The sequence below is a fragment of the Patella vulgata genome, chromosome 5 (assembly GCF_932274485.2).
Source record: "Patella vulgata chromosome 5, xgPatVulg1.2, whole genome shotgun sequence".
Classification (NCBI taxonomy): Eukaryota; Metazoa; Mollusca; class Gastropoda; family Patellidae; genus Patella; species Patella vulgata.
Window position 1 is genome coordinate 51,746,353 of NC_065883.2, and position 60,948 is coordinate 51,807,300.

Here is a 60,948-nt window from a genome sequence, read left to right on the forward strand (position 1 = left end):
CCGAAAAAAAGTTTTGCCCCCCCCCCCGAAAAAAAATTTGCCGACCATAGCTCTAAAATACGTAGACTGTGCCGGGTGTGCCACCCCCCTAAAAACCTCACTGCCCCTCCGAAGCTAGCAAGCTGGCTACGGGCCTGGTTCGAAGATAAGCTTAGGCAGTTAGGGTAAGCAGAAATAAGCAATTAATTTGATTGGTTGATGCTTTGGGAAACGATAACTTTAGTTCTAATAGCGGACGTTAAATAAAGCTATTTCACATGCACACCTAGTTACTATACTTGTAACTTTAAACTGTGGCTGGAGTAAGGCGGAAGACATCAGTAGTGGAACAATTTCTAACGCACACCCTGCTGAACCTAAACTGGACCCCTACAATCATGAATGTTAAAAGCCGAATTTACTGCAGGTCTAACTGTGAAATAATTTTTATTTGAATTTTTAATTGCCGCAAGGTATAATTACGGAGTGACGACGATCGAAGGACCTAGAATTTCTAAAGGGTAAAGGACCGAGCGAAATCTCTCACCCGTATTCGAAATGAAGTTAACACACACATTCCTAGCTACGAGAACGTAGCTAAAAACGTTGAGATATACTGATGTGTTTGGGTTTTTTTTTTAGCTACGATTGGATGCCTTTAGTTCCAAGTGGCAAACTCAATTTCCTTATTAATGCATGTAACATCTTTAAAATAAGATAAGTTTATGTTATTATGATTAATTAAACTTACAGGGGCCAATGTAGTGGCAATACTGTCGCCTAACTCCAAATATTCGCGTCTTAATTAATGAAGCGTTGTTTTTGTCTGACATTCACCGCCATCGAAATCCATTCATAGTTACAGTGCTTTAGATTGCCCTTTTGATTGGCAGCGTATCGTTTAAAAAGATGGCGGGCTTAGTAACGGCTTAACGCCTCGATTTTAAAAACGACGATTTGTACCCGTTTCAGGTAGGATTATATGCTTAATTGTAGTTGGGTGTGGCAGAAATATTATAAATAACAATAATCAATCGTTGTCTTGATTAAAACTATTGTCATAACTGTTGGTATAACTCGATACGCCAACATAGAAAGTTAATGAAATTTGGTATGTTCATACCTTATCCATCTGTCGATTTGGTGCAATAAAGATCTTGGAGCCACTATAATACTATAAGGGTTTATTTTAGTTATAAGAAAGGTGTTCTGTTTAATATAGAAATTCGTTACCTACATGATGTGTGACCGAAACTAGGGTAATGAAGCAGCTTGCATTATCCTACTACTATCTTAGACTAACTTACCGACGTTATGTCAGTATCCATTGCTGGAAGTAGGGTACTATAGTCCAGTCATCTCGTGCACGGATTAGTACAATTAAATAGAATAGTGTTGACGTAAAACGTTGCCTATACGAAATACTTACTCAAAAATGGTAATTGTCCCGCCCTAATAGATGACGCATTATACTTCCTCTATAGGAGAGAGCTTGTTTGATTTATCATCAGACTATCATTCAGAGCTCAGGGGAACATATCCATAGCCTTGGCTTTGAGGCTAGGGTGAACACATCATCCTAGCGCGAACCTTATGTAAAACTAGCAAGAAGTATGTGGCTCTTGGTACGTTTAGGCTGTTAGGTCTGAGTTAGAAAGGATATTAAACTCAGACCGTGGATATTTTAATAACTCAAAAAGTACTATCATAACTTTGTAGTTTGATGTATTTGTTTAATTATATAAACTTAGTAACAAGATAAACGGTGTTCAAGAGTCAGTCAATTGAAGATTGAAATAATTGATCCCACAACGTGAAGTCGAAGAAACGCCTAGACGTTAATGTCATAGCTAATTCTTTTTTAGTGCCGTGAAAGTGTCACACATCTTCCCCATAGTGTCACACCACCAAAGCTCGTTTAGAAGTTATTGCGTGCGCGATGAGCCTACCCTTACCCGATTCCCCCATAGTTTTAGTATGTTTACGGTGATATATCTCGAAAAGCCAGCATAGGAAGCTTCTGACATTTTGTATTCTAGTAGTTTATTCATCCCTTGATTCCATGAAACAAAATACATTTTGCCACCAAAGCTGGTTTGGATGCTTTTTGATGCAGCTTGAGCGTACCCCTTGTTTATTGACCCCCCCCCCTCCCCCAATGCCGCCTCGAATCCGGGTGCTAGGAACACCTAGCTTGCGGTGGTATAACTCGATACGCCAACATAGAAAGTTAATGAAATTTGGCATGTTCATGCCTTATCCATCTGTCGATTTGGTGAAATAAAGATCTTGGAGCCACCAAAGCTAGTTTAGAAGTTATTGCGTGCGCAGTGAGCCTACCCTAACACGATTCCCCCATAGTTTTAGTATGTTTACGGTAATATATCTCAAAAAGCCAGCATAGGAGGCTTCTGGATTTTTATATTCTAGTAGTTTATTCATCCCTTGACTCTGTGAAATCCAATACATTTTGCCACCAAAGCTGGTTTCGGTGGGTTTTGATGCAGCGTGGACGTACCCCTTTTCTGCGTGCTAAGTTAGCCTAGTGTGCGATGGTAATAGTATTTTTTTATTTTTTTTTTTGCATATATACTTTGCATTAATATGTCTTAAAATTTTATTTTCTAATAAAAAGGTAACAATTATTTTAGTGATAATAAAATGTAGGTTTTTATTGGCGCTAGGAATATGTGTGGGCTAACTTCATTTCGAATCCGGGTGCTGGAATACGGGTGAGAGATTCCGCTCGGTTGAAGTTCCAGGGTGGATTTACTTGAGTATTATTTTTAGGCAATTATAACCATATTGTGTGCATGTAGGCGAGGAATTACATGTAGACTAAAATTAGACCCAAAATAATTTCATCACGATAAAGAAAAAAAAAATCTTTTAAAAAAACAATCTTATGTTAAGACGACTTACGAGCTTATCGTTCTTTAATCGTTATATATATATTTTTTTTTAAACTAGCTAAAACTATAAAACACTATTGCAGAGTGTGATAATTGATGAAAAATAAAAACCGGACCCGCAGACCGAAGTATACAAAACCGTCGTGCCATTCTTAGACAACTTCGTTTTCCCCATCTCTCATGGCTACATTTGGCCGTATTTTCTTAATTTCAACAAACAAGCCCTGTTTAATCACGGATGTAAATTTTAAATAGTCTCGAGTAGATGCAGCCATGCGATTCTGGCCTACGTCATTATATAATGGGGTTCTCCGTGACTATTTTTAATTTTAATGGGTGAGCGCTCTGTTTGAATATCCTGGTAGTAATCCTTTAGTGAATATGAAAGTAATAATTTGGTTGCAAGACCAGAGGCATTTGGTAAGCAAGAGAACAGAATAAGTTTCAATTTCGGACATAAAAATCCAGGTAGCACCACTAGTACGTAGGGTTTCCCCATGGTGTTAAATATGGTTAAATATAGAATCAAGCTCCCAGCCAAGTTGTCTGAAAGCGAGGCAACCTTTTATCTCGTCAGAATGACACCGTTTTATTGATTAGATGGGTCAACACTTTCACACAATTCAGTCTGGTGGTAAAAGTAATCTCTGTAGGAATTGACCATTGTCTGAGACACGTGTCACATTTTATGAATTAAATCACATATTTCAAGTTATTGGTTAGTAGAAAAATAAACGTGATCATACAGCCGGATATCTCACAAAACAACACGACAAATTGACGACGTCGACAGTGTGAGTGAAGTCACATCAATCACGCCGACAGGAGTGTGCTTTTGAACTTCTCATTCTCTGGTAAAGTGTTGTTATTGAATAACCAAGTTTCCTTCAAGAACTAGATCTGTTGTAAGTATAACCCCGATAAATCATCTTGCTTGGTATATTTCTAGATTCTGCTATATTTGTGTAACTAATATAATAATATTTGAATAATTTGATGGAACATATCATATAAGTTTACGGAATAGGCCTAGTGGCACATGTACTATGTTACTAATAACTATTATTATTTACACTAATACTATGTAGGATTCCCTATGCAAAATCATTTTTTGACAAGAGTAATTCATTTTTTGACAAGAGTAATTCATTTTTTCTGTTATAGTGAATACAGTTTGTGTTGTTATGTGGGTGGGACTGGTGAACAGAGTAGCCTACATTCTGTCTTTTATGAATATTTACGTACCGTCCACATATATCCAACATTTACAGATAATTATCTACCCTATTCCCTAGAAAACCTATTTAACCCACCCAAAACAGTTGCAAACTCAGTTAGTGCGTTTTTATTTCATGCAATGAATCTAAGGACATAAAATGTGTACAGCTACATATAGCCTATCTCTAGAGACCTTTTTGTATCAAAATTATTCTTTAGATTTCCATGAATTAATATATTTCATTCCATATTCTATTACTTGATTCATGTCATTATTATAGCATCCCTATATTATAAATACCTATACTAAGTCTTCTCGTTATTTATGTATTTATAATATTTATACTTATACCCATGCACCATAATTGTATTGAATGCTGTGCCATTATCAAACCCGTTTGAGGTAAATGTGCACATTAGGCTACATACTGTTGTCCAGTTAGTAAATCTATAGGCCTATTATAAGCTAGATTGAAATTACTGTTGTCTTATTTGTAAATATCATTTGTCATATTGTTATAAATAATAATGTACATGTTTATATTGTACGTTTTCCTAAATGGATGTTTCGATACAATAAAATCTTATCTTATCTTATCTATGCTACCTGTAACTGCTAGTAGGTACATATTCCATGGATCTTATATTTTATAAGGTCCATGCATATTCTTACTCAAACAACTTTTTAATCAGTTGTACATTTAAAGTAAACCTTTCCTTAAAATCTGGGGGGTTGGATGGCCGAATGGTTAGCACGCTAGCACTGTATCATACGGTCTGTCATTGAGTCAACTGGCGGGGTTTCGATTCCCCGATTGTACGTGACAAGCAGTAGGGTTGCCTGTCCAACCTCGTGGGTTTTCACTGGGTCCTCCGGCTTCCTCCCACAGCTAAAGACCCCTACGCGCAAGCGAATTATGGAAATAAAATCGAACCATATGTTAGTCCCGAAATGACCTAGTTTGTGTCAAATGGACGTTAAACCCCATTTCTCTCTCTCTCTTTCTCTCCTTAAAATCTACTTTAATTCATGTATTGTAGGTGACAGTATTAGACAATGGCATTCCAGAAGAATAATCGGTTGTTGACATTACTGTGTTGGGTGATGTGTGTTTATAACGTCCAAGCCTACATTGATGGACTTTATTGTGGCAAGGAAAATTGTTATGATATATTAGCAGTTACAAGAGACTCTACAAAGGGGGAGATAACTAAGGGCTATCGTAAGTTGGCACGACAATGGCATCCTGATAAACATAAGACTGAGGAAGCTAAAAAGGTTGCCCATGAGATGTTTCAGAAAATTGGAAATGCCTACGAAATTCTTAAAGATGATGCACAACGAGAAGACTACAATTACATGTTAGACAATCCTGATGAATATTATTCCCATTATTTCTATTATTATCAACATAGGTTGGCACCTAAAGTTGATATTAGAATTGTTATTGCTGTCACCATTACCGTTGTATCGATCATCCAATATTTTGGTGCTTGGAATAATTATAATTCGGCCATTGATTATTTGTGTAAGGATCCAAAATACAGAGCTCGGGCTATAGACACGGCTGTTAAAGAGAAACTGCTTAATAATGCTTCTAATAAGGGTAAATCCCGGAGAATTAAAATCAAGGAGGATGAAGAACAGGTTATCAGGGAGGTTATTGAATCGAATATGGACATTCGGGGCGGCTACCAAAAACCCAAATATACTGATGTGTTGTGGATTCAGTTGATTTTCTTGCCTTATTACATAGTTCTGTACATGATTTGGTGGTTAAAATGGACCTGGAAATTTACTATAATGAGAACAGAATATGGAGAAGAAGAAAAATATTACCTTATCAAAAAATATATGAAATATGGAAAAACGCAGTGGGATGCAATTGAAGATTATGATAAAGAGAACTTTTTGAATCTTGAACTTTGGAAAAAAGAAAATTTTAAGGAATGGAAAGCTCAACAAGATGAAGAAATGAAGGCAAAATTAGCCGAGAGTGCAAGGTATAAAAGTTACAGACGATATATGAAGAAAGGTGGCCCAGGTCAAATAAGTTTTGGACCAGAGTAGACCATGGTTGTATATCAATGTGCCTTGACGTTCTATGCTATAGATAGGATGGTATCACTTTGCAAAAGTTATTCCCATTTCAGTTTGTCTTATTCTTGATCAATTACAGGTTCAGAAGAGCAATTACTGAGAAAGGCAAAAACTCTTTCTTTGTGATCATATTCTATTGGCTTTTCTTGATGGGTGTGGGCTGAATATTAATACTGGATAATCACATGTTTTCAATGTAAATCCATCAGAAATAAACCTAAATAATTACCACTTCAGCAAGTACCAAAATACATCCTTCTAAACTCTTAGTTATTTTTTGTTGGAAATATAAATGTGGTTGTTTGTACAGTATGTTATTGAATGATTAAGAAAACTCCCATGTTTTATTCATACTGGTACCAGGCTAAAACATGGTCATGGATTTTCTTGGCGCTGTGTTACTTCTATTCATTACATGATGTGCATGTATGTATGGAGATACCTACTCAACTGAACATATAGTACTGGAATAATTCTTGTAGAATTGATCTATTAATGTGAGAAGTTTCTTATGTAAACCAATTTTTAATTTATTCTACTTTACTATGATTTCATGCAAGTTATTGACAATTGTATTTAAACTACCTCTGAAATATAGATGGAAGTCACAACTATTAGTACAGTCATTTATCAGTCAAACTTCTATCAGATATTTTTAAAAGAAATTATAAAATCAAATTCAGAATCAATATTTTGAGATAGACCAAATGTCTAACTGGATTTGACTGATATCTATTGTTGTATTTCCTGTACACCATTTGTAATATTACTCCCAGTGCATTGTAAAATAGATTTCTCTACCTATACATTCGTACATGTATATGTTCCTAAGTGTTGAAGTAATAATGTAGTCATACATTTGTTAATTAAACCCAATAAAATGAATATCTTGCCAGTTATTCTGTTCTGTACAAGAAAATCTATATTTATCAGTTTGTATCATTGAAGATTAAATAATTGATCTTACTGTTTGATGTAAAAAAACCTCACAAATTTATATAGTTATTGTAGTTATGTGTAATTAGATTTTCAAAAGGAAAACATTCTTAACTTTCAAAAAATACCTTCAGGTAACAGGTACATGTACCATTAAAGATTTACTGTGTATGTTACGGTTCAATAAAAAGTTGGACAATTTAGTGAAGAAAATTGTAGAAGGAAATGTGGTCTTTGAATAATTATTTATGTGTAATTGGAATACACACTAGTCTACAAAAAATATTAATGTTATTAACTGTACATAAACTGGTGATTTATATCATTATCGGTATTAAACCTTCCTTTGTTAGAAAGCAAGTGACTTATACGGAGTGCATTCCAGTTAAATAAATAGTTGTATAAAGCTTAGTTATGATGGCCTAAGGCATTTAGCACTAAAAGTGACAATAAAATTTATCTTCAAGGCACAATAAATATTTATACTGCCAAATTTCCGTTATGTTGAATTCTATTTTGTTTTTCTCATTTGTCCAATCAGCTGGACCAGGTAATAAATTACATATACTGGTATATGGTACATGTACCTAAATTTACAAAAATAGTCTTGTAAATAACATTGAATCAAGTCAATGCCAATAATTATATAATATTAAATTGGAAATACAAATATGGTTTATTCGAGTTGTTGGACACTTCATTAGATACAGAAGCCATGGTGGCTCAGTGAGTAAGACATGGTCCCATGCCATGTTCTATGCCTGCTTTGGCTGTGAAAGTTCATCAGGATTTTCCAGCATGGTCCCCATTTGTCAGTGGCGCAGAACAGAGGGCCTGGTAAGGGACAACTTATAGTTTGTTGGGATATACAAGTTTGCATGCACGTAAAAGATCCCGTAGCCAGTAGCGCCACTGTCCGGGCAAAATTTCCCTCATAGCACAATGTATGGTGTCTGCTCGTCTTCATTAGCTCTGTCGGAGCAGAACAGTAGGACATTAAACCCTGTTTTATTTATTTCATTAAATACATTATTGGTGCTGATATTGTATAAAATCAGACCATATGTTACAAAACAACTATGGTAATATTTTTCTTAGTATAATAAATTCGAGTATTTTTTTTTTATTAGAAATGTTGGGGGAAAAAATCATTTATTTTAATGTATCAATTCATTACCAGTGATAGATTTCATTTGACTTTTAAAATGACAAGGAATCCGTTTTTCAAAAAAAAAAAATATTAATATGAAAATGTTGATTATACAAGTTGGGGAAGGGGAACATGAATCTTCATCAATTTCTTCCATATAAGTACTTCCTTTACCTAGTCAGTTTTATATATAGTGATTATAACAATTTGATCAAAACACACATCCTATTTTGTTTCGTTTGTTATAGTTTTTAGCCAATGAAACGGTCTGTTACGGCGACTGCACGGAACTGTGGGTAAACCACTAGAACCATCAGTGCTGGTTGATTACTCGGTCTGACGTCATAGGGTCAAAAGCCTCTTGTATGACCTCAGACGTGACCTGAGGGTCACGGTGGCTAAGTGGGTAAGACACTGGCTTGCTAGCCTGGAGTTTGGGTGTTCGATCCCTGCATTGGCTGAGAAAGTGCATCCAGATTTTTTGGCGTGGTTCCCCCCTTGTCAGTGACGCAAGAAGGAGGGCCTGACAAGGACAGCTGTCTAGTCATTCGGATGAGACAAAAAACCTGAGGTCCCATGTACACCTTGATGTGCACATAAAAGATCCCTTGACAGTTGGAATTGGATATAAGAGTAGGCCGTAGTGCCACTGTCCGGGCAAAAATTTCCCTCATAGCACACTGTACGGCATATGCCCGTCTTCATTAGCCCAGTTCGGAGCAGAATAGTAGGACGTTAAACCCCATTTTATTTCATTTCTGACACAACCTCCCTCTACAACCAGTCAGATCTTCATGTAGTGTAGGCCATTGAAAGAATATATAAAAAAAACGAAATATAGATCTGTATTTTAATCAGATTGTAATTATATAATTTTTGTGTTATTCAATTTCATTAATGCAATGTCAGTATGTTGTATGATTGAATCCCAAGTTTTCAGAGTGCCTTTACCCCAGCTACTGATTAGCACTTAGGTTATAAATGTGCTGCGAAAAACCTGTGATTGCATGCTGTTCTTGTGGACTGTGTTAATCCTAAATGTTATATCAGTAAATTTATTAAGTTTCATAGTTTACACTCTGCGATGATATATTAAGTTTCATAGTTTACACTCTACGATTGTATATTAAGTTTCATAGTTTACACTCTACGATTGTATATTAAGAACTTTTAAAACTATTAATGACAATAATACCAGATTTACGTATTAAATGTGATTTTTGTGTTACCAGGTATTTGTATTTATAGAGATTTAATTTCACCAATTAAACAGTATTTGGTACAGACAGACATAAGCACAACCCTACATTATAAGCCATATTACATGTGTAAGGCACAATCCATGATTTTTCAGTCAGTTGGTGTACATGGATATGTAGGGCAATAATTTCTGCACTTTGAACTGACTACACATTCCTTTGGAAACCTTGCTGTTCAGTAAAAAAATCATTTTTGATTTGATGTGATATGACTAAACAGTTACAGTGGGGAAGGTGGATGTTTAAATTTAAATTGTATGCACAATTTAAGATAGGCCTGCCAGTCCATCCCTCACATTTAGATGTTTTATAATACCAACAAGTCACATGCATTATATAGCCAGTTTTAAGGAGTTAGTGGGCCCTTATGCCAGTTGTTAGATGTTCAACAATTAGCTGAACCTAGTATTTTGAACATGATATGATGTAAAATTAATAACTCTCATTTCAAATCAAAATATCGAACTGGTTGGAAATGATCTTTAGGCTACATACTCATTTAAGGAATTTCATTCTTCTCTTCAACCGGAAAGAAATTCTTTAAATGAGCTGGAGGTAGCCACAATGGCTCAGTGATTAAGGCATTGGCTGCCTGAATAGAAGGTGATGGTAAAATTTTCCGATGTTTCTAGTCATTCGGAAGGGGTGAAACACCAAAGTCCTGTGTACAAGTCGGAGTGCATGTGAAAGAACCCTTGACAGTTGGAATTCAAAATAAGTGGTTCTAGCATTGTCCAGGCAAAATTTCCCTCATTGCACACTGCAAATCTTATCCCTGTCTTCATTTGTCGACTTAGTGCAGAAAAGTAAGACGTTAAACCCCATTTCATTTTTTCAACCTTGGCAGGGTTAGCCAGGCATCAATACTTAAATTACATACATTATGCAAGAGCTAAATCTGCCTATTGCAGGTTTTTTCTTTAGGTCTGAATGTTATCTAAATTATTAATTAGACATTATTAACCACTCTCGATGTCATCATCACTAGCCTGCGATGTTTATTGGATTAGGTTCAGATTTGCTGTTTGACTTCCATTCAAGATTTAATTGTGAAATGGATAATCAAGACTATGTTTTTTATCGTACAGACTTTAGTAATGATGATGAGGCTAGGCCGGAAATTCAATCGCTAAAATCTTGGTTCAGAGTCGATCAATTTAACTGAAATTTTCAGCAAATTCCCTATCTTGTTTTTAACTATTATAGTGAGAACTGCCAGCTCTTTATCTAATCTCCCATAATGTATCTTTAAAGTTTTCAAGTGTACCATGCAGCTTCGGATATTTGTTGATAAAAGTTTGCAAGATCCTTTCACTGTGAATTTATCAGTTTTATTCACTAAGATATATTGGGAAAACTGCTTCTTTAACCATCACTTTATTCTAATTATAAACAAACAAGCTCAAGTAAATAATACATGTATTTATTATTCATTAGAGAAACATTACACAGTTTTATTAAACAGTGCATTGCATTAATCATTAGCCTCCTATATTTACATTGTCATACACACTGATTCAATACATAAATTTTTACACTGTCTGTACTACAGATAATTTATATCAACAATACATTCAATGCTCGTTTTGTATTTGTTGTAACATTAAAATTGTAATACACTTTTTATTTACAAAACAAAACTATTATAATTATGACATTATTTTAAAGAGGATTTAAAACATTGAACAAGAAAATAATGGTATTAATTTCATATATAAGATTCATAATAACCCATGGCTAACTTACAGAATTTTTTTACGAGCATCAGCCGAAATTTTAAAACAACTATAACAAGCTATAGTAAAATGCTTGCAACTTGTACAGAATCTGAACACAAATATATCTCCATGATGTATAATCCTTTAGTGGCATTTAGCAATTGGAAACATAACAAAACTGATACAGTTATATAGGACAACAATCACTGGTTTATTATACATAAGCACAACGTTTCGATAAGTATTCTCTTATCGTTACCAAGCTACGATAAGAGAATACTTATCGAAACGTTGTACTTGTGTATAATAAACCAGTGATTGTTGTCCCATATAACTGTGTCAATTTTGATCTCCATGATGAATAGGCAGATTGTCTCAAATTTTGCATGGAATCTTATTTGAACAGAACAATATAACTTAACTGAAGTGTCAAATTACAGAAAATAGCCAAAAGAATTTATGGACCAGCAAATATCTCTATAAGTTTTAATGTAGTAAATACATCCATGACATGATTATGTATTTTATTGACCCAGAAATGATTATGAGACTGAATTCCTCTAATATTTTTTCATTAACTATCTTTAAGATCTGCAATATTTTTTTCTGGCCTATCTTTAAAATAAATTTTCTATGGTACACATAGTTCTACATGCCGGTACATGTATGTCTGTTTCAGATTTATTTCAATTATTTTATATGTTAATCACCACATTGTGGTAAATAATAATTTAATATCAACAAGCCAACGTGAGGCTGATGTCCCCCGCCGAAATCCTAAAATAAACAGATGGACACATAGTAATTAATCGCACATTTATTTTTTCAAAAGTATCAAGGCTTCAAACTATACACTAAGTTTCATCACTCCCTATCAGATTCAGATAGAATCAAGATTATCTTGTCCCAAAGCATCGACCAATGAAATTGATTAGCTCTGCTTAGTTTCAGCTCGAAATGTTAATCATTGAACATCTACATCAAGTTTAAACATTCTACCTCAATAAACTTCAGAGTTGTTATTTTGCAAAGTCTTGACCAATCAAATTGCTTATCGCTCTTTAGCCTAAGCAGTAAATTCACACCATCAAACTTAGTCAAGATGATATAATGAATCTATATTCGGAGTTTCGTCGCTCTCACTTCATTATAACCAAGGTTATCGTGCCCCAAAGCATTAACCAATCAGATTGCTTATCTCTGCTTACCGTAAGCAGAATAATGTTCATCATCATACTCCATCAAGGCATTCACCTAATGAACGCCTACACCAAGTTTGAACATTCTACCTCAATTAGAAGGAGAGTTATTGTGTTTCAAAGTCTCGGCTAATCAAATTGCTTATCGCTCTGCTTACCCTCAGCAGAAAATGTTCATTATCGAACTTAGTCAAGGTATTGATGTAAAAAAAGCTATACACCAAGTGTCCTCACTCTCACTTAGACATACATTATGCAAGAGCTAAATCTGCCTGTTGCAGGTCTTTCTTTAGGCCTGAAATGTTATTGTCCCCCGCCTTTCGAAGAAAGCAGGGGACTATTAAAATGGGTTCGTCCGTCTGTCTGTCCGTCCGTCCGTCTGTCTGTCCGTCACACTTTTTGGGACACAATAACTCTCTTCCTAATTGAGCTAGAATGTTCAAACTTGGTGTATGTGTTTATTAGGTCAATGCCTTGATGGAGTTCGAAGATGAGCATTTTCCGCTTAGGGTAAGCAGAGATAAGCAATTTGATTGGTTGATGCTTTGGGACACGATAACTCTCTTCCTAATTGGGCTAGAATGTTCAAACTTGGTGTATGTGTTTATTAGGTCAATGCCTTGATGGAGTTCGAAGATGAGCATTTTCCACTTAGGGTAAGCAGAGATAAGCAATTTGATTGGTTGATACTTTGGGGCACGATAACTCTCTTCCTAATTGAGCTAGAATGTTCAAACTTGGTGTATGTGTTGATTAGGTCAATGCCTTGATGGAGTTCGAAGATGAGCATTTTCCGCTTAGGGTAAGCAGAGATAAGCAATTTGATTGGTTGATGCTTTGGGACACGATAACTTTAGTTCTAATTAAGTGAGATTGATGAAACTTGGTGTATAGTTTCATTACAGTAATACCTTGACTAAGTTTGATAATGAGCATTTTCTGCTCAGGGTAAGCAGAGCGATACACAATTTGATTGGTCGAGACTTTGGAAAACAATAACTCTCCTACTTTGATTGTTAGACTATAAGTAAAGATATACTGTTTGATTGTTCAATACTTTGTAAAAGATAATTTGTGATAAATTTATATGTGTCCTCTAATTATTTTCCTATTTCGGCGGGGGACATCAGCCTCACTGTTGGCTTGTCTAAATATTAATTAGACATTAATTAATTTATCCAGGCCATAATCAACTCTCGATGGCATCGAATTTCTCTGATATTTAATAGATTAGAACAGTTCAGCCAAATTTTGATTTAAGCTAATTTGAATGAAATTTTCGAATTATTCATTTTACATTAACTATTTTCGAACTATTTTAGTAAGAATGGCTACCTCTTTATCTAAATCTTACATAATGTATCTTTAATTAGAACTAAAGTTATCGTGTCCCAAAGCATCAACCAATCAAATTGCTTATCTCTGCTTACCCTAAGCAGAAAATTCTCATCTTTGAACTCCATTAACCCTTTCAATGCTAGACTTAAATCCACTGCCTGTGCTAGACCCTTTTTTGAGGAAAAAAGGGAGGTTGGAACTGAATGCCAAGCAGTACTTATGGAAGCTTTTATGAAAAATCTTTTTGTCTGTTGGGATGGGCATGAGGTTGGGCTAAGAGGAAAAAATAGAATTTTGGAAATTTGCATAATAATGTAGTCAAGTGACGTCATGGCGGCCATTTTGGATTTCTCATTTCACACTAAAGCTAACACGAAAACGAATTTTTCTCCATGAAATACTTAAAAGATATTGTTTTTTTTACTGGATTTTGATAAAGATATATAAAATGAACAAAAATATCAATAGCAGCCATGAGCAATGCCGCCGCGAACACGCGCATCACGTCTCCCGCTGCCATGACCACGTGCGGATTGCAATACCTTGTTTTTACTTTCACTTTCATCCCCAAGTCCCATATCATTATCAATATAGTCAGTCAATAGATCTACACGTTCGGGAATCAGGAATTACCTACGTATTTTACGATCCAGCAGGCCAGCATTATTATCAACATCAGAATTATTGTCAGAATCTACTGCAGACACAGGGCTATCGTGTTCACATTGGGCTTGTTCATCATGCACGGGAGACATAGCTAGCCATGGGCGGAACGTCGCGCAAAAAATCACACACTTCATAATACCAATCACTGTCCTGACTACTATCATTATCAAGTAACTGGAAACGAATTATGTGTATCACCCGCCTCGAAATTGTCCACATGTTGGTCAGCAAGACGTCATTCACGACTTCGTCGAGAGTGCATCGTCTACGTTGTCACAATGCACTCCGCCATTTTACGGTTTGCTGCTTTGAAACACGTGGAAATATGTTCTAGTGTATAGAAAATACAATAGATGGCACTTGCAGTTACGGTACTAATTTTAGCGAGGGCTTTACTGAGTACACGGTAATACCGGGTACGGGCATTTTACCGACATTTTATAATACCCGGTACTACCGGGTATACGCAGTGAAAGGGTTAAGGCATTCACCTAATAGACACCTACACCAAGTGTGAACATTGTAACTCAATTAGAATGAGAGTTATTGTGTTCCAAAGTCTTGACCAATCAAATTGCTTATCACTCTGCTTACCCTGAGTAGAAAATGCTCATTATCGAACTTAGTCAAGGTATTGATGTAATGAAACTATACACCAAGTTTCATCAATCTCACTTAATTAGAGCTAAAGTTATCGTGTCCCAAAGCATCAATCAATCAAATTGCTTATCTCTGCTTACCCTAAGCAGAAAATGTTCATCTTCCAACTCCATCAAGGCATTAACCTAATAAATACCTACACCAAGTTTGAATATTCTAGCTCAATTAGAAAGAGTTATTGTGTCCCAAGAAGTGTGACAGACAGACGGATGGACAGATAGACGGACGAACCCATTTTAATAGTCCCCATTTTAATAGGCGGGGGACAAAAATAAAATATTAACATATCACGATCTCTGTATTTGTATTTGGAATTTACCTGAAATGAAAATAAAAAAAATCTTTAATAGAGACTATTCCCAAAGTGTAATTTCTATTTAAACTAGAAAATGTGGTATAGAATATTGAAATTTCTATTTCTCCAAATCAATATATTTGTCCATATGTTGCAACTATTTGGTCAAAGAGTGAACAAAGGAATAAAGGAATTGTAAAGGTCCTAATTGATTTCCATAAACATCTGTTATTCTATAATTCCAAGTCTGGCATATTTAAATTGAATTATTGAATTACAAACACATTCTATTAACAAAATATCATATAACAATTTACTATGTTCAAGAATCTGTTCACATAACAATAGACCCTACATGCTTCAATAGTTTGTACTGACATTTTCAATATAAATGAGCAAATTCAGCTGAAATATTAATTAGTAAACACAGGATTTTATACATGTAGATATGTCATCATTTATTTATACACCCCTGTATTTATGTAAATTAGAAGAAACACCCACAACTTTGAGACCTGACTTACACTTAAACCAGTATATTAAACAGTGATGGTGTTCTCCCAAACCTGAACAGGTCTAGTCATTTTTTGATGAGCATGATCTTTTATAAATGTTCTGTATTTGTATTTAGAGTATAGTCTACAGAATTAATTCTCTAACTAAAACATTAATAACTTTGAAAGTAATTATCAGCTACTACATCTTATGAACATAAACACTGATGATAACTTTTGTTGTTAGAGCATTCACAAGATTCTACTAAGTGAAACAAGGACAATAGGGTTCTTCTTCTCACCAATTATGTAAACAAGATATATAAATTTTTAAAAAATCAGATGATGAAATGTAGTCTGTACATTTATGAACAGAAATTGTGGACACCAGACCAATGGACAGATGTAGGACAATACACAACCAAATTTCAATGTGTGTGCCCAATCACTAATCCAAACAACACACCACATCTAATTAACCCCAAATAAAGATTTTATATTAATTTAAACCAAAGATGTGTATCTCCTTTAGTGGAAAAATGTTTGAACTGCAAACATCCTCACAGAATTGGAACTAATAATATAGATAATTATCTTCTAGACACCATGCTAAAAAAAATATGTTTAAAAAAATTAAATAAAACCGTTCATGAAAAATATTATTTTTATACTCACATGCTGGCATTGCACTAACTTCTGCTGTGACTATACAATTTACACCCAGATTTGATAATGCTCCACGCAGAAGTCCACATGGAAAAGCCAAATACTGAAAAAAGAATATGGTGAATTTTAATTTCATAAATATAAACATATTCAGAATATTTTAGGATATTGCAGTTTCATAGGTACCACAATCTGATTAAAACACAGATCCTATTTCATTTCGTTTTTTATAGTTCAAAATTTTGTTTTACTTGTCTTCACTACACTAGGATGTGGAAGAGTTGTTGTATTACTGGCATTTGGTTGAAGTGAGGGATAAGCCAATGAAATGGTCTGTTACGGCGACTTCTTAGCATGCCATGCACGGAACTAGAAACGTCAATGCTGATTGATTAATTAATGTTTGATGTCATAGGGTCAAAAGCTGCTTGTACCACACCTGACACGACCTTATAGTACAACTTGTCAGACCTTCATGTAGTGTAGGCCATCAAAAAGTATAAAAAAACGAAACGAAATATAGATTTTTTTTTTTATAAACAATATTTTTATTCAGGATGTCTGAATGGGATTGTGGAACAGGCTTAGCCTATGTAAAACCCCTCTCCCTAGATAATATACATACATAGTATTACAAACAAAGGAACAAAATGGGTGTATATACACAGTTAAAATGACAAACACATACATATATAAGTGTAAATACATATATAAGTGTAAATACATATATAATGAGATGGATGGGAATGTACAATATATACTATATGTTACATTGTTACGTAAATTTAAAATTAATATGTAAATTAAACAACTAGTAAGCAAGATTAAAATCTGTTTGACATATCAATAAACTTGTGGACTTGGTTAAAAATATTGTTGTTTACATCGATACAGTGGGTTGCGGACCCAAACAGAATATAAAGAGCATTGCAGGAGGTAGTGATCAGGATCTTCAAAAATGTGACCATGTCAGAGGCATGCGGGGCTGTCAGCAACATGTCTGAGGTATTTGTGGCCCTATAGGTCAGAACATCAGAGTCTAAGTTTACTATGGATTATCTGGAGTTTCCGCTGACCAGTAGTAAATATTTTAAGAGTTCTTGAGTTTTTTACATGGGGGCTGAGTTTATTCCACTCTCTTATACTGGATGGGATAAATAATTTAGAAAATATTTCAGTACGACATCGAATTTCTTTCATTTTATCTGCATTTCGAAATGAATATGTACTTGTTGGTTCCAGATTAATGGGATTCTTAAGATAGGGAGGAGTAAGGTTATTTATAATTTTGTATAGTAATTTTACTTTGTGTCGATTTCATCATTGTTTGAGTGGAATAAACCCAGTTTCCGCGTAGAGGGAAAAGTGGCTAGTACCCTTAACTGCCCCACAAATAGTGCGTAGTGCATCAAGCTGAAGGGATTCGAGATTATTAGATAAGTAGTCCGTGCACCCGTCCCAGATAACATCGGCATAGTCAAAGTGCGGCAGAATGAATGAAGATTATAAGGTATTTAGCGATTTTCTGTTTAAACGATATTTCAAGGAGCGTAGGCAGTTTACTAATTTTGATACTTTACTAATGATACTATCAATGTGGCTGTTCCATTTACAATTGGCTTGAAAAGTAAGTCCAAGATGTATATGTTCAGTTAGGCCTACTTCCTTTATTTTAATTGATTTCATTAATAGGGGTGGTTTCACAATTTTGCATTTAGTCAGTGTTAAAGTTTCTGTCTTGAGGAGGTTAAATGTCACTAGCCACTTTTCCGCCCATATATTGATTGTTTGGAGATCTTTGTTTAGGGTAACTGCGCATGCCTCTGGGTCATCTATTTTTAAGTACAGAGAAGTGTCATCTGCAAATAGTCTGATGTTTGATTGTATATCATTTACAATGTCTTTGATATATAATAAAAATAATAGTGGTCCCAATACACTGCCCTGTGGGACACCAGCGGGGATGCCCCTGGAGTCCGAGGAGGTTCCATGTATTACGACGCATTGGTGTTGATTATCTAAATAGTTCTTGAACCACAATAATAACCCTCCCCAAACTCCAGCAGCATCCAGCTTGTGACAGAGTACGGCATGCCAAACTCTGTCAAAAGCCTTGCTTATGTCACAAAAGACGATCCTGATATATTTCTTATGGTCAATGGCTTGACAAAAAAGTGATTTAGATTTATTAATTGGAAGACAGTAGAATCACCTGGTAGGAAACCACTTTGCAGTGTTGTTAGTATTGAATTGTCCTTGAAGAAGTTAAAGACGTGTTTATATATTATTTTCTCAAATATTTTTATAAAAATGCTAAGGAGAGAAATGGGTCTGTAATTGCTGTATTCATTTGGGTGCCCTTTTTTGAAAATAGCCATGACATTTGCGAATTATCTAAAACATAACATTCAACTGAGCGTAGAGTTGAGCTTATTAAAATCAGGTCTAGTAGGGAATTTTGTTTACCGATTTTGCTATAATGTTTTGATTTATTTATTAATTGAGTCAGGTCTAATAAGTTGCTAGCATCGTGAATGAAACTGGTTGTTTTGGTATTGAAGTCAATATTAAAATATCCTAAAATTATGCACTTATCAATAGGATCGGTAATAGCTTGTTGAAAAGAATTAAAAATCTGTTGATTGAGACTGGACAATGAAGAGGGGGGTCTGTAGTAGTTACTAAGTAGAAACTTGTTATTATTAGAGTTTTAACTCTAATAATAACAAGTTTCTACTTAGTAACTACTAAATGTAAATATTGAATCAATTTGGATAGAGATTAAAATCTCTATCCAAATTGATTCAATATTTACATTTTCTAAATCATGTCTACGTTTGAATGATATGGTGTTACGAATATATATAATCACCCCGCCACCACGATAATTTCTATCTTTCCTGACGGGCAAATAGTAGTTAGGTAAAGCTATAGACTCAGATGTAACGTTTTTGTCAAGCCATGTTTCGCTTAATGTTATTATATCAAAGCTAGTTAATTCTGGTGGTTATCAAATCGAGTTTATTTTTGAGGCCCCTTACATTCAAATACACTACTGAGTGTTGGTTATTGGTGTGTGTATTTGGGCCTGGATTATAGATCTGTATTTTAATCAGATTGTAGGTAACAGTACATGTACATGTATACAAAATGTTGATAAGAATATATTGATGAGCAAGGATTTTAATCAAAGTAGTAAAGTACTGGTACCCACAGGAATCGATTAGATTACTTAAAGACCACATAAGATGAAAAATCTAAATTGCATGTACGTATAGCCAATGGTTACTATATCCACTTTACGGCAAGTTCACACCAATCTGATTAAAATTAATTCGACTATTAATGCTTAAGTATTCGGCATGCCAAAACGCTTTTCAATTTTTCAATTACGACCTTAATCCGGTTGATTGGCTGGAGACGTCACAGGGACTACACATAATATATACATTATCTATACAATATATCACTGTCTGTACAATATAGCATTATCAATACACACCACCAGTTGACAAGTGTGTATTGATGGTCCAATTAACATGTGACTGGCCTAATCACAGAATTATCGTCTTGCATTGTTATAGATTAGACATTTGTGATTGGAATATTTTAGAGTGAATTTAAAATGCTCCAGCATGCCGTAGATTCATTTAAAGATACAATATGGGAGATTTTAATAGAGAGTTGGCCATTCTTGCTATAACAGTTCAAAAATAGATGATGAAAGAAGAATATATCGGAAAATTTCAGTCAAATTACTTTATTCTGAACAAAGTTATCACCATTGTAATTTTTAACTAAAAATAGGAGTCAACTCTCTCTTCACCGTCTCCGAGAATGGCCGATCGTTTGATTGACAGGCGTTAACTCCACCTACATAATCTCGATTATCAAGTAACGTTTTCAATGGCTGTGGTACCGTTAGCCTATTCGGTTTGAGACGAGGTTGCAATTCAATTCGTATCACATTTATTTTTACTACAAATTAAAAATAAGACTTTTAATATATAGATAAGAAGCGAAAGTTTGAAAGGAATGGACCAAATCAATGAGGCATAATTAAAGCCGACTTCTTGTTAGCCTATGTGTACTCTTGCACTGTAACTGGTAGGCCTACGTAACTCCCGAAGCAGACAAATATAGGAAACAGTGATCCAATGGGGCTGCAATCCAACTGGGGTGATGTTAGCTACGATGTTTATCAATTTCCATAATTTTTCTGTAAACGCAAGTGACAAAAGAGCGTATAATACCGACATCCAAACTCTCATTCTAACCACAACTATATCAAACTTTCAATCAAATTGACTGACATGCGGCCTCGCTCAACAGTGGCCTCGCTTCGTGCACTCGATCATTTAGCCTCGATCTAAAATTTCCGGGAGTATGACGTCAACGTAACGGTTAATCTCCGCTTACGACGCCATTTAAAAATTTAATCAATCAATGAAATCCTGTTTAAATCCAAGCTGAATCCAAGCCATCCATGGGTCTACACGAGTCATACCTCTATATAACTGACTGGTGTGATGAGTGATAACAGATACACGGCCAAATTTCTGCTCAATAATAATTCCTTCCAAGACCAGTCAATGTAACTGTAAAATACCTTTGTTATAAAGAAGTTAAACAATGTTAGACATTATAACCTTATCTTATCACAACCGTTTATCCATCGAAAAATATATATTCAGATTTCATATCAAGTCAATTAAATGTTGTTTAAACGCCAATTAACAAATAATACAAGGTTACTTTATTACAAAAACATTGGTGAACAAAGCTAATTGATTATTGGGTAAATAATAATTATAAACAACCGATGAGTAAAACTTGATTATTCTATACAATTAACGTGTGTACGATTCAACGATTAGTTGTGGTGTGGAGAAATCTTTGTAGAAAAGTTCCCCCTTTCGTTTTTTCGTTCGTTCGTGGGGTATTACGCACATGTTCAACCTAAATGTCTTTGATCTGGCCGGCGGAAAAAAGATAACAACCTGATCAGCATTCTTAATCCAACATCGAGGTGTAAATTAATTTAAAACCCCATGTCTGCGCAACTTTAGTCGGATTGATTAATGACAGATATTAACGACACTCCACTGGCCATATTATTAATACACAAAGATAGTTATATGACCCTTCTCAATCTTTTATTCGATTTAGATGGTTAACAACAAAATTTATTTGTATTGTTAATTCTAACGTATATTGAGTTATTTTTCTTATTTCATTTTTACGGTCTTTTTCAGAGTAATGAAGTCAAATCCACATGCAGAAAGAAAAGTGCTGTACGACGGCTACAGGAAAACGAGATACAGTTGGCTACTCTGATAACGGATCGTCATTTACAAATCGCGTTTCAATCATGTTTGACTTTTATAATACATTTTGCTGCAAAATTTTTGCATGACCACATCTTTTTACTCCTGTAGTCTTTTACTTAGGGAAATTAGAAACACAATACTCTTCTGGCGGAAATGTATCTCAAATCATTTGGACTGCATACGATGGTAATGGGACTCTTTTCAAAAAGTCACTTTAAAGCACAGTCATGAGAAGAGAGGGCGAAACATTATGAAACAGATGCCAGATTGGATCTTAAATTAAAATAAATTACAAAACAAATTATTCCATAGTTAATTGTTTTATTCAATTAGGGGATTAAGGAATCAGTCAGGCGTTAATGAATACAAACGCTGGCTGTATTAAGGTAATTAAGGAATAAACATTCTGAATATGCATTCGGTCACTGTGACGTCACTGACGTCTGTGGGGATTAAGAGTGTTTTCGATAATTGGCAAAGTCATTTTTACGGGAGGTATCTTTTTGCGACTTTGAGTGAAGATAGCCGAATTAATTTTAATCAGATTGGTGTAAACTTGCCGTAAAGTTGATATAGTAACCATTAGCTGTACGTACCGAAAAGTAATGTCGTCCATCTTATGTGCCCTTTAAATAATAGTCTTTGATATTGGATAAATAGTAAGAATATAAATTAGAAAATTCCTAAATAATAACTTTTAAAAACAACATTTATAGGCATATGAGTACAAACAGCCAATCTAGGAAATCATGCTATACAAGCAAACTTATACTTTTAATATGCATTTTTATGACTAACAAACAGTTAATCTAGGAAAGACTGCTATTTTTAAAGCAAACTTATACTTTTAACAGGCATTTTTGTGGAAACACCCACCCACTTTCGATTGTAAAAATTTGCCAAAATATATAACAGTTTCATCAAATGTTTTAAAGTGATTTTCATTTAGTGTGTTCAAAAATGTTTCAAGTAGGCCGACTCTATGTATCTCTACTTGTGGTGCCATCAAATTATAATTCTAACATGGGGTGCACATACTATTACCTTTGGAGCAGATTCCATAAATTGTTTACCATTAGAAATTTGTGTAAGAAATTTAAACTTATTATCTTGAAGTACATAAACACCCTGAAAAAAAAATCAGTAAATTTTATTGAAAAAAATTCAAATGACAATAAATTATGTACAAATTTGTTTTGTTGTACCAGTTTTTACTTTACCTCTGATGGATTTTGTCGACAAATGCCAGGGTTCAGAAGTTTTAGGTCCTGTTTAGTAGGAAATTTTCACAAACATCAATAACATTAAAGAATGCAGAACAAATCTCCTGTCCCTTTGAAGTACCAGTATACAGAAAGATCAAATATTGCAAACATGCATCCTATGCTAGTTATAACAGTTGATAGCACATTTTCAGACTCTGTCTCCATATTGTCATACAATCATTGAATTCTCCCTTTAGATTCAATATCATTAGCCCAGCTTTTAAAAAGATTTAAGTTATGTTAAATTTTGGAGTTAGAAAGGAAACAAAATACAATAGCCTAGTCTGCAGCCAAAACAAGTGACTAAAAGTCGAATGTGGAATGGAATGGCTAAATAAAGTCAAAGTGAGAAATTGACAATGAAAAGACAGTTACCTGATGATTTGTTCGTAAATTATCAACCTGCTTCTTATAAATAGCATTCCAAAATTCTTTACATATAAATTTCATGGTATCTAATTCATCCTTAAATCTTGCACTGTCTTTTGTGAACCTAAAATAAATAAAATATAAACAGAAATTGAAACCTCAAATAAATAATATATAAACAGGACTTGAAGAAATTTGATCAAAATAACAATCATCATGCAACAAGCTTATTTTTTCTTGTAGTTAAGGAGGTTCAAGAGTAGATACCTTACTTAGACATATTTATTTTTAATCATAAACCACCTTTTATTGTGTTCTTATATTATATCGGTACCTACCTTTCAATCAAACTTTGACCTACTCGAAATCCTGTGGATTCTAATTTAGCAATACTTGTGTCCTGAAGAAAAAAAGTTAAAAAAATATTAAGTGGTTTTTTTTGTCACATTCTTATGATGTACATGAGTACATGTATGTGAAAATTTCTCAAACTTTTAATTATCCTGTGTAGCCTACTTGGCGACAAGTCTCCAATATTCCTAGCTAACTATATATAGAGAGGAACCCATGTATAATAACCATGACTACTTGCCCTAGATATAGTGGCAAGTGATCACTGCAGTGTTTAAATCACTCATGTAACAATGAAATTCGATTAAATATTGGTACCTAAATCACTCATGGAACAATGAAATTCGATTAAATATTGGTACCTAAATCCTGTTCTGCATATCTAGCCAGAAACCCTTGTAAACAGCTCAACATTTTGAACCTTTCATGATTAACATATTTAAACCGCTTTTCAATGGTATAATCATGCTAATCTACAAGCGTAGTAGCCCAGACAGACAAACAAGCAAGAAAATTGTTTAGGGGCGTAAATACCGGTAAGATTGATAGGGGGATAGGGCATATCGTTTTTGTAAAGTAACTATGTTTTTTGGTACTGACACTGGACTGGTCATTATATATATTATATGTTTGGGGTGAAGTATCAAGAAATGGAATGCTTATCAGTGTTGCTTAAATTTGTAATTTGGACTAAAACACATCTGGACAAGAAAGAAATTAAGAAAAGAAGTTTTTTGCTTTTTGTTGACTTTTTATGGCATGTAAGAGGTCAATCTGTTTCACAGAGGATTACGAAAGTCTTCTAATATCTCTGTAAAAGATGACTGCCTTCGTACAGAATGGTGCCTTTTACTCATTTTAATACCCATTCACACTAAATAATAGGAAATAATTTTCACCTACAAATACTTCAAATGTCTTTAAATTTATTTTTGTAATAAATAAAACAAAAATGTTTTAGATTTAATTTGTCGAAGGAAAGAAGTTAATATTTGGGTCTTATTATTAAGTCGCACAATACTAGATCTTTGTAAGATCTGAGGAATATCTTTCTCTAGGGTTAGGGTTCGGGTTAGGTTTATAAATTACATGTCAAACGTACAAATAAATTGAAGCTTTAACAAGTAACAACGGTGGATTGTGGTTAAAACTATTCTGAAGGGTTAGGGTTAGAATTGTGGGTATAAACATGTAAAGATATTTTCCAGATAAGTCGCCTGTGATTATAGCGGCCTAGCCAATATTTACTGATGATCAGTGTGGTGAGAGGTTGGTGAAATTGAACAAAAAAACTTCAATATAATAAATATAATATTATTATTATTATTATAATCAATTAAATCATGAAATGATGATGATGAAAGTGCTTCGGCCTATAGGACTAACTTAGATCCTTCTGGTGCCCTGTCCCTTCAATTCACCAATTCACGATATAAGGTATTTTTGTCCCCCGCCTTTCGAAGAAAGCAGGGGACTATTAAAATGGGTTCGTCCGTCTGTCTGTCCGTCTGTCTGTCCGTCCGTCTGTCTGTCCGTCTGTCTGTCCGTCTGTCTGTCCGTCACACTTTTTGGGACACAATAACTCTCTTCCTAATTGAGCTAGAATGTTCAAACTTGGTGTATGTGTTTATTAGGTCAATGCCTTGATGGAGTTCGAAGATGAGCATTTTCCGCTTAGGGTAAGCAGAGATAAGCAATTTGATTGGTTGATGCTTTGGGACACGATAACTCTCTTCCTAATTGGGCTAGAATGTTCAAACTTGGTGTATGTGTTGATTAGGTCAATGCCTTGATGGAGTTCGAAGATGAGCATTTTCCGCTTAGGGTAAGCAGAGATAAGCAATTTGATTGGTTGATGCTTTGGGACACGATAACTTTTAATTGAGCTAGAATGTTCAAACTTGGTGTATGTGTTTATTAGGTCAATGCCTTGATGGAGTTCGAAGATGAGCATTTTCCGCTTAGGGTAAGCAGAGATAAGCAATTTGATTGGTTGATACTTTGGGGCACGATAACTCTCTTCCTAATTGAGCTAGAATGTTCAAACTTGGTGTATGTGTTGATTAGGTCAATGCCTTGATGGAGTTCGAAGATGAGCATTTTCCGCTTAGGGTAAGCAGAGATAAGCAATTTGATTGGTTGATGCTTTGGGACACGATAACTTTAGTTCTAATTAAGTGAGATTGATGAAACTTGGTGTATAGTTTCATTACAGTAATACCTTGACTAAGTTTGATAATGAGCATTTTCTGCTCAGGGTAAGCAGAGCGATACGCAATTTGATTGGTCGAGACTTTGGAAAACAATAACTCTCCTACTTTGATTGTTAGACTATAAGTAAAGATATACTGTTTGATTGTTCAATACTTTGTTTGTAAAAGATAATTTGTGATAAATTTATATGTGTCCTCTAATTATTTTCCTATTTCGGCGGGGGACATCAGCCTCACTGTTGGCTTGTATTTGGACATTCGTACCTTTGCATTGTCTTCTTTAACGCAGGAATGGTGAATATAGGAAACAAGTTCCATGTGAAGAAAATCAAACAAAACTTCGTCTGCCATTTTGAAGTGGTGGCATAAAATTTGAAAATAAAATCCAAATATATTGAAAAAAAGAAATAAATAAGACTATACGGGTCAATGAATATAAGACAAATTTCATATTTCGGTTACTTCTATTCAGCTATAGAATGGCTGTGAAATTGGTATATAGAGCATTATTTTCCGTTTAATAAAGTAAATTCTTTTTGTCTTATAGCCGGTCCGTTCAATCTCTACGCTCAAATTTTGATTAACCGTACAAGATGTCGACGGAAGAAATGCGTGGAGCTCTTGCTTTGCAACAAGAAATTGAAAAGGCAAAGTTTAGATTAAAAGATGTGAACGAAAACATTAAGAAAATCACAGGCAGAGATCCTGAAGAACAAAGGTATCAATATTAAAAGCACAATATAGATTGTTTCAACGTTTAATTTCGGAAATGTGAGGAAAATCGTCAATATTTTTAGTTTTACACAGGGGGGGATAACTCTGAATTTTGCGAAAGGAGGCACACCACCATTAGGACACAGATCACTAAAGATTTCCCCATTGACTCCAATGTTAATTCTCGTATCTTAGACCGGCTCTAACTTTTTCCCAAATTTTCGTTGGGTAGAACGCTTTCTACCACAGATGGAGCAACATGTGGCAACCACTTGCCCAAAAGCACGTATGAGGTTCTTCATGAAAAACTTGAGATACACAAGCTGGAAGTAGAGACAAGTAAACATGCAATTTCAGGCCCTACATTTCAACGTAACCAACCTCTCAACTCTTGTATCCTTCCGCATCAAAATTATGAATATTCACCAAAACCTGGCAGAAAATGTATTTTCAAACCCTTTTCCTCAATTCTACACCAAAAAGTCAACAAAAATCGCCATGCAAAAGGGGGAAAAAGGAAAAGGGAGAGGAAGACTAAAAATAGCTTTAGCCCTTGTTTCGTGGGTGACGGCGTAGGAATATTTGGTGATCTGTGTCCTATATAGGGGTGAAACTTCAGGGATCACCAAAAGGCCTTTTTTATTTCCTTCCCATGTGTTCTGGCAACATGCCGGTGAAAGAAAATCAAAATCAAAGAATAACTGTAAAAATGATGGCCCTTTAAGTACACATGCTGCTTTATGTACACTGGTGCATCTCAGGTCCATAGGCCTTTTGTGCTAAAATTTAAAAATCTTTCTTATTAAAGGCAGTATCTGAGTTCTGTGAAAAAATTAGACAAGTAACAAAGAAACTACATACAAAACACTCATAATTTGGAATTTTTTTCAAAAATATAATTTTTTACTGCCATGTGATGAAAAATGTACAAAATTTACATGTAGCATCTCTCAAAATACCAATAATTTTCCACTTTTTTAAATATCCGGACGGACAAGAAATATATTTTTAGAATCTGTGGACAATATGCAAACAGAAAAAATGCAAACCAGTTGCAATGGTTGTAATATTAGAGATCTATACTGAAACATGTATGCCTACCCCCTGAACATGCCACTGATTGAATTAATCTAATCTATGGTTGCAGAACTTACATTACCAAAGGAATCTGTCTAACAGCTATGTTTTACCATCCCTGGCTAACATATGCACATATAAACTAAAATAGGTGCAATAAATATGAATTATGGTTAAAAATAGGCCTTGATGAATGAAAAAAATGCCATATTTGGTCTATGATCACCCCTCTCTAACAGAAGGGTCACAGAATACACAATTTTCACAAATTTGGAAATATTTCAATGTTTCCAACATCTCAAACCTCAGAGGCATGTTACAAATTTGTATTGCAATCCTTGTGCTGAAGCAAGATGTCTGGAACTTTACATTAATTTCCTGAAAAAATGAAGTCAAAAAAGTAGTCATGACAGACTTGACAACATAAAAAGAGGCCTGAAAAGGAGAAAAATTAACATTTTATTGTTTTATAGGCAACATAAATGCTGCAAACACCACAAATGCTGGATTTTGACAAGAAAATATTGAACATTAAACTGACATTTACACATCTACACCAGTTTTATATCTGGGTCTGGTCTCATTGGCCTGAAGTGCCTCAGGGTTCTACGTTTGACTCTGAACAAATAAGGGTTAGAAATCCTTGAAATGCACACAAAAAATATTTTTGGGTGAAAAATAACATTCTTAGCTGTAATTCAACCACAAATTCCAATTAAGATCATTTACATGTCAACACAGGTGCATTTAAATCCCTCAAAACACATTAATAGAAAAGGGTGGGGTGGGGCATTTATTGCCTCTCTAAACAGAATGATGGAGTAAAAAATGTCTAGAAAGGCTGGGATATTGCTTCCTACATGAAGGAAATGCAAGAATTTAATGTTTCAAAGAAGAAAAAAATGCTTATTCTGGGTAAAATAGTGGCAAAATTGAGCCAACCCCTGTTTTGAACATTTTGTACAAACCCATCTGCTGTACATTATTAACTCAGTGTTACCAATTTTCAATTTTCTGTAGGAAAGCTGGAGCTATTTCTAAACCTGACAAACATGTAGATCCCATCTAAGTTATATTAGCAAAGAAAATATGGGCATTTTTAGACATTTTGACTCATTTTAGTAGTCATGAAAATATTAATTTCTACATCCAAATGGGGGGAATCTCAAGATTTTTTGTGAATATTCCTGATTTTTAGACAAAATTTGGTGAAATTTCAATACTGTTCATTTTATCTGTGCTTTCTGAGACTGAATAAGCCAACATTGGGCATTAGAATATTTTACTTACTGTTAAAAATTCAATAAAAATTGAAAATTGAGAAATTTGCAGTAAAATCACAATTTTTCTTTAAAACTTTGATTTTTTTTTTTTTTAATTAACTTTTTTTAGTTTTTCTGTAGCCAAACTATTTTATTCATATTTTCTGAGAATTTAATCTTCATATTTTCAAAACTAAGGCATATCAGTGACAGCCTTATCACACACAGACAGGACACAGATCACTAAAGATTTCCCCATTGACTCCAATGTTAATTCTCGTATCTTAGACCGGCTCTAACTTTTTCCCAAATTTTCGTTGGGTAGAACGCTTTCTACCACAGATGGAGCAACATGTGGCAACCACTTGCCCAAAAGCACGTATGAGGTTCTTCATGAAAAACTTGAGATACACAAGCTGGAAGTAGAGACAAGTAAACATGCAATTTCAGGCCCTACATTTCAACGTAACCAACCTCTCAACTCTTGTATCCTTCCGCATCAAAATTATGAATATTCACCAAAACCTGGCAGAAAATGTATTTTCAAACCCTTTTCCTCAATTCTACACCAAAAAGTCAACAAAAATCGCCATGCAAAAGGGGGAAAAAGGAAAAGGGAGAGGAAGACTATAAATAGCTTTAGCCCTTGTTTCGTGGGTGACGGCGTAGGAATATTTGGTGATCTGTGTCCATTAATTTCCCCATTGACTTCAATGTTAATTCTGGCCTCTTAGCCGTCCTCCAACTTTTCACTAAATTTTCATTGGGCTGAATGCTTTTCACTACAGACAGAGAAACAAATGGTCATGTCTTTGCACTAAAATTTGGGTACTATTTCAGTAACGTACCTCTACCAGTTCCCATGATCGTAGAGACTTGGAATTTTCAGGGGGTATTCATGGGGCTTAGCCATGACCTCACACCAAATTTCAGCGGAATCTGTCAATAACTTTTTATTTTACTGTAGTTTAGCTTATACGAGAGAAATTTTATCCGATTTTGACGCCATTTTGTTTGTTGGCTATTTAGACTTGAATAACAAGACAGGGTTAGGGTTAGACTATGACGAAATCTACAGGTCCTAGCCCTTACCCTAACCCTTATCCTAACCCACAATCCACATATGACGTCATTCGAGCCTAAATAGTCAACAAACAAAATGGCGTCAAAATCGGATAAACTTATCTCTTATAGAAGCTAAACTACGGTAAAATAAAAAGTTATTGACCGATTCGGCTGAAATTTGGTGTGAGGTCATGGCTAGTCCCCGTGAACACCCCCTACAAATTTCAAGTCTCTACGATCATAGGAACTGGTAGAGGTACGTTACTGAAATAGTACCAAAATTTGTATGACGTTGACCACCAAAATTTTGAGATACACAAACTTGAAGAAGCATAATATGTAACAGGCATTGCCTGAGTAGAGCGAAGCTGATATTGTCAAATATAAAACCTTTATAATTAAGTTTCTCAAGTGATACAAAAAATGTTAAATAATTTAGTTTTTCAGACAGTTTTTCATACAGTTTTCTATACATTAAAAGAGTGAGAATTATTTTCATTGACGTAAAAAATATGTGACGTCATTGATTAGACGCGTCATAGAAATAGTTCTATGAGGCGCGTAATCTCGCTTGGGCGAGATTTGGTGGGTAGAATTATTTTAATTGTTAGTTACGTGATCTCGCTTGGACGAGATTTGGTAAGTTGACATGCGCATTGCCTGTTTTGCCCAGTGTATCCGGTTCCGGTCTGAATTTTTTTTTAATCAACAGTCTGTGGGTGACATTTTCAATTACGCTCCTGTGTTACCGGAAAAGCGTGGTGCTTTAGAGCTTCGCTCTATACTAAAAACATGTAAAGTAGTTGCCGTACATATCACCGTAGCCAACCTGATAACCCTGTTAAATCATGAATATTTACCAAAATCCGGCAGAAAATGTTAATTCAAACTCTCTTCATCCATTCTAGACCAAAAAATCAACAAAAATGGGCATGCAAAAGGGGAGAAAAGAGACAGAGAGAGAATTGCTATTAATAGATGAACTACAATTTGTGGGTACCGAGATAGTGAGATTTAATGGTGGTCTGCCTCCTATATGGCTTTAGAAGTTCATATATCATCAAAATTCTTTTCTTTATAGCTTCACATTTATTTTTGCAACATTATTATAATACAGAATCACAAAAAAATAATTACTGCAGAAATGGTGACCCTTTAAAGTTATGTACTGTTTTGTATACCAGATTGCAGCTCATGTCCATGGGCCTTTTGTTCTAGAATTGAAGATTCTTTCTTAATTTTGTCAAAATGTGAGTTCTGCGAAAATATTTAAAGATTTTCAAACAAGTCACAGCCAAGAAATGTCATTGATTTAGCATTCAAGTCAAAAGGGAGAGAATTACTAGTTTGACTCTATAATCACTATGATAACAATAAAAGTTGTCCTTCTTGCATTTATTTATTTTTTTTCAGAACTATTAAAAACAGTAAATTTTATGGAATATTCATCAGCTATAACTTATAGAAAAAAAACATAAAAATGTGTTGTTTTAAAGCAAGAATTTCAAATTTTCTAAGAAGGTCAAAACATAATTATTTCTATGTCTTTTGCTCAATAGGTTATCAAATCACTATTATACGATCATGGGCATTATTTCCCATCCTTAAAAATCTATGACACAGGAAATAACAACACAATTACCTCCCCTGTTTTGCTATTGACAACATGGTTCAGCCATTTTCATCAGCTATAACTTATAGAAAAAAACCATAAAAATGTGTTGTTTTAAACATACATTATGCAAGAGCTAAATATGCCTATTGCAAGTCTTTATTTAGGCTTCAGATGTTACAGAAATTATTAATTAGACCTTTATTTACATGACAAGCTCAAAATCAACTCTGTAGACCCACGGATGGTTTGGTTTTAAATAGTCGTCCATTTAAAATTAAATTAATAAATGGCGGATCAAGCTAACGTTTACTGTTAGACGCTGATGTCACTACTGGAAACTGGTGATGAAAGGCCTGCCAAGCGTGGCTACCATAGCCATTGAGCATGTTACTTGAAAATCTAGAATATGTGGGTGGAGTTATCGCCTATCAATCAAACGATTCCCAATTCTCATAGACAGTGCAGACACAATTGATGCCTATTTCTTATTCCAAACTTCCAACAGTGGCAATTCCGTTCAGAACAAAGTAATTTTACTGAAATTTTCAACATTTTCTTTTTTTATCATCTATTTTCATACGCCCACATTTTCATGTGGACGTATATTGTCGTCCCCCTTGTCCGTCCATTCGTCCACAATTGTTTGTGGACACTCTACAGGTTACAATTCTTATCCGATTTTGACGAAACTTGAAATGTGGGTTTATCTCCAAAAGATCTTGGTTGCTTTCGATATTGGCATGTATCGGACCAAAACTTCATGGATTATGGCCCACTGATTGTACGATAAATCATGTTTTTAGCTTGTGGACCCTATAGAGGTCACAATTATTTTCTGATTTTGTGGAAACTTGAAATGTAAGTTTATAACCCAAAGATCTCGATTCCTTTTGATATTCGCGCATATCGGATTGTAACTACCTGAATTATGGCCCCTGATTGAACGGAAAATCAAGTTTTTAGCTTGTGGACCCTATAGAGGTCATAATTTTTATCTGATTTTAAAAAAACGTTTTAGTATACCCAAAGAATGGTTGACATCGAATTTCGTGACAATCGGCCCAAAACTGACAAACAAAATGGCTGTCCCTCATTCTCAAATAGCGTTGTGGACCATCTAGAGGTCACATTTTTCTTCTGATTTTGATGAAACTTGAAATGTAAGATTATAACCCAAAGATCTTGGTTCCTTTCAATATTCACACATATCAGACTGTAACTTCCTGAATTATGCCCCCCGATTTTACGAAATATCATGTTTTTAGCTTGTGGACCCTATAGCGGTCACAATTTTAATGCGATTTAAAAAAACGTTTAAATATATCACCGTTACACCCTAAGGATGGTTGAGTTCGAATCGGACCAAAACTGACAGACAAAATGTCCGCCACTCGTTCGCAAATAGTGTCAAAATATTGTGTATCAGAGTTGTGGACCCTCTGAAGGTCACAATTTTCATCCGATTTTGGTGAAACTTGAAATGTAAGTTTATAACCCAAACTTGAAAATGCATGTTTATTATCCAAATATCTTGGTTTCATTCTATTTTCGTGCATATCGAATTGTAACTTCCTGAATTATGGCCCCTGATTGTATGGAAAATCACGTTTTTAGCTTGTGGTGCCTCTAGAGGCCACAATTATTATCTGATTTAAAAAAACGTTAGAATATATCACCGTTAACCATAATTTTGTGTGAGTTTGAATTTCATGAAAATCAGACCAAAACTGCCAGACAAAAAATGGCCGCCCCTCGTACGCAAATAGTGTAGACATCTGGTATATCAAAGTCGTGGACCCTCTAGAGGCCACAGTTTTGATCCGATTTTGATGAAATGCAAAATCTCGATTCGTTACTTCCTGAATTATGGCCCTTGATTGAACAAAAAATCACTTTGTTAGCTTGTGGTCCCTGTAGAGGTGTGAATATATCACCATTACACAACACTAAGATCTTGGTTCCTTTTGATAATCGTGGATACCCAAACTTAATTTCCTGGATTATGGCCCCTGATTGTTCGAAAAATCGCATTTTTAGCTCGCAGACTCCTAAGAGGTCACAATTTTTTTTCTGATTTTAAAAAGCGTTTAAATACATCACCATTCCACTATACTGAAGTTTTGAAATCGTATTTCGGGGAAAACCAAAATAAAACTGCCTGACAAAATGGCCGCTATTTGTACGCAAATTGTGTAGAAGTGTGCAATTTTTTTCCGATTTTAAAAAGTGTTTAAAGCGATAATTTCATATTTTCTAAGAAAGTCAAAACATAATTATTTCTATGTCTTTTGCTGAATAGGTTGTCAACTCACTATTATACGATTACAGGTATTAATCTCACACTTAAAAATCCTTTGACCCCGGAAATAACACAATTACCTCCCTTGTTTTTCTATCCCCCCTCCCCATGGAATAGCTATCTTCAAACGTTTGAATTTGAAGTTCAAAATGATATTTTTGCCAATTTCTCAACTGGCAATAGTGAATTATAGGATTAATAGGATTATTCTTTAACAAGGTAGGACTGTTTATAGATACCATCTATTTTAAGGCTTTATTTTAATAAATTTTAAAAATATAACTTAAAAATATGAAATTGCAACTTTAAATACATCACCATTCCACTATACTGAAGGTTGAAATCATATTTCGGGAAAATCGAAATGAAACTGCCCAACAAAATGGACGCTCTTTGTACGCAAATTGTGTAGAAGTGTGTAATATGAAGGTTGTGGACCCTCTAGAGGTCACAATTTTTATCCAATTTTGATGAAACTTAAAACATCTTTATATCCCAAAGATCTCTGTCCCTTTTGATATTTGCACATTTCAGGCCATAACTTTCTGGATTATTGGCCCCGATTGTACAAAAAGTCACGTTTGTTTTTAACTTGTTCTCTGTCCATCTCTTGCAAAATGTGGGTGTATCCTGCCTGGCAGCCGCTAGTTTTAAAAATAGAATCCTTAAATTTGTTTGACCACATTTTAGGATAATTCTATTTCCAGTCGTTTTTTGGTTTTAAAGGATCGGCAATGTATTTTACAATGTTTTATTCTAGTTTATAATATATTTCCAATCTTGTTTTTATAGGGATCGACAGTTTAGAGCGGGTAATGATGTTAGAGGTAGAGAAAGAATTTTTAACATGGCAAGGTGAGTAATCTTATTATTAATGCTGATTCGATTTACTAAGGACATTGGTATACAAAAGCTGTGTTTGCAAATCTTAATTGCGACAAGTTCTATTTCATCAAAAATGAAATCTTTGATACCTATCTAACATAAACTCAGAAAGCATACCAGTACATAGAGAATCTCCTATAAGTCTTTTATTTGATATCCACAATAACGAGGGGGTCACGGTGTCTATGTGGGTAAGATGCTGGCTCGCTAGCCTGGAGGTCAGGTCCCTGCATTGGCCGAGAAAGTTCATCCAGATTTTCCGGCATGGTTCCTCCTTGTTAGTGATGCAGGACGGAGGGCCTGACAAGGACAGCTGTGTAGTTGTTCGGATGGGACGAAAAACCGAGGTCCCGTGTACATATTGGTGTGCACGTAAAAGATCCCTTGACAGTTGGAATTTGATGTAAGAGCCTATTTAATTTCAATAATTTCCATATAAGTTATGGCCCTTGTTTCACTTTGTTGAACCTTTTTAACGCACTAACACCAACATTTAACATCAGATCTTTGTATAATTTATATGCATTATTTAAATTAGTGAAATCGAAGAAGCCTATTGAATTTCAGCAATTTCCGTTTATTACGTCTAGAAGTGTGGCCCTTGTTTCACTTTATTGAACCTTGTGAACGCTCTAACGCCAACAGTTATCATCCGATCTTTGTGAAATTTATATGCATTATTTAGATTAGTGAATTTCCGTTAATTACTTCTAGAGTTATGAGAAGTTATGTCCCTAGTTTCTCTTTGTTGCACCTTGTGAATGCTATAACACAAAAAGTTATCATCCAATCTTTGTGAAATTTATAGGCATTATTTAAGTTAGTGAAACAAAGACGCCTATTGAATTTCAGCAATTTCCATTAAATACGTCTTGAGTTATAGCCCTTGTTTCACTTTGTTGTCCCCCGCCTTTGGTACACGATAATTTTAGTTCTAATTAAGTGAGAGTGATGAAACTTGGTGTATAGTTTCATTACATCAATACCTTGACTAAGTTTGATAATGAGCATTTTCTGCCTTGACAGAGTTCAAAGATGAAAATTTTCTGCTTAGGGTAAGCAGAGATAAGCTATTTGAATGGTTGATGCTTTCGAACACGATAACTGCTTAGGGTAAGCAGAGATAAGCTATTTGATTTGTCGATGCTTTGGGACAAGATAACTGTAGTTCAGGGCTCAAACTAGGGACATCTCCCTACAGACAGAATAGGGAGAAGTGAGGGAGACTTGAAGGAGAGGTCATATTTCATGCATTGCTGCAACCAATCTTACCAAGTCGTTACACAGTCAATATGCTAAATAAATAAACAAACATTGTTTAGCTGCACACATATATTTATTTCAGTATGTCATCATACTCTTTATACTGGTATCAAAATTACTGTGATAATAAATTACATATACTAGTAGGCCTACTAAGAAAGACTTGACTTTAGCAATACAAATAAGATTTGTGATATCCCTCTATCAAATACATCAATATTTATACCTTTTCGTGCCTAAATACATTTAATTACTAGTCCTGCCTGGGTCTATTGTGTGATTGTTTTAGCACCTTTCACAATAGGATAGTCATATTGTTACGTAGTACGACAATGTCAATGTATGAAATTATTGTTTTGACACACCACTCACTTACCTTCTTTGTTTTACGTTTATGTGTTTAGATTAGTGGAACTAATAATATTGATGTAGATTTAATTATCAACCCGACGTTATACCTATCAACACATTCTAAATACATGTTGTAATCATTCTGATAACAATTGTTTTAATATCTCCATCCGTCGAAATGTACGCCAACGCTATTTTCACTCGTCACACGTGTTGTTCTTTATTGACTGTACCATGTTGACACAACAATGTACACCTTTCGTCACCTTTCAATCACAAGTTTTGTGTTTATTATTCTTTTTATTATTAAATTATTTCAAAGAAAGAGGACCAATTCAGTACTTTGTCTATTCTTAGACAGAAATACATGAAAAATATCGTATCCGCCGCCATATTGGCCATCGCAGCTTTTGATTGGCTGTTATTTCTGGACGAAGCCAGCGGTTGTAACAGAGATTTATGATTCGATTCCTTCGCTTTATTTTAAAGAATTGTATTTCCTGTTGACATCAAATACAATGTTTATCATTGAAACTATTAAACATTGTCACAGCCAACACAGAGAAAGTCGAAAAACAAAATATTAATACATGTTTTGCTTTTCACAACTTGTTTAATTTTCAGTTTTCCTTTCGAAGCTCACAATGCGAACACGCGTTGTGTTGTTTTGAAAATGCTTTGTTTACCGTTGATATCGATGCCTGTTACCTACTTCGCCCTTGCACAAATGTACGGCGAAGTGAGGGCGACTTCAACTTCGCCCTATTGCCTTTTAGGGCGAAGTCATCAATGGGTTAGGCGACTATTTCGCCCACGTCGCCCGCTAATTCGAGCCCTGCTGTAGTTCTAATTAAGTGAGAGTGAGGACACTTGGTGTATAGTTTTATCACATCAGTACCTTGACTAAGTTCGATAAAGAGCATTTTCTGCTCAGGGTAAGCAGAGCAATAAGCAATTTGATTGGTCGAGACTTTGGAAACAATAACTCTCCTTCTAATTAAGGTAGAATGTTCAAACCTGGTGTAGGCGTTCATTAGGTGAATGCCTTGATGGAGTTCAATGATGAACATTGTCTGCTTACGGTAAGCAGAGATAAGCAATCTGATTGGTTGATGCTTTGGTCCACTGTGGTCCACAATAACTTTGGTTTTAATGAAGTGAGAGTGATGAAACTCTGAGTATAGAATTATAGATTCATTCTATCATTACCTTGACTAAGCTCAATGATGAGAATTTTCTACTTAGGCTAAGGAACGATAAGCAATTGGATTGGTCAAAACTTTGGAACATAACAACTCTGCTTTTAATTGAGGTAGAATGTTTAAAATTGATTTAGAAGTTCATTAGGTGAATGTCTTGACTGAGCAATTTCATTGGGACAAGATAACTTTGATTCTATCTGATAGAGAGTGATGAAATCAGTTTGATTGCTTGATACTTTTGAAAAAATAAATGTGCTATTAATTAATATGTGTCATCTATTTATATTGGGATTTCAACTGTTGGCTTGTTGAACCTTGTGAATGCTCTAATGCCGAAAGTTGTCATCCAATCTATATGAAATTTATATGCATCATTTACATTAGTGAAACCACAAAGCCTATTGAATTTCAGCAATTTACAATATGGCCCTTGTTTTACTTTTTAAACCTTGTGAACGTTCGAATGACAAATGTTATCATCCGATCTGTTTGAAATTTATATGCATTATTTAAATTAGTAAAACAAAAAAAAACCTGTCATTTATTAAGATTTTATATAAATTACTTCCAGAGTTAAGGCCCTTGTTTCAGTTTGTAGAACCTTGTGAACTCTCAAACGACAAAAATTATAATCTGATCTGTATGCAATTGTCTTGTAAATGCCCCCAATTACCTACAAAAGGATAAATATGCAACCTGTCTTTAAGAATGTGAGGTGAGGCCTTTGATCTAGTGGTTCAGCACATTACTACAACTAATAGTATTAACAACAAATCATAAAGAGACACTATTACTTTTGGGGTAAAATTGTTTTTCATTTGATTTATTTATGGTACAATAATTATGGTTGGATTTGATGTGAAAAATAAGTTTTTTAAATATTTAATTAACATGTTGTGGTTTATAGGAGAACTATGGGAGGATCGGATGGGCCCCCAGTTAAGAGAAGAAATATTGTAGGTGGAGCATTCTCCAGGTAAGTGGAAGTACCTTTTATCTTCATTTCTTTTTTGTCGTCGGCCCTGTCCGTCCATCCATTCTATGTATAGTTTAAATTAGTAAAACGTACAAGCCTATTGAGTTTCAGCAAATTTCCGTTAATTACACCTAGAGTTATGGCCCTTTTTTCACTTTGTTGAATCTTGTGAACGCTTGAACGACAAAAGTTATCACCCAATCTGTAAGGCTGTGCAAAAATATCGATATAATCGATAATCGGTAGAAGTTATTTAGCAGTACGATAATCGATATTGAAATTCAAATATCGATTATCGGTATATTTACCTTCTGACGGCAAGTTACGGTCACTTTCACATGACTGAACTTGCTGTAGTCGCGCATGTAGACGAATGAACGAATACACAACGTCAACACAACAACTATTTTCCCCCTCTGCTTACAAACTGGCACATTTTAAATATATATTATTGTAAAAAAACTAAACTTTAAGATTAAATACATTATTTTAATATTTTCGTTGTTTTTGTTGTTATTACTAGTTGAAACTAAAATAGGTCACGCACTTTGTGAATAATGACGATCGCACGTGATGATATAGTAAAATTAGAATTATCTCCCTTCTTTGCTCTTGATTGATTTGTAGAGAAATTGTCTGCTTTCACGATAAAACTAATTGTATTATTAATGATCAACTCAGCTTTTATTACTAAATCATGTATGATACAGCCCATACAAAACACGTTTTTGACTTCCCGGGAAAATATCTATATCTCTCGTAATTTCTTGGAAGAATTCTACTTTGGTTTTCGTCAAAATTAACCAATCATAAAAATTCTACTTTGAAAGCCGGTAATTATTTTTTTTATTGTCCAATCAATAGACGCCTTCTATTAAATTTTATTCTATTATTAGTAACACTGTGTGATCGCCAGTAACTTGCAAAGAGAAACCATGTATTGTCTTTGTATTTATCGGAGATATTGGAATAAAAAAAAAGGTTCAAGTGAATCAAGAACAAAACTTAGAATAATACTCAAGTTAATCCTACATTTAGCAACTAATTATTTTACATTAATTGATTTTTTTACGTACATCGGCACAGTATTAGACTAGGATAATAACACTACTGTAACTCGATCAACACAAATAACAGGTCGGTAAAGTTCGGTTTTTCCTGAAGAATGATTGATAATCGATTATTATCGATAATCGCTGACAAATTCTTACCGATAATCGATATTGAAATTTCATATCGATTCCCAGCCTTACCAATCTGTATGAAATTCATATGCATCATTTAAATTAGTGAAATTAAAAACCCTATTGAATGTCAGCAATTTCCGTCAATTACTTCTAGAGTTATGGCCCTTGTTTTACTTTGGTGAACGTTGAACGACAAAAGTTATCATCCGATCTGTATGAAATTTATATGCATTATTTGAATTAGTAAAACGAAAAAGCCCGTCAAATTTCAACAATTTCTGTAGATTACTTCCAGAGTTATGGCCCTTGTTTTAGTTTTTAGAACCTTGTGAACCCTCAAACGACTAAATTTATAATGTCATCTGTATGAAATTTCTTTTAAATGCCCCTAATTACCTACAAAAGAATAAATATACGACAACTCTTGTCAACTGCTCGGACAATTAAGTTGCTGTGGGCGTATGTTTTGTTGCCTGGCAACCTATCTTTTAGCTTGTTCTCTATTCATCTCTTGCAAAATGTTAGCATATCTTGCTTGGCAACCACTTGTTTTTGTATGCCCACATTTTCATGTTGATGTATATTATTGTCGCCGCCCCTGTTTGTCTGGATGTGTCTGTCCATTCACATTTGTTTATGGTCACAATTTTTATCGGATTTTGTCGAAACTTGAAATATAGGTCTGTCTCCCGAAGATTTCAGTTCCTTTTGATATTGGCATGTATCAGACCACAACTTCATGGGTAATGGCCCCTGATTGTGGACACTCTAGAGGTCACAGTTTTCATCTGATTTTGATGAAACTTGAAATGCATGCTTATAACCCAAAGATCTTGGTTCATTTTGAAATTCGCGCATTTCGGATCGTTATTTCCTGAGTTATGGTCCCAAATTGTACGAAAAATCACGTTCTTAGCTTGTGGTCCTTCTAGAGGTCACAATTATTAGCTTAGTCCCTTTCCATATTTGCGCACATCAAACCATAACTTTCTGGATTATGGCCCCTTTGTTTTTAGCTTGTTTTCTATCCATCTCTTGCAAAATGTGGGCGTATCTTGCCTGGCAACCGCTGGGTTTAAAATAAAAAGTAGTTTTAATTACAACTCATGCAAATTTATATTTGGAAAAATAGTTCTTTCGATTTCCAAAAAGATGTGGGTTTGTCCAATTGTATTTGATTAGTAGGAATATTGTTTTGTTTCTTCAATTAAAGATTACACTATCATCAGTTGGTAGCTATAACTCATTTCTTTTACCGAACATGCTACTTTTAGCAGTTGTTCACCATATCGAAATGTAGGTGATAGTAGGGGTGATGATTTTCCGTGATCGCGGAAAAAACGCGGAAATCGCGGAATTGTCCACTCAAAACGGAATTTGAAATCTCACACGGAAAAAGACGGAAAAGCCGATATTTGCTGATACTAAACACAAACTCAAAATAATTTTGCAGTTATCCAAGTATTTCATCTTTTTATTCATAAAAATCGGAAATATTGAATGATATCGCGTGGTTTTGTTACTGTCTATTTTAGTATTTCGCTACTTTCATTTCATCATTTAGGAATCATAATTTTAATCGAAACGAAAACCCGACTTTCATGTATCCCATTATAAAATTACTCTGTAGTTTAACTTGAATTAAACATTGTAATGTATATATATGTCTTTAAAAAAACTTCTGTCACTTCATAAAAGTAAAAATCGTTTCATTTACTTCTTATTTTACTGCCGGGCTCGTGACTCGTGTTTATCCGCATAAACCACGTGACATCAGAAATATACCGTAGCCTTGTGAATCCAGCCCTTATTCTCGAAGAAACGGTAGTAACTACGAAGATGTCTGGATAAATCGCGACTACACCTAGCAGCTGAGAAAAATGGCTTCGTCTGCTAAAAAGATGAAACGAGCTCACAAGATGTAATTTTCTGTTATTTAATTCGGGAAACAGGTTTAAAGAATAACTAGTCATTGAACATTACAAGTCATTCACAATTCAACATTTGTTATCATTGGTTTAAAATGATCCGTTTTGTAATAAAAGGCATTTTAAGATGTTTTATTCATTTATTCATAAAATAACATTTTATCTCGAAAAAACGGAATATGGTCAGCTCTGAAACGGAAAATAACGGAATTAAAAATACTTAAAACGGAATTTGCTATTTTCTGAAACGGAAAATCATCACCCCTATGATAGATAACATCATGAAATCTTCATTAATACCAAGCAGTATTTGTCTGCTATGCATCGGTGCTGTTCCCTTTAAATGTTGTAAAGTTTTATTTTTAATAGCATCGTTTTTATATCAGTGTTCTTGATTTTCTCTTGAAGACTGGGCCCCAGACCCCCAAGACAACGACAAGAGGACAGTGGCGATGATGATGAAGATCAGAAGGTATGTTTTCTAAATAAAATCAGGATTATATTTAGGCGTGTGCACCTTGATCGCAAAGCTAGAAAGAGTTGGTAAAATTACCTTGTTTTTATACGCCCACATTGAAGTGATCGTATATTGTTGTCGCCCCGTCCGTTCGTCGGTCCAGCGTCCACAAGCTAGAGGCTAAAGTTAATATCCAATTGACTTTAAATTTATACACAGTGTTTAACTAGTTTAAGGTCATGAGACGAAGAAGCCTATTGATTTTCAGCGATTTCCGATAATTACTGACAGTAGGGGTTTCAGGTCACGTGACTTTAGCGTGAAATCGGACAGCCAGAGGCTGAAATATTGCCCACTTCAATCTACGATTCTGAATTACTATTTTATGTAAATGCATTACTAGCAATTGTATTGCAATAGTTTAATATCAATCTCAATATCTGCAAAGATTCAGGCTAAAAAATTATCGAAATGTAAGCGAAATTTCAGTTTTAAAATTGGTACTAGCGATTCTGAAGGGAAAATACCGCTCATGACGTCACTCAAATATGACTGAAAAGCACTTATTTTGGTGCCATGCCATGCATTGACTGGTATAGAGCATTTTGATTACATTATTGACGTAGATCTCAGATTTTAAAATTCCATAACTTTGGATCTAATTAGAATATTTTGATGAAATAAAAAAATTGGGTAGCATTTTATGTATATTTTCACAAAATATTTTTTAAAAAAATTTTTCTGTCATTTGAAACTTTGACCTGAAACCCCTACAGACAGAGTTATGACCCTTGATCACTTCCAAATATCTTGTGGACGCTCTAGAGACTAAAGTTAATATCCAATTGACTTTATACACAGTGTTTAAGGTCATGAGACGAAGTCTATTGTCAACGATTTCCGATAGTTAGTACCAGTCACCAGAGTTATGGCCCATGATCCCTTTGTAAAATCTTGTGGACGCTCTAGAGGCTTAAGTTAATACCTGATTGACTTTAAATTTAAACACAGTGTTTACGTTTACGGTCGTGATTTCAGATAAATACTACCAGAGTTATGGCCCATAATCACGTTGAAAAATCTTGTGGATACTCTAGAGACCAAAGTTATCTAATTGACCTTAGATTGATACACTGAGTTTAAGGTCTTGAGATGAACAAGTATATTGATTTTCAATGAATTTTGATAACTTGAACATCTAAATCTATGATATTAAATGTTTTGTATACTAAACGTTAGCATGGGGCAGAACCAAAAGCCAAACAAATTCTAATGATTCTCTGATAATTACTTAATGAGTTGTTACTCTTAATCACATTTTAGTGTATTATAAATGTTTCATTACCAACAATAGAAAAAATATGCGACAACTCTTGTTGACTGCTATCTAGGTCGACTTACCTGTCGTGGGCGTATGTTTCGTTGCCTGGCAACCTACCTTCTATATGGTTTGCGGGGTGTTGGATGGCCGAATGTTTATCACGTGTGCGCTGTATCATATGGTCTGTCATTGAGTCAACTGGCATGGTTTCGTTTCCCTGGTTGCTACGTGACAAGGAGTAGGGTCGTCTGTCCAACCTGTCTGGTGGTGAAGAAGGCCCCGGTAGTTACGTACAAGTCATTATCGCCAATGTGATAATGCACGTCCTAGTCATTTACCGTCCCCCGTACTCTTCTAGTCATAAATTTACTATTAAAGGAGTACTCCACTTTACAAACTTTTCATGATTTATGATAATTTTCAAATAAAAGAGTCAATTTAAGTTTAAAAAATTGAATTTTTTTTTTTTATGATGTAAAACAGTATAAAAAACATAAAAAATAAACGAGTTATCTTTCCCTAGTTAGCTCTTTCGCCATGGCGTTATGATTGCTATGCTGTGACGTCACAGTTGAACAACAGCCTTTGTTTACATGTGCTTGTAGTGCAGAAGTTTTTAGCACCTGATCTGCGAATTTTACAAAAAAAATGGTTCTTTGTGCTGCTGTTGGTTGTAATAATGATTCAAGAAAAACGGCTGGCATTAGCTATTATAAAATCCAGTCTCGAGCAGTTGATATACAGAAGAAATGGATGATTAATCTAAGACGAAAAAACTACGTAGTCACGGCACACTCTTGTATTTGTTCCGATCATTTTGAAGAGGGCTGTTTCGTTCGAGATTTGCAGGCAGAACTTTTAAAAATTACGAGGCCTCGTAAGATTAAAGATGACGCCTTACCAACAGTTTTCAATCATGGCATGAAGAGTTTACCAACAAAACGGAGACTACACACGGAACAACGTCTGAATGCAAAACAAAGAAAATCGGTAAGCGAAATTATGATGCAGATATTTTGTTTACTGACGCGGCACCGGAGCCACTAGTAAAGTAGAAAGATTTGTGGCATTTTATTTTTATTAAAATTACTGTAGAATAGTTTGAATCTACTATAAAATGAAAATGAATTTCCATGTAAAATACATCTATTGTATAGTTTTAAGCCAAAATCATCTAGGTCTAACAAAGGGGATCTATGGCAAGTTGCATGTGTTTTTGAATCCACGAATGTGCGTGGCAAGGAGTAAATTCGCATGTCCAATTCGTTGGTTTTCTCGGGGTCCCCCGGTTTCCTGTCATCACTTAAGACCCCTACGAACAAGTGAATTATTGAAATAAAATTGAACCATGTGTTAGCCCCAAAATGACATAGTTTGTGTCGAGTGGAAGTTACATGTAAATCCAATTTCTCTTGTTTTAAAATCGCTAGATATATGTTTATTATTGTTTTACAGGAAATCCATAACATAATATTAAGTGATGTGTCCAACATCAGTACCAGTACTGGTAATCTAATACAAGACAATCCTGAATCAGATATTTCAACTTTCGAAGCAGAACATACATATGAAAGAACGGAAGAAAGGGGCTGTCAAACTGATTACATTTTATTTCCGGATGTTTTTCCAGCTAATACCTTCAAAGGAACTGTTTCAAGGGGTACGCAAACATTTCCGAAATATTGTAATTCTTCAACCCAATACAGAAAAGAAGATTTTCTTGATGTGCAAAGTTTATTAGAATGTCATTCATACTGTTTTACTTCAATATCAACCCACTCTCTTGATAATTCACATACTCCACAAACCAGTACACCAAAAAAGATAGTACCTATAGAATTTCTTTCTGATTCATCATCATCATCATCTGATGCACGTGACACGGATTACCAACCTAGTCAGGGTGTTGGAGATAGTTCATTTTGTTCAAGTAATGGTAGTTTTTCCATTGACGATGCAAACCCTAACATCTGTTTAAGTAAATTAAATACAGTAGAACCACATGTAGATAGAAAATATATTGTTTTTGAAAGTTCTTTATGTAAGCTTTTTAAATTTTGCCAAATTTGTGGTAGTAACATTATTAATACAACAAAAAGTACTAGCGGTTCATTATTAAAGGTAAAAAGTGTTTGTGTTTTTGGACATAGTTGTACTTGGAACTCACAACCATACATCCGTAAAATGCCTGCTGGAAATTTACTGATTGCTGCAGCTTTACTCTATGCTGGGTGCTCTTATGCTAAAATGGAAGAGTTTGCCGATTTATTAAATCTAGAATTTTTTGGACATTCGACGTATTATAAAATACAAACAGATTTATTTACTATAATTAACGAGGCTTGGACAAAAGAAAGATTATCTGTTGAGAATGAATTAGTTGGCAGAGTACTGTGTGTATCTGGGGATGGAAGATGTGACAGTCCAGGATTCAGTGCAAAATATTGCACTTATTCCCTGCTTGATAGTGGTAGTGTAAAGTTAATTAACTTCAGTGTTGTACATGTTGGGCAAGTTGAATTGAAATCCACAAACATGGAGAAAGAAGGTCTAAGGCAATGTTTGACAACACTGGACGAACGCTTGAATATTAATGTATTGGCAACAGACAGGCACATACAGGTCGGATGCATGTTACGAAAGGATTATCCGAATATTATCCATCAGTATGATGTCTGGCATGTATCAAAATCATTAATAAAAAAAATTATCTGAGAAAGCCAAGTCCAAACAAAATGAGCCCTTAAAACCGTGGATTCAGTCGATCCGAAATCATTTTTGGTGGTGTGTCACAACATGTGACGGTAATATCATTCTTTTGAAAGAAAAATGGATTTCTGTTCTAAAACACTGTTCTAACATCCATGAGTGGACATCAAATGAACAGTTTCATCAGTGTGAACACCCAAAACTTTCAAAACATGAAGAAGCCCAAAAAATGTGGTTAAAACCTGGGTCAGCAGCATTCCAAGTATTACAAGACATTGTTTTGGATAAATCATTTTTGAAAGTTTTAGAAAAACTTACATTAGCATGTCACACTGGAGACCTTGAAGTTTATCATTCGATGATGCTAAAATATTGTCCAAAACGACAGCACTTTTCATTTGAAGGTATGGTTGCTTGGACCCAGCTTGCTGCTCTTGACCATAACAATGGGGTTGGCAGGGATCAAGCAATAGCATCCAGCGGACCCAATGAAGGCACTTACAAATACAATCAAGTGTTCCCAAAACGAACGTCTGTCTGGTTGGCAAAGCCTATCTTTGAAAAAAAAGACCTATGATTTTAAGAGAGATTTGATGGCTAGAACTGTTGAGGTGAGAACTGCTGGAATTGTATTACCAATATTTAATTTACCAGTTGTGCCAGAAAACATTGCTTCTGTGCCTAAGCCGCCTAAGGATGAAACTGTGAGGAAACACAGATCGCGCATGTCTAAATCCATTTTAGACGAGTCACCAGCCGTATCAGAATTATTTTGTGAATAGTTCACAAAATACTGACATTCTTGTTTATATAAAAGATGAAGTTTGTTTGTTGATTATTTGTGGTTGAACATATAAGTTTATTATAAGTAATTTAATGATTCTATTTAATTTGTATTATGAAATCATAAGGTCTGTTATTGAGTCAAATGGTGTGCTTTGGATTCTCCACTTGTAAGTGACATAAATGTGACATTTTTTTTATTAAGATGCATTATGTAAGATTTAGATAAAGAGTTTGCCATTCTCGGCTATAAAGGTTTAAAAATGAATATATTGAAAATTTGTCTAATTACTGCATTCTGGGCGCTGTTATGACAAGAAATAGTGTAGTCTTGATTGCCAAGCACTATATTCACAAGATAAAAAAAACAAGTCTCGGTTATCTTCAATAAAGGCAGCTATCTAAAAACTTTATTTTTAAATGGTAGTAACATAGTGAATTTTAGAAATTTATTCTGCCCACTTAAAACCAGTATAATGACCAGTTGAAGATGGGAATATTGTCCTTATTTTAGCAACAACACAGGATGGTATTACTTTTCTGATGTGTCTTCCCAATCTTTGATGTATATCCAATATATGAACTGTCTGTAGGCTTGGTGTCGTAAAACGCTGAAAGAAAAACCAAAAAAATAGGGGTTGTTACATTTTAACTAGGGTAATAATACTATTTGAAAAGGAAAGATGTCTTTGTTATCTGCTCTGCATTGTGTAATCAGATCTATAATATGCACTTATGTCGTAGTTATGTACATACATATATGTATGAATAAGTTTTATGAATAAGTTTGAATTGAAGATACAACTTTAATACATTTTTAGTATTCTGTATAATAATATGTATATACTTTTTCTTTTTACTAAAATAACTGGTATTGTAATGTAAATTGTTTTTTTTTTCACACCTCATTTGGTGTCACTTGTGTCAAATGAGGTCTACCAACACATTTTATTTGTATTTTATTAGTATTGTTCTGATAATCTCGTTTGTATGCAATAACGTACCTTTATGAGAGTTTGTTGTAGATGAATCATATTTATTTACAAAAGAAAAACAACCAACCACTGGTTTCCAAGCTGATCTACTTCCAATTTGTTTATTTATAACGTGTTCTTTGATTGGCTAAAGAGTGTTTCCCGTACATATTGTCCAATGAAATGATAGAACAGCAGCCAAAGTATATATTTATAGTAATGTGAGAAAATGTCGCCGAACTGTAACTCGGTAACTATAAACTGAAAGTTAAAACTTACTCATTTGAAATCGGCTGGGCTTTGTCTCCTCGCACATCAGCCCTAGCAATAGCCGAAACTTTAAGGACTTCGGCATTTAAGCAAACTGTACGAAAATCCTCATTTTCTATTACACACAAGGTTGTATGGGCGAGTTGGTGAGAAATAGCGTTGGTTTCCTTGCAGCACACACATTCGTCTGACAATGGCATCGAAGAACAATTAGTGCACAGACACCAGTCTGTATTTCCTACTCGAGTATTATTATCAATAACTTCGTCCTCCGATGTATCGGTATCCGAATCCGTTCGCATTTCACCTGGAGAATATTCTGGCTCGAATTGGTAAGGTGCTATCATAGTGGAGTTACGAGCAGCCATTACAAACAATGCTGGATACGGCTTTACTTTGTTCGCGAGTGACGTCATAATTCCATCGCGTGATATTCCTGGTTTTCAAAAGAAGAGTTCTATTTGGCAATATGGCGGCGGCCATGGCTCTTACAAATTGTTTTATAATGCCAATTAAAAAATAAATAAAAACAGTTTCTTGACGGGAATTGCGGGGCTTATTTGTATGAATCAAATACTTTAATAAATATTTCCATGAATAATGGAGTACTCCTTTAAGCAGTTCTTAACGGAATTTTCTACACTCCTTGAATGTGCACTTTTATCGCCTGGTCATCTGATGATTGCTGGTGACATAAACATTCACATTGATGACCTGAAGGACGGTGACGCAGTTCGCTTCTTGGATCTAATCCACTCACTCGGATTGGTACAACATGTCAAGGGTCCCACTCACAACAAGAGACACACTCTGGATCTAGTGTTGACCCGAGGTGCTGATTCCTGGCTGTCAAACTTTACTATTGATTAATCGCTGCCTTCGGACCATGCATGTGTATGTTTCACCACCGCCATTCATCGTCCCCCACCTGCCAAGGTCACGAAACAACATCGCTGTCTACAGAGTATTGACAAGTCTGCATTCCAGGCTTCAGTCCGTGAAATAGTGCTACCATTGGCTGACCAGTCACTCGGTGATGTCGATGTGTTGTGTGAGTCTTACACGTCTGCTCTGGAAACTGTCATCGATAGTCACGCCCCGCTGAAGACGCGCGTAGTTACAGATAAACCCCGCGCTCGCTGGTTCACTAAGGACATTCTAGAAGGGCGTAAGGATCTCAGGACTCTCGAATGGAAGTGGATTAACTCTGGACTTGAGGTTCACAAGCAGATATTCCATGCGGCGCGAGATGCCTACAATAAACTGCTTGATGAAACAAAGTCCGACTATCATTGTTCCCGGATTGAATGCGCGGATCAGAGGACTCTGTTTGGAATAGTCGATGAGTTGTCTGGTTCGAAAAGGTCAACTTCCCAAGTACTGCCTGATCTTGAACCCAGTGACCTACCTGATCAATTTGCATCGTTCTTCACGCAGAAGATCAAGAACATTCGTGAGAAGATCGGCAATGGTTCGCCAGTTGTGGACTTTTCGGATGAAACTTCTTGTCGGTTGATGAACTTTGTTCCCATGATGCAGGAGGCTGTCACAAAAGTGATCGGTGATATGCCAAATAAATCATGCGCATTAGACCCAATACCAACTTCTCTAGTCAGGGACTGTATCAATGATCTTTCTCCAGTGCTGACCAATATTGTCAATGGCTCTTTTGCCACAGGAGTTTTCCCCCGGTCTTGCAAGGGCGCGTTGGTCCGCCCTCTGATAAAGAAGTCAGGTCTTGATAGAAATGAGTTCAAGAACTACAGACCAGTGTCCAATTGCAGTTTTTAGAAAAATGTGCCTTTGTTCAGTTGAATGCCTACTTGGTAGACAATTCCCTTTATGGTAAATTTCAATCTGCCTATCGGGAGGGACATAGCCCCGAGACTGCGCTCCTTAGAGTGCATAACGATGTTATGCTCTCTCTAGACGGACAGAGAGATGTCATTTTAGTTATGCTAGATCTTTCGGCTGCTTTCGACACCATTGACCATGACATACTCATGCAGCGGTTTGGTATCGGTGGCTTTGCCCACGATTGGCTTGGGTCCTTCCTTCGTGGACGAACACAAGTTGTCACGATCGGGTCTTTGGTGTCGAAGGAGCCACATACACTTGAATACGGTGTTCCTCAAGGTTCTGTTCTTGGGCCTGTGTTATTTTCACTTTACATGTCACCATTAGAAAATATTATTTCCCAGCATGGATTAAACTGTGTCATTTTCGCTGACGATTCCCAGATCTACATGACTTGCAGGACCCGCACTGCCTATTCTGTTGTTGCCTCCATAGAGGCCTGCGTGACCAAGATCCGCCACTGGATGCAGGCAAACATGCTTGCTCTTAATGACAGGAAAACCAAGGTTCTCTGGTTTACGTCTAAAAACAAGAGGGTCAGTGATCGGGCCCTGGAGGCTGCTGTGCGGATTGGTGACGTCACAGTTCCCCCGTCCCAGTCGGCCCGGAATCTGGGCGTAATATTTGACTCTTCCGGCTCTCTGAGCGAGCATGTTGTCGCCGTGTGTTGTGCTGCGTCGTACTCTCTCTGGCGTATAGGAAAATTGAGGAATCTTTTGGACCAAAGAAGTACGGAAAAATTAGTTCATGGTTTTGTTACATCCAGATTGGATTACTGCAACAGTTTACTTTTCGGCCTGCCTTCGTATCAAATTCAGAAATTACAGCTAATCCAGAATTCTGCTGCTCGGCTGGTTGCCAGGATGCTGCATCGATTGCGTGATTCTATCACGCCCGTGCTACGTGAGCTCCATTGGCTTTCGGTCTGTGTATTATTTTCAGAAGTATTCACCTTCGTACGGCGCCACGTTACCTCAGTGAGCTGGTGTCCGTTCAGAGATCCGAAAGAGTCACTCGTAGTTCGGATGAGATCCGACTCGAACCACCCTCCACGAGAGAGGCACGCCATTTTACCGCATATGCAAAGCGCTTACTGACAGTCTGTGGGCCCGAACTGTGGAATGTTCTCCCTTGAGATCTTAGGGCAATCGATATTTACAGTCAATTTAAGGCAGCTCTCAAAACGTTTCTTTTTAGGCAATACTACCTTTAAATTAATGATTGTATCTTTATCACATATCACGTATTCTTCTTATGTATATTATGATATTTTTATTTTTATTGTGTTCTGTGTTATATGTATAAATTGTAAAGCCTACTGAGATAATGTATGGAGTGGGCTCTAAATATATTAATAAATAAATAAACAACCTTGTGGGTTTTCTCCGGGTCCTCCGGTTTCCTCCCACTTCTAAAGACACCCACACGCAAGCGAATTATTGAAATAAAATTGAACCATGTTAGTCCCGAAATGACCTAGTTTGTGTCGAGTGGATGTTAAACCCTCTCTTTCTCTCTGGTTTGCCCCACTCACATGAATGAATTGTTAATTTTGATTGGTATAATAAGGCTGGGATACATGCAAGGACTTCCGAGGTGCTATTGTTAGGAAATCGATAGCTCACAACATCTGCATTATATCCATTGCAAACAGTATTGTTCAACACAGTTGTGATACATGTATCTCATAATATCTTGTTCAAAATTATGATGAAAATATGAAGTAGAGATTTATGTCAATACCTGCATAATTTTAGTATGGTTATCCAAATAAGATATATAAGACTATCTCTTTGATATATTGCAGCATACTGTCCAGTCTTCAGTGGTAGCTACTTCTTTAGAAACCCGCACAAAATCATTAGAAAAACAAAGTAAAGACAGAGAAGGCATGGCAAGGTATATAATTATGATATTTATGATCTATAAAGAAATTGTATTCTCTTCTACATCTATGTTCTTTGTAAATAGTAATTTGTTACATTTTTCAGTTCTGTAAATTCTTTATCCTACTAATCAAACAAATTAGAATTTATATATATGTCTATTTTCATATAGAAATAAGCGAATGTTTGGCATGATATTAGGAACTCTGCAGAGATTCAAGACTGAGGCGAAAGATAATAAAGACAAGGTTAGTTGTAGATTTTATGATATGACCACATAATTTTGCTAAAGGGGACATAAATGGAATCTGTCACTTCCAACACCGTACAGGATCGATAAAATATGCCGGTTTACACAGCATGACAGAATACTCAATACCGGAAACATTATGATACCTTCTTATATTTTATTACTAGGTGGTTTTGTATGTATAATATTATGCAATGCAATGAACTATTTTTTCACACAATGCTCCCAAACGCAAAAAATATCGACCCGTGTGCACGAAAAAAAATTGCACGAGATGCACATGAAAAACCCAATATTCACGTGCAGCATTGTGTGTGAGCCCTTTAAAAGCATGTTTTCAACTTAATGTGCAGTACATGTTGTTGGACGTTTGAAGGAATCGAGCTAGAGATGCCGAGACTTAACTGAAAATCAACGGAATGAAGCCATGGGAATGTCCCGAGCTGGCATGTCTACACGTGCTATTGCCAGACACTTCAATTGTCATCAGTCCACTATTGTAAGGTAGGTGGATCAACACGTGACCATCAACGCCACAACGCGTTACAATCCAGGCTCAAGACCGCTACATCCGGGTCACTCATCTGCGTGACAGATTCCGCCCAGCGACTCGACCAGTAAGACAAGGACCAGTTAGTGCCAACACCGTAAGACGTCGTCTAAGAGAAGTAGGACTCCGTGCACGACGACCTTATGTTGGAGCTATCCTCAGGGATCATCACCGTCAGCGGCGTTTGATATGGGCTCAAGGGCACCAGACATGGAGAAGAGTAGACTGGCAAAGTGTGCTCTTCAGTGATGAGAGTTGCTTTCATCTTTATCACGCTGATGGCACCGATAGAACATGTCTGGGATGAGATTGGACGCCGTCCGTATCGGAGACCACAGATGCACACCATTACTGCTTTAGAAGCTGCTCTTGTCCAAGAATGGAACAATTTGCCCCAGGCCTTCTTTTAAACATTGGTTAATTCCATGCGACGTCGCTGCACAGCGTGCGTAAGATCCAGTGGAGGACCCACGCGCTACTGACATCTGTGTCGTACTTTTGGCTTTGACCCCTCTGACTTTGTTCCGTTGATTACAGATTAAATATCCATAAGTGTACAAATGTGTTGTTATTGATGTGTTCCCATTTGAATATTGTTCACAATAAGAAGCAAAATAAATAAGATATGTTTACAGGATCATTTTGTTATACGAAAAACTAAGTGATGCGTTTTCCATGGCGCTCAGTATATTATTTCCTTGGGTTGTATATCAATGTTGTATTTGGTGGCAAATAATTTGATATTTACGTTGCTATACGTATCACAGATATGCAATTGGTGATTGCTTGTCAATCTTTTGTAGGTTAACACCCACTGATTAAAGGCCAGATTATACAATATTAATTCAACGCAAATTGTGTGACGGGAACGCTGTTTGGTGTCGTAATTCCCAATGTTCAGAATATGAACCACTCAAAACTTTTGGTTGAAGTAATAAGGATGGATTTCACAGAATGTTGTAGTATTCAGAAGCTGGATGTTACAGAGTCCACTGTATATTTTTCAAAATAACCAGTTGAAATAGTCATTGTCAACTTCTTTAAATCAACAATATACATATACATGTATAATTGTACAATACATGATCATGATGTAGTACAGTCTGTCTTTAAATTTAAAGATACATTATGTAGGATTTAGATAAAGAGCTAGCCATTTTTGCTATAATAGTTCGAAAATTTCATTCAAATTACCCTATTGCGAGCGAAGATATTAGCCTTTGAACGTTTGACAAGATATGTGCAATAATTTCAACCTCCGCACTGGTTGTTCGAAGCTAAGTCTTGCTCCTCCATTTTTAGCTTAAATCAAAATATGGCTGCTGAACTGTTCTAATCAGGGCTTCCACTTCAAAATTTCCACTGCCGGTCATTTTTGATAACGCACAAAAACTTTTCGAAGTAAATTCATATTTCATGTTTTTTATTCATGGTAGGGTATTGTGAATTCACGTGTCTATACTTTGTCACCATGGGGTGCACACAAAAAAATATATTTGACTTAAAAATGAAATATTAGTAAGGCTCATGATAATTATTTAATAATTAAATATTCCGTTTTGGCTACTTAAATAACGAAATAGTTGAATTGGCCGGAGAAAAACCATTTCAGTAGTTCACACGTAATTAACACGTGCTCTATAGAAAACACACTGACCTGGATAATTTTGAGTTGTAATACAATAATTTTGAAATGAAGATAAATATATAATTATCCATGGCATATATCTCACATTTTTTGGGTTTTAGACCATCTCTTACGGAATTACGGGCCGCAGAATTGTGACGTAAATCCTAATAATGTGTAACTAAATGACTAACGGATAACTAACTTCACGGCTAGCGACACTAGCGCCCCCTAGAATATGGTCGTGTATAATAGTAACCGTATATACACGACATTTCTTCTACACGTGGAATTATCAATATTATCAATATTGCTGCACAATAGAACTGGAATACGTATTTTTCTTAATTGTTCGGTAAGCAAGTTAACTAATCTCTAGATTTTATTTCAACAATTTCCACAAGGCCGTAATACCGCTATAAACATTTTATTTTTAAATGCATTTTTCTTCCAACATGTACGTTGTTGAGGACTTACGTAATTTCTAGTTTATATGACAGTTGGTTGGATTCGAGGAGCAATACTTCATATCAATTGCCCTTTTTCGAAGATCATAATAACCTCGTTTACATTGTGCCTGACCGTAATAGCGGTAAACGGCTTTGTTGTTGAAAATTCTTATGACACGTGGACAACACGTGAATGATTAACAATGGGCCGCTTCCCGCCGTTGATTAGATTCCCACTTATCAATTAACATTTATTGTTCTACTACCAGACACTCATCATTAATTATCAACACAACACTCAGTATAATCTGTTGACGACTATATATACAACTCTATAACACCAGTCATGAGATTGGCTTCTAGACGACGTGCATTCTTGTATAGTTACACAGTGAAGGTTGATCGTAGCCATGTTTGAAATTGTTTTTGTTTTTTTTTAAAAAAGACCCTTTTTCCAGCGTGCAAAATGACCGTTAGGTCAGATCTAGGAACGATCATTTTCCATAGACGTAGGTCTCGACCGGCATATACGGTCGACGTGGAACCCATGGTTCTAATCTATTTAATACCGGGGAACTCCGAAGCCATCGAGAGTTGATTAAGGCCTGGATAGGTTAATGTCTAAATAGTAATTTAGAAAACATTTCAGGCCTAAAGAAAGACCTGCAATAGGCAGATTTAGCCCTTGCATAATGTATGTTTAACCCACAGTTTTGAAATGACATTGATTGGTTTAAAAGCCAAGTCTTTCCCTTAAATATCTTAGTATAGTCCTGTCTGTGGATAAATACATCAAGGAAGGCTTGAAAATGTTTTACTTGCTTTGCATTTTTCAGGATGACCATCGTCGAAAGCTTGAAAAGAAACTGGATGATAAAGCAGAAAAAGAAAAGTTGAGAGTTAAACAAGAGACACGCAATCTAATAGATGAAAAACGACTAGAAATGTCTAAAATACGTAGATTAGAACAGAAAATGGAACTTGTGCAAGAGGTAATTGGAAATATTTTATTGTCCCCGCCTTTCGAAGAAAGCAGGAGACTATTAAAATGGGTTCGTCCGTCTGTCTGTCTGTCACACTCTTTGGGACACAATAATTCTCCTTCTAATTGAGCTAGAATGTTCAAACTTGGTGTAGGTGTTTATTATTTCAATGCCTTGATGGAGTGTGAAGATGAGCACTTTCTGCGGAGGGTAAGCAGAGATAAGCAATTTGATTGGTTGATGCTTTGATTCTATCTGATAGAGACTGATGAAACGTAGTGTATAGTTGATAATCAGTTTGATTGCTTGATACTTTTAAAAAAAAAAAAAAATGTGCGATTAATTAATATGTGTCATCTATTTATTTTGGGATTTCGGCGGTGGACATCAGCCTCACTGTTGGCTTGTTATATTGTACATATATGGACAAGACATATCACACAAATACATCGCACGCATACTTTGTAATTAATAAATAGGGAGCCACTGTGGCTCAGTGAGTAAGATATTAGTTCACTAATTTGGAGGTCCTGTGTTAGGTCCCGGTGTCAGCCAAGAAAGTTCAAAGTTATTTTCTGACGTGGTTACCCCTTGTCAATAGTGTCAAAACAAACCATGCTGGAGTATATGTAAATTTCTGTGAGTGACAACCACAACTAAATACACCTCTTATGGAAAAACCCCACCTGAAGCAAGCTATTGGAATGACCGATAAACTCCAGGTGTAATAGTTAGACATAAAATTTCTATATTGATATGTACTGTAGGATGTTAAACTCAATTTCATTTCTATATTGATACAGCAGTATTGTGTGTACATTTAACTAAACACTGGTAACAATATGATGGTATATATTACAATCACCTATATATATATATATCTTTCTCTGTGCATAAGCATTTCATTATTCATTAAAAATCTTTCTAGACTACAATTTTTAAAAAATCCTATCTGTATAGACAATAGACTTAACCAACCAAAACATGGTATTAATGTTTTATTGCTCTTCCTTTTTATCTGAACATTTTGCTATTCTTATTTACAGCATGAATCTATAAAATTTGAAATGACCAAATTATCCAACTTCCTGTGCACAAAAGCTAAACCTGCCCTTTTCTACATGCCTAAAAAACGGTTAGCTGTTGATGATGTCAAGCTAAAAGATTCAGTCATTTTTGTCAACAGTAAGTTTTAAGATGTATTTTTGAGTAGTATATTGGAATAATCATTCAGATATTTTGAATATTAAATTCAACATTCAGTGTGACCAGTAGCAGATTGTTAGTTTGTGATAATGAATGTTCTGCCTAACCATATGGGTTTTCACTGGGTTGTTCCGTTTCCAAAATTGTAACTGCATTAGTACTTTTTTTTTCTCTGTACCCTTCCCTCAATGACATTAAACCCTGTTTGTCTCATATCTCTCCCTATATTTTTCTTGGAGGAGTGCTTTTATTGTAGCTATGGAACAAACCATTATAGTATCATAATCATACTTAAATAAAGATCATCTTATCCATTGTAGAATTGATTGAAGAAAAGAAAGCTAAAATGGAGAGTGAAATAGAAGAAATAATGCATAGAGAGAATGAAAGAGAAGAACGTATACGTGCCCGTATAGCGGAGAGATCACAGAGAGATAGTGGTGATGAGGAAGATGATGAAGAGGAACATCATGAAGATATGGATGATCATGATGATGATCAAAAGGCTATTGATGCTCATAAAGCATCTTTTAGAGAAGATAAAGAAAATGTTAAGAAAGAACCATTTTCTGATAATGAATCTAATACTCATGGTGAGGGTTTTACTGTTTCAGGTATCAAACAGGAAGATCGGGATATTGAGATGGGGGAGGTGGAATGTACAGTGACAGATGGAGGGGAAGGGGGACTTGGGGAGGAGGGACCTAAAGACCAAAATACCAAACAAGTAGGTGACAGCGGGGCTGACAATGGGGCAGGCAATGAGGAAAATAAAATGGAAGCAGAAGATGAAGGTCTTGATGGAGGTATGGTTAATACAGTGGGTGGTGGTGCTCGTGCTATATCTGACAAAGACAAGGACAGTCGTAGGCATTCAAAAAATAAAACCGACGCTAACGAGACTGCTAAAAAATCTGATAGACGTAGTGACGACAAGGACAGACATAGGACAAAATCAGGACATAAAGACAACAAGTACCGTTCCAGTCGAGACAGTAAAAAAAGTTCAAGTCACCGAGATGAAAGACACAGACGATCTGGGAGTCGTGATCGCAAAGATCGACACAAACATTCAAAACGCTACAGTGAAGACAGACCTAAACGTTCTCGTCATGATAGTAACTCTGATGATGACAACGATAAATCCAAAGATAAAACACCTAGTAAAGACAAATCGGCTGTGAAAGAAAAATCAATCCCAAATATTGCACAAGAAGAATCTAAACCGGTGGAAAGTATGGATAAAGAAATTGATGAAAAAGATAGTATGGTTGGTATCCAAGACATTTCAACAATTGAACTTCCACCTTCAAAGCCGGTATTAGATGAAAATATCAATGAAGACGATCTTATTAGGATGATAGTTACTGGTGATGCGTCCACACAAAGTAGTAGTCGGTTTCATCAAGGTAGACAATCGCAAGATAGTGCCGAAGAAAGGAAAAGAAAAATAGTAATGGCAGAAGATGAAGAAGAAATGGATGATCAACCAGCAGATGAATGATTATATTATTATTGTTAGTGACTTGAAACATTATTTAAATCCTGATAATAGATAATGGTGCGTTTGATTCAATGTCTACATGGATGTAGTTTGAAACAAATTAGAACTTCATTTAGTTATGTTCGAAAACGCTAAATTTGAATTATTTTATGGTATAACTATAAGGTTAAAGACATTGTATATTGTTACATATATGCTACTGATTTTGTACGCCAACTTCTTGAATGCCCACATGCCCACATTACTTGTAAGTGGAAATAACTCTTTCAAATAGCAAATTACTTGTTCCTCTCTTTGAAAACTTCTAGGATAACACTCAGGTAAGTATGCTTTTTTTAAATGAATAATTTTTTAAAACTAATGTAGGTATTATTACTTTTTTTTTATTTTAAGTTAATTGTTTTATATGCAATATAAGACTAGACCTCTTTGATCAGGGTAAATTGATATGATTTAAATTTGTGTCGATTTGTATTACAAAGTGGATATCTGTTTACATTTTAAAGTTTAGATCCACAGATAGAGCCAGTGTTAAAATATAACAGGTTATGTGATCCACTGTTGACAGTTTGAACCAAAATCTAATCGTAAATATTTGAAGCAAACTGATTTCCACTTATTATTTTGAAATGAAAATCTAATTGTATATATCTTGTCCCATTACTAATAAAAATATCACATCAGACCTACCCAATTCAACACTTTACTTGTGTCATAAATTAAAGAGGTTTAGCTCCATTAAGTAATTATACAGAGTTAGTAGAACTCGGGGGTGATTCATTTTGCAACAAATCTAAATCTGAGATTTTTCCAGATTCAGAATCTTTTGTAATGATTCAGAGCATGGAAATTAACATGCTGTGTGAATTCTCTAGCTTCAGAAACATAACCAGTGAAATTAAAATCATGAAAATTTGAATTCAGATTAACTTCATTCAAACATTCATAAATTGTTGAATTTAATTAATTTTTTCACAGATAAATGGGATGGTTCTGTATGTGATAGGCCAATCTTACATGGATCATCAGCTGAACATTCAGCCGATATTCCAGAGTGAAATGACTAATTTAAAAAGAAAAAATAACAGTATAATTTCAATTTCAACTGACTAAGACTGGTCACAGTTTATAGCTTTTGTCAAAAATGAATGCTTACTGTCGGCAGATGGTCTGCTGTAGATCTGCTAATCATGTACAGAACATGACATGTAGAATGTGGATGTACATGTACTATACATTAATCAAATAAATTGCACTTATCTGAGGAGGGGGGGGGGTACAAAACAACATGGTTAATACAGCCCAATACGCAGATGAATATTTTAACGATATGTTGTGTTGCAAACAATGTCTCGGGCGGATTAAGTAGGCTACTCTGTAATTGCTACAGACAATTTTTCTGTTCATTAGCAATGACATTAATCCACCTTAAATTGTTTCAGAATGGAAAATATTAATTTTTGTACAATTGGCTTCACTAATTGCTAGGTGGATCAATTAATATAAGCATTGTATGAATTTACTTTCTCTTATGCAGATTTTTTTTTGTAATATAATTTAATTTGCATAATCTACAAAATAATGAAAAGTTTGCAATATTTCTCTATTACCATTCTCGAATCTAGAAAATCATAAAAGTAAATCATTTACTGTATGTAAAATATTAGATTGTATAATAGCATTATTTCATTTGATTTTTAGTTATTTAAATTTCAAACGTACACATCATAGAATAAAAGAATTTAAAACATTAGTGTTTTTATATGTTTGATATATTATGGTGTCTTTAAGTAGTCCACATAAAGAAAGTAAACAATTATGAATGTACTACTGTTTCTTTAAATATTGATCTATATTGCTGTAAAGCTTGCCCTTAAAAACAAAATATTTAATTATTAGAGAAACAAATGTTTATTTGCTAAATGCAACATTATCTATAACCTGGGCAATGGGTGCAGGATGAAGGAACTGGTGAGAACAGTGCCTAGTCATTCGGATGGATGAAAAACCATGGTCCCACATACATATTGGCATGCACTGAAAAGAACCTTTGGTAGTTGGAATTTGAAATAAGATTAGGCCGTAGCGCTGCTCTCTGGGAAAAAATTTCCTATTTCCTCATATCGCACTGTTTCCTCATATCACACTACATGGCATACCCTGTTTTCATTAACCCAGT

General features: G+C 35.2%; 3 protein-coding genes across 3 annotated transcripts; 2 read left to right on the forward strand and 1 right to left on the reverse strand.

The window, feature by feature from the left end:
* The first annotated feature begins 3,437 nt into the window (after positions 1-3,437).
* LOC126821105 (dnaJ homolog subfamily C member 25 homolog) lies at positions 3,438-9,524 on the forward strand. Its single transcript, XM_050549427.2, has 2 exons — positions 3,438-3,796; positions 5,151-9,524. Exon 2 carries the CDS (start codon positions 5,167-5,169, stop codon positions 6,178-6,180), a length of 1,014 nt encoding a protein of 337 aa, XP_050405384.1. The 5' UTR covers positions 3,438-3,796; positions 5,151-5,166; the 3' UTR covers positions 6,181-9,524.
* A 4,682-nt stretch (positions 9,525-14,206) lies between these two features.
* LOC126822084 (trafficking protein particle complex subunit 6b) lies at positions 14,207-26,489 on the reverse strand. Its single transcript, XM_050550837.2, has 6 exons — positions 26,384-26,489; positions 23,894-23,955; positions 23,562-23,679; positions 22,966-23,049; positions 16,601-16,694; positions 14,207-15,455 (listed from the first exon to the last, which is right to left on the reverse strand). The coding sequence occupies exons 1-6, from the start codon at positions 26,468-26,470 to the stop codon at positions 15,424-15,426; spliced, it is 477 nt and encodes a 158-aa protein (XP_050406794.1). The 5' UTR covers positions 26,471-26,489; the 3' UTR covers positions 14,207-15,423.
* Positions 26,490-26,707: 218 nt separating this feature from the next.
* On the forward strand, positions 26,708-60,522 carry LOC126822080 (pinin). The gene is made up of 9 exons (XM_050550817.2): positions 26,708-26,837; positions 34,944-35,006; positions 38,760-38,828; positions 42,352-42,415; positions 52,122-52,213; positions 52,373-52,448; positions 55,913-56,068; positions 57,106-57,244; positions 57,586-60,522. The coding sequence occupies exons 1-9, from the start codon at positions 26,713-26,715 to the stop codon at positions 58,767-58,769; spliced, it is 1,968 nt and encodes a 655-aa protein (XP_050406774.1). The 5' UTR covers positions 26,708-26,712; the 3' UTR covers positions 58,770-60,522.
* Positions 60,523-60,948: the final 426 nt, after the last annotated feature.

Coding starts and splice junctions, on each gene's coding strand:
- LOC126821105 (XM_050549427.2), top strand. CDS start 5,167: ATGGCATTCCAGAAGAATAATCGGTTGTTGACATTACTGTGTTGGGTG.
- LOC126822084 (XM_050550837.2), bottom strand. CDS start 26,470: ATGGCAGACGAAGTTTTGTTTGATTTTCTTCACATGGAACTTGTTTCC. Junction 23,956..26,383: donor TTAAAGAAGACAATGCAAAG/GTACGAATGTCC, acceptor TTTTTTCTTCAG/GACACAAGTATTGCTAAATT. Junction 23,050..23,561: donor ATTTACGAACAAATCATCAG/GTAACTGTCTTT, acceptor TTTTTTTTTCAG/GGTGTTTATGTACTTCAAGA.
- LOC126822080 (XM_050550817.2), top strand. CDS start 26,713: ATGTCGACGGAAGAAATGCGTGGAGCTCTTGCTTTGCAACAAGAAATT. Junction 42,416..52,121: donor ATGATGATGAAGATCAGAAG/GTATGTTTTCTA, acceptor GATATATTGCAG/CATACTGTCCAGTCTTCAGT. Junction 56,069..57,105: donor AAATGGAACTTGTGCAAGAG/GTAATTGGAAAT, acceptor TCTTATTTACAG/CATGAATCTATAAAATTTGA.